The 72089-nt window shown below is 38.8% G+C and overlaps 1 protein-coding gene across 1 annotated transcript; it reads right to left on the reverse strand.

Annotated features, from left to right (window-relative positions):
• Window positions 1-6621: 6621 nt before the first annotated feature.
• Window positions 6622-57848, reverse strand: MRPL4 (mitochondrial ribosomal protein L4). Its single transcript, XM_053716072.1, is given in 10 exon segments — window positions 6622-6844; window positions 25188-25208; window positions 25211-25260; window positions 25359-25468; window positions 45103-45209; window positions 48438-48555; window positions 52560-52611; window positions 53821-53989; window positions 56137-56218; window positions 57676-57848. Coding segments are annotated over 10 exon segments (906 nt in total). The 5' UTR covers window positions 57727-57848; the 3' UTR covers window positions 6622-6698.
• Window positions 57849-72089: the final 14241 nt, after the last annotated feature.

Raw genomic sequence — 72089 nt, forward strand, 5'->3', positions numbered from 1 at the left:
CCAGGACCAAATAAAGTCTTACCCTTAAAAGGAAAAGACAGAAGCTTGGATTTGGAAGTCACATCCGCAGACCAAGACTTTAACCAAAGGACTCTGCAGACTAGTATCGCAAAACAAGAAACAAAATCTTGGCTCTCAGCCTGACAACCTGCATACTGGCATCACAGATAAAAGAGCCAACTTTAGAGCCTTGATCCTATCTTGGATTTCCTCTATAGTAGTCTCCTCTGAAATTAGAACAGACAATGGGTCACACCAATAAGAGGCTGCACCAGCAACTGTTGCAATACTAGCAACTGGTTGCCACTGCAAACCCTGATGAAGAACCCTTTTTCTTAAAAAACCCTCCAGTTACTTATCCATAGGCAGTGGCGTCACTAGGGTTGGTGTCACCCGGTGCGGTAAGTTATGGTGTCACCCCCCCCCAGAAAGTAGACACACACAAAAACACAGGCACACACACATACAAACACTCAGACACACTTAAATACATACTCAGATGCACACACAAACACTCGGAAACACACTCAAAAACACACACACAAAAACTCAGACACACACATACAAAATATGTAAACTGCACTGCATTAATTATAAAGCTCATGCCTAGAGCTGCTCCCTGACTCAGCAGAGCATCAAATGAAAGATAAACAGAGCACTCTAAAATAAATCACGGAAGAAAAGGTTTAGGCGCGCAAACTATGAAAATTCTGCTCTCTGACCCTGTTCCAAGTCTGTCAGTGCACAGCCCCGGGCCACATGTCACCGAGCAGTGAGCACAGATAGGCAGGCAGGTTTAGGCTAGCAGCGCAACTTTGCAAGCCCCACGGCACGCCCACAACATTCATAGTGAAATTGGGCAGGGGAGGAGCAAAGTACAAACAAGCAAAAGCAGCTGGGAAAACTATTTGTTGAAATTGCAGCACTGGCTCAAGGGGCAAAAAAATTGTGTGTCTACAACTTCCCCAGTCCCACTAATGTTCACAAATGCCAGACCCTCTAATAAAATAATCTATGCATCTCAACATTGTATTTCTTTGAATTTCCTTAAAATAAAATTTTTTTTTTTTTTTTTGGTGTCACCCCCTGAAGGGTGTCACCAAGGTGCGGCCCGCACCCCCCTAGTGACGCCACTGTCCATAGGGTCTCTAAAAGAGGAACTATCCTCAAGAGGAATAGTAGTTCTCTTGGCTTAGGTAGATATAGCGGCCTCTACTCTAGGAACAATGCGCCAACAGATCTCGAACTGAATTAGCCATAGAAAACATCCTTAAAAACACAGGAGATGGGTTAAAAGAAATACCTGGCTTCTCCCATTCCTGAGATATAATGTCAGACATGCGATCATGAACAGAAAAACCTCCACAGATTTAGACTTGACATAAAAAACTCTATTCAGTTTATTAGCCTTTTTAGGAGCCTCTGCAATTGATTCAGAGCCATCCGAATCAGAGATCTCGCCCTTTAGAAGCTGCAGAGGAATGATCCTCGCTAGATAACTGAGAAAGACTAACCAAATCAGTCTGGGCAGAAACAGAACCCTTATTAAGGCAAGGGGAACAAAATTGCACAGGAGGAAAAACCTGGGCATCTGCACAATAAAGACATTTATCAAATGACAGAGAAAGCTAGGGATCGGCATCCATAGTAAAAATAAAATAGCCGTTTATTTTCCTTATACTCAAAATTCTATATAGAAAATTAGAATAAACCCCCCAAAAAAACTTTAGGCATAGATTTTAAATAATTATTAAAACTGGCACCTCTGCACCCCAGCCACACTGGAGAGACTCACCTAACCGGTAACCAGGAATCCAATCCACACCAGCAGATAAAACAATCTTGTTCAAACTGCAAATCCTAGAAAGCTGCAACCATCAGAGAGAAGCGAAAGGCAGGGAAAAATATCTTATGGCAGAAAAACCGCTCTGACTCCTTGAAAATCCGGCTTCCAAACAGCCGGCTGCAAACAAACTGATCAGCACTCAGGAAGTAACTGAGCGGTCACATGTTCACAAATTAAAAAGTAAGGTGCAGTCCAACAACTTTCTTAAAGAGATATTAACCTAAACAAAATAAAAAAGGTAATTTTGTGCAAACAAATCCCCATAGCCAAAAATAAAAAAAAAGCCTTCACATGACAGAACAGTGCCCTGAACTGCTGCCCAATAAATCCCCAAACTTTAAAAGGGATATTCAGTCCCATAAGGATCTACCATGTTCTCAAACTATCCTTTTTTTTTCTTTTAAAAACAAGGAACTCCTAAGTGCTGCATCCTTCTAACCTAGAAGGTAAGAGGACTTACCTGTGGATCCGCTTTAGGGCAGGTACAGCAAACAGGTGTGACAGAATCCTCACTGAAATAGACCTGTAGATAAAGAAAAAACAGAGTAAACAACCCTGGTTTTCTATATAGGGGTAGCAAAAATGTTGGAAGGTAAGCAAAGACCACCCGCCGTCTTCCAACTGCTAAAAGCCACCATTACTCTTACTAAAGAGAATTACATGGACACAGCATAACCCCAACCCTTGCTTGCAGGGAAAGGTACTCATTAAAGGATAAACATCTTGATTTCTTCAGTCACCTTCTTCGCACATCATCTATAATGTTAGGCAGACAAAGAATGACTGGGGCTTGTGGGTAGTTGGAGGATACTTGAAGCTTTGCTGGGGTGTTCTTTGCCTCCACCTGGTCGCCAGGAGTTGAATTCCCACTAGTAATTGAATGGATTTGTGGACTCTCCATGCCACTGGAAAGAAAAGATTACTTCTAGCACAGTTAACACTTGTTCGGGAGCGTTAAATAGCGATCCACTTGTAATCTGGCTTTTTGTGTTCTCATCCTGACTTATGAGCACATTTTCACAGATGTCAAGTGATATATGAGTAAAGCCTGTGAACTTTTTAAATTGTTTTGTTTGCATTGTTGATACCATTTCACCTGGGGGATCAGTGTCGCATTATATTATAGATGTATGTTCTGCTGTAATGCTATGATTTGTTAGTGCATTTTATTATTAACACAATTTTGTTGGTTACTTTCGCTTTAGAAAAATTTATCTTAAAAACATGTCTATTACAGTTTATATAAATTTTTGTAAATAAATTTTTCTAAAGGATTTTAGCATACCCCTTTATATTTAACTCATGAAAATGAAGTGAACACATACCATGTGCACTCCTGAATGGACAGTGATTGTTGATTACTTGGCTTAAAGGGACAGTCTACGTCAAAATTTTTGTTTAAAAAAGATAGATAACGCCTTTACTACCCATTCACCAGTTTTGCACAAACGTTATAAAAATACTTTATAACATCTATAACTCTAAAGGCCTTTTAGACTCCACTGTGTAATACCAGCGCACGATAATGAGCGCTGGTATTACAAGTTTTTATCAATGCGAACGCGACCTCACATTTGCAACAATGGGAAGCATTGCGCTCACAAGAGTGCGCTTCAATAGGCTCCTATGGGAGCCTCGTTCTGATGTTGTGCAGTTACTAAAGTAACTGCACTTAATCTTTAGGGGATAAAGTTAGCGGCTGTAGGGTGTTAGAAAATAAACAGAACTTAAAAGTGCCTTTACTTTGCTGTCTATGGGAACTCTGTGTTCACTGTAAATATATATGTACACTCATCTGCCACTTTTTTAGGTGGACCTCGCTAGTACCGAGTTGGAACCCCTTTTGCCTTCAGAGCTGCCTTAATTATTCGTGGCATAGATTCAACAAGGTGTTGGAAACATTCCTCAGAGATTTTGGTCCATATTGACATTATAGCATCACGCAGTTGCTGCAGATTTGTCGGCTGCACATCCATGATGTGAATCTCCTACCACATCCCAAAGGTGCTCTTTTGGATTGAGTGACTGTAGAGGCTATTGGAGTATAGTGAACTCATTGTCATGTTCATGAAACAAGTTTGAGATGATTTGAGCTTTGTGTCATGGTGCATTATCCTGCTGGAAGTAGCCATCAGAAGATGGGTACACTGTAGTCATAAATGTATTCACATGGTAAGCAACAATACTCAGGTAGGCCGTGGTGCTTAAACGATGCTCAATTGGTACTAGGGGACCCAAAGTGTGCCAAGAAAATATCCCCCACACCATTACACCACCACTACCAGCCTGAACCGTTGATACAAGGCAGGATGGGTCCATGCTTTCATGTTTACACCAAATCCTGACCCTACCATCTGAATGTCGCAGCTGAAATCGAGACTCATCAGACCAGGCAATGTTTTTCCAGTCTTCTATTGTCTAATTTTGGTGAGCCTGTGAGAATTTTAGCCTCAGATTCCTGTTCTTAGCTGACAGGAGTGGCACCCGGTGTGGTCTTCTGCTGCTGTAGCCCATCTGCTTCAAGGTTCGAAGTATTGTGCGTTCAGAGATGGCATTCTGCATACCTTGGTTGTAGCGAGTGGTTATTTGAGTTATTGTTTCCTTTCTATCATCTTGAAGCACTAAGTGTTAAAATCTAGGATTCTGTTACCTAAGTGGTTCAGTGCAGTTAAACTTGTATGCAGTAAACAATACAATTCCTCACAAAGAATGAGCACAGTTCTAAATTTAAACAACAATATTGTTTAAAAATATATAAAATTGGTCATAAAAAATCTGAAAAAATCTCAGATATCTTAAAAACATACAATAATGTTATCGATGTGCAATTGCATAAATGCCCAAAATTGTATTCAAGTTTGTGTTGTTACAATGTCTCAGTACATACTGGACACCAGATACAAACTTTGTAACTTTTTAGCTTTTTTTGTGATATAGGAGCAGTTCACGAATCTTCAGCAAGTTGTCTTCACCACGTCTAGATGCCTAAATGCATTGAGTTGCTGCCATGTGATTGGCCAATTAGAAATTTGTGTTACCAAGCAATTGAACAAGTGTACCCTATAAAGTGGCCGGTGAGTGTATATGCTTATTGCAGGTTGGGATGTCTGTGTCTATGTTGCTCAAAACCTATTCACTTTACCTTTTATAAGAATAGTTAGAAAAACTATAGCAACATATTTTGTGGCTATTATTATTATTATTGAGTGTTAGACTCTTATTAAACTACATGCTGACCCTCTGATAATAAAGCACTACTACATGCTGTACATACACCCTTTAATAATAAAGCACTACTACATGCTGTACATACACCCTCTGATAATAAAGCACTACTACATGCTGTACATACACCCTCTGATAATAAAGCACTACTACAAGCTGACCCTCTGATAATAAAGCACTACTACAAGCTGACCCTCTGATAATAAAGCACTACTACATGCTGTACATACACCCTCTGATAATAAAGCACTACTACATGCTGTACATACACCCTCTGATAATAAAGCACTACTACAAGCTGACCCTCTGATAATAAAGCACTACTACATGCTGTACATACACCCTCTGATAATAAAGCATCACATTGTGGTCTTTGGGAACTGTGTGTTCCCATAGACCACAATGTAAATATATGATTATTATGATTTATTCCCTACAGTCAAAATACCTTTGAGGCATTAGAGTTTGTTTAAAATGTAATGTATAGTATAAGATATCTGGTTAGTTCAGATGCGTTATTTTATTTTAGTATTCAACTTGAGTCTCTTTCTTTTAAATCAAAGATTGCCGATACGTATAAAGGATTTGCTTTTTGCATGAGAGGAGGGATATGGTTAACTTCTTTATGTCTAAACTTAAGATACGAGTTCTACGAGGAGTAGAATACAGTTTTCACAATACTTTTTCTCTTTAGTATGTACTTAAAGGGACAGGCTACACCAGGATTTTTATTGTTTAAAAAGATAATCCCTTTATTACCCATTCCCTAGTTTTTAAAAATTGGTGTGTGTGATGCGCTAGGCTGTGCCCACCTTGCCTTTCTACGATTACCGTCTCCTTCCTAGACAGTTTTAGATAGAAAATTCCCTAGTTTTGCACAGCTAACATAGTTTTATAAATACACTTTTTACCTCTGTGATTACCTTGTATCTAAGCCTCTGCAAACTGCCCCCGTATTTCAATTCTTTTGACAGACATCCATTTTAGCCAATCAGAGCTGGCTCACCTGAACGCCACATGCATGAGCACAATGTGAACTATATGACACACATGAACTAACACCCTCTAGTGGTGAAAAACTGTCAAAATGCCCTGAGAGAAGATGCGGCCTTCAAGGGCTTATAAATTAACATATGAACCTCCTAGGTTTAGCTTTCAACTAAGAATACCAAGAAAACAAAGCACAATTGTTGATAAAAGTAAATAGGAAAATTGTTTGTGTGTGTGTGTAGGGACAGTCTAGTCCAAAATAAACTTTCATGATTTGGATAGAGAATTTTAAACACACTGTGTTGGTTATGCAAAACTGGAGAATGGGTAATAAAAAGGGATTATCTATCTCTTTAAACAATAACAAATTTCAAGTAGTTTTAGTGCTCTTGGACAGTTTGAAACTGGATTGTTGATAAACCTTTACCTGACTTTGTAAACCAGTATTGCAAATTTAATATTTAGGAAGACGCACTACATCATCTGCTTAGCAGTCAAACTGAATTAATGTAGAACAAAAACATTTTGCTTTGAGAAACTACACTAGAAAAAATAACGTCTTTAATTTCAGTTATTTATTTTTATGTACAAAAGAAAAAATAGCTTAGGAAGGTAAAAGGAAACAAAAACCCTGTCTTTATGGGAAGTCGTTGTATGGTAGCCGGTAGGGATAAAGGGGTGTATAGCGAGTATCATGCCACAATAACTTTTCTTCCAGGAAATCCACGGCTTCAAGGGTTAACACCACTGTTTCGTGTTTCAGCATGCTATATACATTCATACCTGAAGTAAAAAAAACAAAGAAGAGAAGATGGGTTTGGAGAATTTACATGATACAGATTAATAAAATCAAACTATGTTTGTTAGGCATTAAGCAGACATTCTTTTGCTTAAAGGACCATTATAGTGTTAAAATTAAATACTCTAATTGATTAGAGCATATCCTTTTAACACTAGCAATGCTGTAATGCAATGTGTTTAACTCCTTCCTGACCAGACTTGTCTACATCGGAATAAAGTAAAAATAAAATTTATGCTTACTTGATAAATTATTTTCTTTCCTGGCATGGAGAGTCCACTATTCCATTCATTACTGTTGGGAATTCAACACCTGGCCACCAGGAGGAGTCAAAGACACCCCAGCCAAAGCTTAAGTATCCCTCCCACTTCCCATACTCCCCAAGTCATTTAGCCGAGGGAATAAGGAAAAAGTAGGAGAAACACTAGCGGTATATAGGTGCCAGAAGATTAGGGGAAAAAAACACCCCCTTAAAATTAAATAGGGGCGGGTCGTGGCCTCTCCATGCCAGGAAATGTTTATCAGGAAAGCATAAAACATAATTTATGTAAGAACTTACCTGATAAATTCATTTCTTTCATGTAATTGGCAAGAGTCCATGAGCTAGTGACATATGGGATATACAATCCTACCAGGAGGGGCAAAGTTTCACAAACCTCAAAATGCCTATAAATACACCCCTCACCACACCCACAATTCAGTTTAACAAATAGCCAAGCAGTGGGGTGATAAAGAAAGGAGTAGAAAGCATCAACAAAGGAAATTTGGAAATAATTGTGCTTTATACAAAAAATCATAACCACCATAAAAAGGGTGGGCCTCATGGACTCTTGCCAATTTGAAAGAAATGAATTTATCAGGTAAGTTCTTACATAAATTATGTTTTCTTTCATGTAACTGGCAAGAGTCCATGAGCTAGTGACATATGGGATATCAATACCCAAGATGTGGAGTCTTGAGTCACTAGAGGGAGGGAATAAAAATAAAAACAGCCATATTTCGCTGAAAAAATTAATCCACAACCTAAAAAAATAAGTTTATTTTCATTTTTGAAAGCAAAAAACTTAAATCAAAAGCAGAAGAATCAAACTGAAACAGCTGCCTGAAGAACTTTTCTACCAAAAACTGCTTCCGAAGAAGCAAATACATCAAAACGGTAGAATTTAGTAAATGTATGCAAAGAGGACCAAGTCGCCGCTTTGCAAATCTGATCAACTGAAGCTTCATTCTTAAAAGCCCATGAAGTGGAGACTGATCTAGTAGAATGAGCTGTAATTCTCTGAGGCGGGGCCTGCCCCGACTCCAAATAATCTTGATGAATCAAAAAGTTTCAACCAAGAAGCCAAGGAAATAGCAGAAGCCTTCTGACCTTTCCTAGGACCAGAAAATATAACAAATAGACTGGAAGTCTTCCTGAAATCTTTAGTAGCTTCCACATATTTCAAAGCTCTTACCACATCCAAAGAATGTAAGGATCTCTCCAAAGAATTCTTAGGATTGGGACATAAGGAAGGGACAACAATTTATCTACTAATGTTGTTAGAATTCACAACCTTAGGTAAAAATTGAAAAGAAGTCCTCAAAACTGCCTTATCCTGATGAAAAATAAGAAAAGGAGAATCACAAGAAAGAGCAGATAGCTCAGAAACTCTTCTAGCAGAAGAGATAGCCAAAAGGAACAACACTTTCCAAGAAAGTAGTTTAATGTCCAAAGAATGCATAGGCTCAAATGGAGGAGCCTGTAAAGCCTTCAGAACCAAATTAAGACTCCAAGGAGGAGAAATCGATTTAATGACAGGTTTAATACGAAATAAAGCCTGTACAAAACAGTGAATATCAGGAATTATAGCAATCTTTCTGTGAAATAAAACAGAAAGAGCGGAGATTTGTCCTTTCAAGGAACTTGCAGACAAACCCTTATCCAAACCATCCTGAAGGAACTGTAAAATTCTAGGAATTCTAAAAGAATGCCAGGAGAATTTATGAGAAGAACACCATGAAATGTAAGTCTTCCAAACTCTATAATAAATCTTTCTAGAGACAGATTTACGAGCTTGTAACATAGTATTAATCACTGAGTCAGAGAAACCTCTATGACTTGGAACTAAGCGTTCAATTTCCAAACCTTCAAATTTAATGATTTGAGATCCTGATGAAAAAACGGACCTTGAGATAGTAGGTCCTGCCGTAACGGTAGTGGCCAAGGCGGGCAACTGGACATCCGAACCAGATCCGCATACCAAAACCTGTGTGGCCATGCTGGAGCCACCAGCAACACAAAAGACTGTTCCATGATGATTTTGGAGATCACTCTTGGGAGGAGAACAAGAGGCGGGAAGATGTAAGCAGGATGATAACACCAAGGAAGTGTCAGCGCATCCACTGCTTCCGCCTGAACATACCTGGACAGGTATCTGGGAAGTTTCTTGTTTAGATGAGAGGCCATGAGATCTATCTCTGGAAGCCCCCACATCTGAACAATCTGAGAAAACACATCTGGATGGAGAGACCACTCCCCTGGATGTAAAGTCTGGCAGCTGAGATAATCCGCCTCCCAATTGTCTACACCTGGGATATGCACCACAGAGATTAGACAGGAGCTGGATTCCGCCCAGGCAAGTATCCGAGATACTTCTTTCATAGCTTGGGGACTGTGAGTCCAACCCTGATGATTGACATAAGCCACAGTTGTGATATTGTCTGTCTGAAAACAAATGAACGGTTCTCTCTTTAGCAGAGGCCAGAACTGAAGAGCCCTGAAAATTGCACAGAGTTCTAAAATATTTATTGGTAATCTCGCTCTTGAGATTTCCAAACCCCTTGTGCTGCCAGAGATCCACAAACAGCTCCCGAACCTGAAAGACTCACATCTGTTGAGATCACAGTCCAGGTTGGGCGAACAAAAGAATCCCCTTGAACCAAACAATGGTGATCTATCCACCATGTCAGAGAGTGTCGTACATTGGGATTCAAGGATATTAATTGTGATATCTTTGTATAATCCCTGCACCATTGATTCAGCATACAAAGCTGTAGAGGTCTCATGTGAAAACGAGCAAAGGGGATCGTGTCCGATGCTGCAGTCATGAGACCTAAAACTTCCATGCACATAGCCACTGAAGGGAATGACTGAGACTGAAGGAGCCGGCATGCTGCGACCAATTTTAAACGTCTCTTGTCTGTTAGATTCAGTGTCCATGACTCTGTCTCTATCTGGAAGCCTAAAAAGGTGACCCTTGTCTGAGGAATCAAGAAACTTTTTGGTAAATTGATCCTCCAACCTTGTTTCCGAAGAAACAACACTAGTTGATTTGTGTGAGATTCTGCAGTATGTAAAGACTGAGCTAGTGCCAAGATATCGTCCAAATAAGGAAACACCGCAATACCCTGTTCTCTGATTACAGATAGTAGGGCACCCAGAACCTTAGAAAAGATTCTTGGAGCTGTTGCTAGGTCAAATAGAACAGCAACAAAATGGTAATGCTTGTCTAGAACAGAGAATCTCAGAAACTGAAAGTGTTCTGGATGAATCTGAATATGAAGGTATGCATCCTGCAAGTCTATTGTGGACATATAATGTCCTCGCTGAACAAAAGGCAGACTAGTCCTTATAGTCACGATCTTGAAAGTTGGTACTCTTACATAACGATTCAAAAATTTTAGATCTAGAACTGGTCTGAATAAATTTTCTCTCTTTGGTACAATGAATAGGTTTGAATAAAACCCCAAACCTTGTTCCTGAACAGGAACTGGCATGATTACCCCTGAAGGCTCCAGGTCTGAAACACACGTCAGAAAAGCCTGAGCTTTTACTGGATTTACAGGGATGCGTGAAAGAAAAAAAATCTTCTCACAGGAGGTCTTACTCTGAATCCTATTCGATACCCTTCAGAGACAATGCTCTGAATCCAATGATTTTGGACAGAATTCATCCAAAAATCCTTGAAAAACCTTAATTTGCCCCCTACCAGCTGAGCTGGCATGAGGGCCGCACCTTCATGCGGATTTAGGGGCTGACATTGGTTTCCTAAATGGCTTGGATTTATTCCAATTGGAAGCAGATTCCTTGGGGGGAGGATTGAGTTTTTGTTCCTTATTCTGACGAAAGGAACGAAAACGGTTAAAAGCCTTAGATTTACCCTTAGGTTTTTTATCCTGAGGCAAAAAAACTCCTTTTCCCCCAGTGATAGTTGAAATAATAGAATCCAACTGAGAACCAAATAAATTATTACCTTGGAAAGAAAGATAGTAATCTAGATTTAGATGTCATATCAGCATTCCAAGATTTAAGCCACAAAGCCCTTCTAGCTAAAACAGCTAAAGACATGGATCTAACATCAATTTTGATAATATCAAAAATGGCATCACAAATAAAATGATTAGCATGTTGCAATAAGCGAACAACGCTAGATATGTCAGAATCCAATTCGAGTTGCGCTAAATTTTCCAACCAGAAAGTTGATGCAGCCGCAACATCAGCCAAAGAAATAGCAGGTCTGAGAAGATTACCTGAATATAAATAGGCCTTCCTTAGATAAGATTCAAGCTTCCTATCTAAAGGATCCTTAAAGGAAGTGCTATCTTCCATAGGAATAGTGGTACGTTAGCAAGAGTAGAAATAGCCCCATCAACTTTGGGGATTTTCCCAAAACTCTATAGATTTTGCTGGTAAAGGATACCATTTTTTAAACCTTGAAGAAGGAATAAAAGAAGTACCTGGCTTATTCAATTCCCTAGAAATCATATCAGAAATAGCCTCAGGAATCGGAAAAACCCCTGGGGAAACCACAGGAGGTTTAAAAACAGCATTTAAACGTTTATTAGACTGAATGTCAATAGGACTGGTTACCTCAATATATACCTCAAAGTAATTAACACTTCTTTTAATAAAGAACGCATATACTCTATTTTAAATAAATAAGTAGATTTGTCAGTGTCAATGTCTGAGGAAGGATCTTCTGTTTCAGATAGATCCTCATTAGAAGAGGATGAATTATTATGTTGTTGGTCATTTGAAATTTCATCAGCTAAATGAGAAGTTTTAATAGACCTTTTACGTTTATTAGAAGGTGGAAATGCAGACAAAGCCTTCATAATAGAATCAGAAACAAATTCTTTAAAATTTACAGGTATATCATGCACATTAGAAGTTGAAGGAATGAAGAACGCATTTATCTATTTTCAGATTTCTCTGCTGAGACACTTAATAAGAGGAGATTGATGGCCCCATGGTGTACCCAATTGATTAATGCAGGTTTTAGGGCTACAATGATTTACCCGGCAAAAATAAAAATTTTCTTAGACAATAATGTATTCACAGTAAATACAGCAGAGGAGGTTAGACAATTCTTGGAGAATAAAAAGGTATAACCAAAATATGTATATGTATTTTTACGGATCATGCAGACGAATACCGGTCCGGTTGTTATGTACTATGTCATTTATTTTTTTAAATTTCTATCTTTTTTTTTTTTTCTCTCTTTCTCTCTACCCCCCCTCGCTTTTCTCCTCATACCATATCTTCCTTGAGTTACGTATCTTTGGTCTCTCCTTTGGAGAGCTCAGTAGCATTAAGTGCCCATTTTAACAGATATGAAAAAAATACTTAATCTACTTTCCTGGAACGTGGGGGGCTTCTCCTCCCCCGCCAAAAGGAAAAAAATAATACACCATTTGAAAACATATAAACCAGATATTGCATTCCTGCAGGAAACTCATTTGAGCCTGCAGGAAGCAGAGAAACTTAAAATGGGCTGGATTGGGGAGGTGATTGCAACCCCAGCTATAAAAAGAAAGAGAGGAGTAGCATGTATCTTTAGTAAGAATTTAGACTTCCAGCTAATATCCCAAGAAAAAGATACGGAGGGTAGATATCTAATTCTAGAAATAGAGATCAATGACTGCCGCTATGTTCTGTGCAATTTGTATGCTCCAAACGAATGTAAGCCAGATTTTTGGGATATATTATATTCAAAATTAATCAAATCAATAGATACTCAATTAATTATTGGTGGGGACTTCAACAGCGTTTTCGTCCCCCAACTGGATAGACTGAGGACTAGTGGCTCATATAGATCTAAGAAAGAAGCCAAGATACTGACCTCCTTTCTAAAAGGTCTTAAATTAAGGGATATATGGAGAATCCAACATCCGGATGACAAAATGTATACATGCGAATCTAAAACATTTCGTACATTTTCGAGAATAGATATGTTTTTGGTGACGGAAAGGCTCTTACACTTAGAAATTAAGACAGATATTAAAAATATAGTTCTATCAGACCATGCCATTATTTCTATGTCTATCCAGTTGGGGAACAAAAGAGACAATTTATATGCTAAGTTCTTTTTCCCCTCCTTTATGCACTCTAATATTCACTTCAGAAACTGGTTAATTCAAAAATGGAGGGATTATGCCATGTTTAATAACGAATATTTCTCTAAAACAGAAATTTTCTGGGAGGCCGCCAAGGCCTATCTTAGAGGCGAAATAAAGGCCTATATGGTTAAGAGAAAAAGAAAGCTAAGAGCCAGGGAACTTCAATTAACGAACTATCTTAAAAATAAATTTATTAAATATATTGATTGTCCAAATAACGATAACTGGACTATTTACCAGAAGGCCAAAAAAGAAAGGGAAGTATTCCTAACCCAAAATCAGCTACAAGAAGACGCTAAATATAAAGCCACATATGGCACCTTCTCTCCAAAATCAGCAAAAATGTTAGCAAATATTACCAAAAGTAAGAAAAAAAATAATTATATAGGTTCAATCACAGTAGAAGATAAAAAGTACACAGCTCCAAAGGACATTATCAGGCAATTCTATACATTTTTCCAAAAGATATACTCCCCTGCTGAAGTCAATCAGGAGGCAAAAAATAGGTTCTGGAATAGTATTAAAATCCCAAAAATATCTGAGGCTCAGCTGATCGAAATGAACAACCAGATTACATTAGAGGAGGTGTCGAAGGCTGTCAACGAGTCAGTTCTAGGGAAAGCCCCAGGTCCTGATCAATTGCCAATTGAATTTTATAAGGTACTTTTGGAGGAGATAGCCCCAACCTTGATTAAGCTATTTAATAATTATTTCCTTTTACATGCTAAGCCCGCCCAAACTTTTACTGCATCCAATATTACCCTTATCCTAAAAAAGGATAAGGATCCCAATTCTATGGATTCGTATAGACCAATCTCGCTCCTCAATAGCGATTATAAAATCCTGGCAAGTATTTTGGCTGCCCGTCTAAAAAAGATCATAGGAGACGTTATTCACCCAGATCAAACTGGGTTTATCCCGGGGAGAACGGCGCAGAGAAATATAAGAAAAGTTATGACGATAATTGAATATATACTATCATCCCGTAGGACAGGGTCAGGCATGAAACAAGATTTTGCCATATTAACGGTTGATGCAGAAAAAGCCTTTGACTCTGTCCTATGGGATCATTTATTAACCACCCTAAACAATTTTGGATTTAAAGGCAATTTCTATAATTATCTCTCTATACTATACCAGAACCCAATCTCATACCTTAGCATCAATAATATTCTCTCTCCCCCCATAACTCTTTGTAAAGGAACAAGACAGGGATGTCCCCTGTCACCCTTACTGTTTGATCTGGCTATTGAGCCCCTTGCTATCAAGAGTAGAGAAATATTGGAGGGCATTAAGATCAAAAAATATAAGGTGGTACTATCACTATATGCTGATGACATCCTATTTTTTATAAGGAATTCAAACAAAAATATCCCAGCCCTAGTAGACATTCTAACAGAATTCAGTAAATTCGCAGGCTATAAAATAAATCTCAATAAATCTGAGATTCTATGGATAATTAAAAATAAAAATAGCCTTTTAGACAATCCCTTTAAATTAACTGACAAATATATCAAATACCTAGGAATAAATCTCTCAAGAAATCCAGAAGATTGGTATGACATAAATTTTACTTATATTTGGAATAAATGTCTAGCCGAGATACAGAATTGGAGTAGACTCCCTCTCACACTCTCGGCAAGGATAGCTCTAAATAAAATGCGAACACTTCCCAAAATTTTATTTGTTATACAGAATATTCCCACATTTATACGTAAGGGAGACATACAAAAATTTAACTCAGTTTGCTCCCGTTTTCTCTGGGCTCCTAAAAAACCGCGAATTGCACTCTCGAGATTAATGCATCCTAAAGATATGGGAGGATTCGCCTTCCCCAACTTGATAAATTATAATCTAGCATGTTTTGCTAAGATTGCCCTGGATTGGCTAACCACAGGCGACTATGTCACAAGTAGGGAGATAGAGGAGAATATAATATCTCCCTATGATCTCAAAGCACTGTTACACGTCTCCCATCATACAAAGCTACCAGAACCCACATTAAAATATACAATAAAGAATGTAATTATAGCATGGCACAAGATTTGTAAGTCTCTGGAGGTAAAACATACCCTCTCTAAATTTTTACCTATTAGAGGAAATCCGGAATTTGAAAGTGGCTGCATATCTGCAGCATTTGGAAAATGGTCAGCAGGTAATCTGATTTACCTGATTCAAATGGTAGATCCGCTCTCCAATCATTTAAGAACATTTGATTCCCTAAGTAATGAGTTCAATTTAGATAGGAGATCTTTTTTTGCATACCTACAGACCAGACACTTTTACTATTATCAGAAAAATCCAGAAGGAGACTGCTGGAAATTAGGCCCATTGGATACTATCATTAGTAGATTTTCTAGAGGGGACCATTCTATTGCACCTATGTATAGATTACTAACACTTAAGGAGGCAGAGGCAAGGGTAGATAGTCTGGTCTGTATCTGGAAACTAGATATTCCTGAAATAGACTCAGACCTTTTCCAAATAAGCTTAAATAGGATAAATAACTTTTCTAATAATATGGCAATAAGAGAATCACATCTGAAACTTTTGAACAGAGCCTACCTAACACCCAGTAGAATGGGTAAATGGAAAGGGGATATGGCATGTTATAGATGCAAATTTCCCGTGGCTGATCTATTCCATGTGTTCTATTTGTGTCCAAAAATTACTAAACTATGGAAACAAGTGGAATACTGGCTAAATAGATTTTTGCCCGACAAGGTATTGCTCAGCCCGCTATCTATCTTCTTTCTGGTTCATGACCAGACTCAGAATAAACCCCTGATTAACACTGTTATCTTACTAGTCAGACAACTGATTTTAAAACTATGGAAGAATAAACATGCCCCTACTATAGCGTCTGTGGTAGGCAATATTCAACACCAAATGGTGATAGAACAATATGATCCACTAATATTTGAGGAAAAAAAACTTAAAAACTATTTACAAAAATGGGACAAAGTAATCATGGGCCAACCAGAGAGGTACAACTACAGCTATTAGGATATTTTCGCAATTCACCCGGATTTCTACAACTGATACTCTCAGACAGATATCCTGAACTATGGAGACAACACTTTTTCTGAGGCAGGGGGGTAGTAGAGAGCTAGGGAGCGATTCCCTTTTCTTTTTTTTTTTTTTCTTTTTCCCTCCCGTTTTGAGCAAAGCATGGCTAATTTAAGTCCAGGCTATCAGGTTGATAAGTCTGTATATTGTCTGTATATTGTTAACACTGTTTTTGTGAGATGACTTTGACTATTGTATTACTTTGCTCTATGATTGCTTTTTCTTTTTTTTCTTTCCTTTGTTTTTCTGTCATTGTAAAACCGCAATAAAGATTATATTTAAAAAAAAAAAAGAAGTTGAAGGAACTGCAACTGGCAATGTATTATTACTGATGGAAACACTATCTGCATGTAAAAGTTTATCATGACAACTATTACAAATGACTTGGTGGAATAATTTCTACACTTTTACAACAAATGCACTTAGCTTTGGTAGAACCGATGTCAGGCAGCAATGTTCCAGCAGAAATTTCTGAGACAGGATCAGATTGGGACATCTTGCACAATGTAAGAGAAAAAAACAACATATAAAGCAAAATTATCTATTTCCTTATATGACAGTTTCAGGAATGGGAAAAAATGCAATAGCATAGGCCTCTGAAAGGAAAAAGCAAGAGGCAAACAAACCAGGGCTATTGAAATAATGAAAAAAGTTTGGTGCCAAGTATGACGCACAACGTAACGTAAACTCTTTTTTGGCGCCAAAAATGACCGGAAATGACACACTTGCGTCACTAATGACGCCGCCGTGTGAAAGGTCTCGGCGTCACGTATGATGCCGGAAATGACGAAGCTGTGTCATAAACGTACTTTTTCGCGACAAAAAAAAAATTGCGCCAAGAATGACGCAATAAAGTTTAGCATTTGACGCACCCGCGGGCCTAATACCCGCAATTGCAAGAAGTAGTCAATTGAAAAAAAAGACTACCACCCCAGGTAAGAAATACATTTCTTAAAAATGTTTACATTCCCAAATATGAAACTGACAGTCTGCAGAAGGAAATACATGAACCCGACTCATGGCAAATATAAGTACAATACATATATTTAGAACTTTATATAAAATGCATAAAGTGCCAAACCATAGCTGAGAGTGTCTTAAGTAATGAAAAGATACTTACCAAAAGACACCCATCCACATATAGCAGATAGCCAAACCAGTACTTAAACGGTTATTAGTAGAGGTAATGGTAAACTGAGAGTATATCGTCGATCTGAAAAGGGAGGTAGGAGATGAATCTCTACGACCGATAACAGAGAACCTATGAAATAGACCCCTATTAGGGAAATCATTGTATTCAAATAAGTGATACTCCCTTCACGTCCCTCTGACATTCGCTGTACTCTGAGAGGAATCGGGCTTCAACAATGCTGAGAAGCGCATATCAACATAGAAATCTTAGCACAAACTTACTTCACCACCTCCATAGGAGGCAAAGTTTGTAAAACTGAATTGTGGGTGTGGTGAGGGGTGTATTTATAGGCATTTTGAGGTTTGGGAAACTTTGCCCCTCCTGGTAAGATTGTATATCCCATATGTCACTAGCTCATGGACTCTTGCCAATTACATGAAAGAAATTTTGTTTTCTTTCCAATGGCATGGGTAGTCCACGATTCCATTCATTACTGTTGGGCTCCAATACCCAAGCCAGAGAGGACACAGAATGGACAAGGAGGGAGAACTAAAGGCAGACAGACCTAAACTGAAGGCACTACCGCTTGAAGCACCTTTCTCCCAAAAGAAGCCTCAGCTGAGGCAAAAACATTGAACTTGTAAAATTTTGAAAAAGTATCCAAAGGACGGACCAAGTAGCCACCTTAGAGGTTTGTTCCATGGAAGCCCAAGAGAGAAAGACAGCACTGGTAGAGTGAGCTGTAATCCTCTCAGGAGGCTGCTGACCAGCTTTCTCATAATCCAAACAAATAATACTCCTCAGCCAAAAGGAAAGAGTAGTTGCAGTGGCTTTTTGACCCTTGCGCCTTCCAACATACACCACAAACAAGGAAGAAGATTGCCTAAAATCCTTGGTAGCCTGGAGATAGAACTTTAAGGCACGCACCACATGCAGGTTGTATAGCAAATGTTCCATCTGAGAAGAAGGATTAGGACAAAAGGATGGAACTACGATCTCCTGATAGATATTGCGGTCAGAGACTACCTTGGGAAGAAAACCCAATTTTGTATAGAGAACAGCCTTATCCGCATGGAATATAAGATAAGGGGGATCACACTGTAAGGCAGATAATTCTGAAACTCTACAAGCAGAATAGCCAACAAAAACAAAACTTTCCAAGATAAAAGTTTAAAATCAACAGAATGCGTAGGCGCAAAACGGAGCCTGTAGAAAAACCAGATTAAGGCAAGGAGAAGCAACAGATTTAAACACAGGGCTGATTCTGACCAGGGAATGAACAAAAAGACTTAACGTCGAGAGGATTAGCTAACTTCTTGTGTAACAAAACCGAAAGGGCAGAGATCTGTCCCTTTAGAAAACTGACAAACCTTTCTCCAAACCATCTTGGAGAAACAACAGAATTCGAAGAACTCTCACCTTGTGCCAAAGGAAGCCTCGAGACTCGCACCAGGAGAGAGATAGGTGCGCCAGACCTTATGATACATCCGACAAGTCGCAGGCTTACGAGCCTGGATCAGAGTGTCAATGACCCTATCTGAAAAATCTCTTTTAGACAGGACTAGGCATTCAATCTCCACGCAGTGAGCCTCAGAGAATCTAGATTTTGATGTAGGAAAGGACCCTGAAGTAGTAGGTCCATCCTCAGCGACAACCTCCATGAAGGGAAAACCGAATCCACGATTGTCCCCAAAAAACAAACCCTGATATTGGGAACCAGGGAACTCTTGTTCAGATTTATCTTCCACCCGTGGGTGCAAAGAAGAGACAAGAGAGTGTGCGTGTGAGATCTTGTCAAATGAAAAGATGGAGCCTGAACCAAGATATCGTCCAGGTACAGAACCACAGTGATTCCTTACATCCTGGCTACCACTAAAAGAGCCCCCAGCACCTTTGTTAAGATCCTGGGAGCTGTAGCCAGACCAAAGGGAGGGCCTACAAATTGGAAGTGTTTTTCTAGAAAGGCAAACCGCAGGACCTGAAATGGTCCTTGTAATCGGGACATGGAGGAATGCCGTCCTTCAGGTCTATGGTTGTCATGAACTGAAGAATGGATCTGATAGTCTCCATCTCGTTGGACGGAACCTTGAGAAACTTCTCAAGACACTTTAGATCCAGAATAGGACTGAAAGTTCCCTCATTTTTGGTAATCCACAAAAAAAAGTTTGACTAAAACCCTAAGCCCTGTTCTGTGGGAGGGAACGGGAAGATCACTCCCAGGGGAGATCCTTTACACAACTTAAAAGTCTTGATAGGATTAATCTGCCTCTTGGAGGGCAAAAGACTTCAACCCTATCCTGTACCACATCCACCGCCCAAGGGTCTGGAACATTGCGAATCCAAGTGTCCTGAAAAAAGGAAAGTCTGCCCCCTACGTTATCCGGTCCTGGATCGGGGGCTACCCCTTCATGCTGACCTATTGTCAGAAGAGGGGTTTTCTTGGACTGCTTATTCTTGTTCCAAGGCTGATTAGGTTTCAGGAATTCTTTGGACTGATCGGACTTGGAGGAGGTTGATGATTTCTGTCCCTTGGAATTAAGAAAGGAATGGAAATTACTAGACTAACGAACCTTGGGTCTAGCCTTCCTATCCTGAGGAAGGCACGCTTACCCTCCAGTAACTGTGGAGATATGGAATCAAGCTAGGTTTTAAATAAAGGCTTCTCCTTAAAAAAGATAAGGAAAGAGTCATGGAAACCAGTGTCTGCTGACCAGGACTGCGTGACAGAACTGCAAAAAACGGAGAATTTGGCACTCAGAGCGAACAATCTGCATATTAGGCTTCACAAATAAAGGAATTGGCTATCTAAAAGCCTTAATCCGATCCTGAATCTCCCGAAAGGAGTCTCCTCCAACATTAATTCAGATAAAGTCACACCAGTAAGAAGCAGCTCCAGCAACCGCCACAATAATTGCAGCCGGTTGACAGAGAAGACCAAGCTGATAAAATATTCTCCGTAGGTACCTATCCGATTTTCTATCCATCAAGTCTCTGAAGGAGGTACTATCCTCCAGAGGGATAGTAGTTCTCTTAGACAGGGTGGAGATAGCACCATCCACTTTTTGAATAGTACTCCATAACTCCAGGTTAGAGTCAGAAACTGGAAACTTCACAATAAAGACATTTTTCCCACTAATGGTAAAGACAATACTACATTGTCCACTCTGTCTTCTATATTGAGGGGAAATACCTACAGCAAACGAATGAAATTTATCATAAATGTTTAAAATTAAATGTTAAATAAATTGAACATAAACAGCACCTATATACGCCACAGCAGAGACTGGGGAACTTACTACCTCCCTGACCAGATATATAAATTGTCAGCAGAAAATGAAGGCGCTATAGCGCTGCACTCTACCTCCGTAGTTGTAAAGCAGAAAACGAAAGGGAGCGATACACGCATAACGTCACATGGTATCCCAGGGGAGGTCCGTTACACTGAGGAAAAAGAGGCGCAAAAAGTGAAAACGGCGCCATTCTTGCGCTGTGACGAGAGCTAAAATTACTGAGACAGCAACATTCTCTATCTAAAATATGTTTGCATAACATGTCCTCCATATTATACACCTAATAAAATATGCTTGTTATAATAATCCATGTCACGCCTGCCTTCTAGTCCAGGCAGCCTCATACCCTTTGCTGCTACAATCCTAAAAATCGATCTGTCCGCAAAAATATGTTGCCCAGTGCCCTGTAGTAGCAAAACTGTCCAAAAATAAAGGATCCCCAAACATAGGGATATATATATAAGTCTCCAGGCTCAATATAATGTATCTAGGAGATTAAAAACTCCGTAAAGTGTCTTCATATGTCCAACCCTGTACAAGGACAAGACACTTACCCTTGGAGCCGCTGCTATGGGACAGACACAGAACTTCCAGGTCTAACATCTTCATCCAACTTCTTGACAGGGACCTGAAGTAGTAAGGAAAACAGTATAAGCTAACACTGGTTGCCAGGTGAAGGTGTTAGCTGCTGGATGTCACAGGAATTTCTCTGTCCTCCTTCTAGCAATCTGTGCTAACAGCTACAAATACTCTGACTAAAATTTACATGGACACAGCATTAACCCCGGTCCTATCTTGAAGGAAAGCTACCCATTAAAGGACTTTCTTCAGAGCACTATCTTCACCTAGCTCCAAGTTACAGAGGCAAAGAATGACTGGGGGAGTATGGGAAGTGGGAGGGATACTTAAGCTTTGGCTGGGGTGTCTTTGCCTCCTTCTGGTGGCCAGGTGTTGAATTTCCCAACAGTAATGAATGGAATTGTGGACTCTCCATGCCATTGGAAAGAAAACTGAAATTACGCGATCGCGTGATTTCAATGATGGGATTGGGTCTAGGGAGAGTGCCTATGATGATAGGCACGACCTCCAGTCCGCAATCCCCTTTACCAAGCCGCTATGGGCTTCAGGACAGCCAAATGGCTAGGAAGTTCCATGCTGTCCTAATAGCGCTAAAGCACATCGCAGTTAGGACGCATGGAATGTCCCTAAGGGAGGGGAAGGGGTTTAAAGGACCAGTAAATACAGTAGATTTGCATAATCAACAAATGCTTGATAAAAAGACAATGCAATAGCACTTAGTCTGAACTTGAAATGAGTAGATTTGTTTCTAACAAATTTTAAAGTTATGTCTCTTTCCACTCCTGTGTCATGTGACAGCCATCAGCCAATCACAAATGCATATACGTATATTATATGAGTTCTTGCATATGCTCAGTAGGAGTTGGTGACTAAAAAAAGTGTAAATATAAGAAGACTGTGCACATTCTGTTAATGCTAAGTAAATTGAAAAGTTGTTTAAAATTGCATGCTCTATGTGAATCATAGAAGTTTAATTTTGACTTCATGTGGTTCTTTAACCCCCACAAAGGGGTTAAACATATGCCGTAGAGCACTGCTGCTCCCAAAGCGGAAACTGCCACTGATCTAATCAGCAGCACCAATTGCATGACCCTGCTGTGCAACTCGCGCTGCTGATTGAATCAGCGCAGGTTTCTGCTTCAAGACCATCAATGTTTTCCTGGATTTTAACAATGCGATTAATCCCTTTTCATTACAGCATCACTAGTATTAAAATGGTGTGCTCTAACAGATAAGAGGATGTAATTTTTAACACTATAAACAGCCCTTTTAAAAATAAGACATATTTACAAGGGACAGTAAACACTTAATAAATGCTAGATAGAATTATGGAAAGATTAGTCTGAGAATAACATGTAGATGTATTTTTAAAGTTCATTAGCTGTTTAAAATATTGAGCAAATGAGTGGTAAAGTTTTAGTGTCTATTAAACAAAGGGAGCTGCCATGTTTGTAACTTAGGCTACCTTCTCTGCTGTGGGCCAATTAGGGACAGTTATAAATGGGTCAATAGAGTTTGCAGCAAATGCTGTGTGGAATTTAAAAACTGACCTGCACCTCCATTTCTAACAGTAATTGAAAAGCTCCCAATTTCAGGATCGAATTACAGGTAAAGGGTCAAAAATAAATAATTAAAGTATATTGCAGAGTTTTTTTTATATACACAAGTTATTTTATATTACCATCAAAGTGTTTAACGTCCCTTTAAAAAGGGATATGGATGTCAAACTAAGCACCTCTGGCCGCCCATGGCACAGCACTCTTTACCAATGAGGTGACATTTCCCCTTCTAAACCAATAGCACTGCTAGCATACAGAACACTGTCAGCTGACATGCACTGCTATTGGTTTAGAGGTGCAAACCTCACCTCATTGAAGAGGAGCGCTGTGCCGTGGGCAGTCAGAGCTGCTGACTTTAGTGAACTTCCGCAGCACAGACTGGGTGAGTTTAACACCTTTTATTGTTAGTAACTGATGACTGGAACTCCAGTTTATTTTTAGTGATGGTAAATCCTAGCATTTTTTAAATACTTGGATTTACCATCACTTTAATTTACCAAACAAATGCAACAGTAAAAGACTGCTATAAATACATTAACTCTACAAAATATGAGAACAGAAATCCAAATGGGTTAAAGCAACAATGGAATATCAGTTCGCATTTTTTTAGATGCTATTTATTGTTCCTCCATTTTATTCTAATGAAGGTTCATTATTAAAAAATAAATAAGATAAAGCAACATAAGTCAAATTAAACTTCTTGGTCCAGTCAGACAGAGTAAGCAATTGTAAGAGAATTTTCAATTTATGTGTATTATTAAATATACTTTATGTTGTATCCTTGTTGAAAAGGCATATCTAGGTAGGCTCAGAAGGATTAATACACTACTAGGAGCTAGTCAGGGATTGGTGACTATGAACTAATGACCTCATTGGCTCATGAAATGTGTTCAGCTAGCTCCCAGTTGTGCTTTACTCTTTTTTTAGCTGACTTTAACCCCTCTGCAGGGTTTAACACAAGAATGTTTTATTATGGCACTGTAGCTTGCATATAACTAACAGTTTATTTTCTTTTTTGCACCTTTAAGTACCTTTCCAGCACTTTTTTTGATCAATTTATGATTCAGATAGAAAGTTTCTTAAAATTGCAAGCTCTAATTTACCCCTATTATAATTTTTATTGTTCTCTTGGTATCTTTTTTTTGAGAAGCAGGTATGTAGTAAGCTTTGGAGCTGGCCCATTTTTTGGTTCATAACCCTGGGTAGCACTTGCTGTTTGGTGGCTAAATGTAGTGCTAACCAGGGTTCTGAACCAAAAATCGTCCGGCTCCTAAGCTTTCATCACTGCTTTTCAAATAAAGATATCAAGAGAACGAAGAAAATTTGATAATAGAAGGAAATTAGAAAGTTGATTAAAATTGCCTGCTCTATCTGAATTAAGGGGGGGGGAAGGCGTTTCATAAATGGACTTTCCTTATAATTTACTATAATTTTTTTTTAAATAAAATATGATTACAAAATTGAAAAACAAAAACTCCACTTTTTTCTAACTTTGACCACCAAAATCTGTTACACATCTACAACCACCAAAAAACACCCATGCTAAATGGTTCTTCTAAATTTTGTCCTGAGTTTTAGAAAATACCCAATGTTTACACGTTCTTTGCAAGTTATTAGGGCATAAGTACAAGTAGCACTTTACAATTTCCAAAACATTTTTCTCCCCAAAATTATCGATAGTTTACATTTGTAACACTGATATCTGTCAGGAATCCCTGAATATCCCTTGACATATATATATATTTTTTTTTAGTAGACAACCCAAAGTATTGATCTAGGGGCCCATTTTGGTATCATTTCATGCCACCATTTCACCGCCAAATGCGATCAAATAAAGAAAATTGTTCAAACAGCTTGTTCAATTATGGCACAAATGTTGTAAATAATTCTTTGGAATCCCCTTTGCTCAGAAATAGACATAATATGGCTTTGACATTGCTTTTTTGATAGTTAGAAGGCCGCTAAATGCCACTGCGCACCACACTTGTATTATGCCCAGCAGTGAAGGGGTTAATTAGGGGAGCTTGTAGGGTTAATTTTTGCTTTAGTGTAGAGATCAGCCTCCCACATACCACCCCCTAATCTCTCCCTGTCCCCTCCTCAAACAGATCAAGATGGCTTCCACCGCTTGAAACCCCTGACGTCGTACAGGGTACGTCCTTGGTCGTTAAAGGGTTAAGCTATTCCCAGTAGAGCATTGCTGCTATGTAGTTGACTTTAACTATGTGTTTAACGAACTTGCAGGGGTTAAACACATTATATTCAAGCAATAATTAAATGTTCTTACTCAGATTATTTTTATAGGTTACATGAGGCTTACCTATGGCAGGAATTACATTATTTTCTTTAAGTCAACTGTAGCTTGATGGATATTTTCTGGTAAGTTTTCATTTCTGGAACAAATTAATTAAAACAATGTAAGAATGTGTTACAGCCTTCCGAGAACTGTATTGTAATCATTATGACGAACTGCCACAATTAATGGACTTACACATCAACAATTAGCACAGACTCTCCCCACTTCCGATGTTTTACAAGGTCAGTGAGGTACTGAGGATCAGATGTGGGAATCTCCAACGAATCAATTATGTGAAAATCATCCTAAAATGTTTGAAGAAAAAAAAAAGTGCAGCGGTAATTAAGAAAACTACTAGATATACCCAATGATTCATTAAAAGACATCAAATACAGTAGCAATTGCATAAACAGATGTATACTAAAAATAGAAAAAAAGCAATAGTACTAAGTCTGAATATCAAATGAGTTGTAGATTTATTTCCTGACATTTCAAAGTTAGTATACATTTTCCTTCCCCCTGTATCATGTGACAGCCATCAGCCAATTACAAAATGCATATACGTATATTCTGTGAATTCTTGCACATGCTCAGTAGGAGCAGGTGCCTAAGAAAGTGTGCTTATAAAAAGGCTGTGCACATTTGGTAATTGAAGCAAGTTAGAAAGTTGTTTACAATTGTGTCTGATTCATGAAAGATTAATTTTAACTTTAGTGGTACTTTAAGAGTAAATTATTTTACTCCCCCTCCCACATTGTTTTGGTTAAAAATAGAAAATATAGGTCCTCAGCAGTTTAAATAATCAAATACGTTTTATTCACATAGGAAAAGCGACGTTTCGGGGTCACAGCCCGCCCCTTATTCATGCTTGATAACATTATGATGGCTCAGTACATTTTTAAATACCTTCATTTTGGCGCCCCTTACACCCACAATTGGGAAGGCGCTCCATCTAGTGGCCATATGTATGCATACATCTGATGATTTACCCTTAAAGGGACAGTCTAGTCAAAATTAAACTTTCATGATTCAGATAGGGCATGTAATTTTAAACAACTTTCCAATTTACTTCTATTATCTAGTTTGCTAAATTATTTAGATATCCCTTGTTGAAGAATTAGCAATGCACATGTGTGAGCCAATCACATGAGGCCTCTATGTGCAGCAACCAATAAGCAGCTACTGAGCATATCTAGATATGCTTTCCAGCAAGTGATCAAGAGAATGAAGTTAATTAGATAATAGAAGTAAATTAGAAAGTTGTTTAAAATGACATGCTCTTTCTAAATCGCGAAAGAAAAAATGTGGGTTTCATGTCCTTTTAATTCAATAATATATACAACTATCTGCTAAAATGTCTAATAACTTTAATGAAAATATATAAATGTTTAAAATGATGCAGTACACTAAAAACTACATTTTTGCTGCTAGAAATTTCCAAAACATTGGGTCAGACACAAGGTACATATTCAAAAATAACATGATAGGTCACATTCTTTATTGAGCCCCCTTGGTGTAAGTGTTTCCAATTTGTGGATCTACCACATTTCTCTCTGTTTCAAGAGCCGCTCCCTATTAATACCTATCCTATTGGTGGGATATGATCTATTATTTGCCACCTCAATTGGCTTATATTATGTCCTTTCTCAAGGAAGTGGCCAGAACACGGGGGCTTCAACACCTGATGTTCGATGCGATGTTGGCTCATGCGATCCCTAGCTTTATGGGTTGTTTCCCTATGTAGACCATAGAGCATGGACACTTAATTAAATAGACTACATAAGTAGTCTCAACAGGTGTAGAAACCCTTCACAGAATATTTCTTCCCAGAGTTGCAACTCATGCAATTGAGACAGGGAAAGGTTCCATGTTTTTACTACCCAATAAAACAGAATTTATGTTTACCTGATAAATTACTTTCTCCAACGGTGTGTCCGGTCCACGGCGTCATCCTTACTTGTGGGATATTCTCTTCCCCAACAGGAAATGGCAAAGAGCCCAGCAAAGCTGGTCACATGATCCCTCCTAGGCTCCGCCTACCCCAGTCATTCGACCGACGTTAAGGAGGAATATTTGCATAGGGAGAAACCATATGGTACCGTGGTGACTGTAGTTAAAGAAAATAAATTATCAGACCTGATTAAAAAAAACCAGGGCGGGCCGTGGACCGGACACACCCTTGGAGAAAGTAAATTATCAGGTAAAAAAAAAATATGTTTTCTCCAACAAAGGTGTGTCCGGTCCACGGCGTCATCCTTACTTGTGGGAACCAATACCAAAGCTTTAGGACACGGATGAAGGGGAGGGAGCAAATCAGGTCACCTAAATGGAAGGCACCACGGCTTGCAAAACCTTTCTCCCAAAAATAGCCTCAGAAGAAGCAAAAGTATCAAACTTGTAAAATTTGGTAAAGTGTGCAGTGAAGACCAAGTCGCTGCCCTACATATCTGATCAACAGAAGCCTCGTTCTTGAAGGCCCATGTGGAAGCCACAGCCCTAGTGGAATGAGCTGTGATTCTTTCGGGAGGCTGCCGTCCGGCAGTCTCATAAGCCAATCTGATGATGCTTTTAATCCAAAAAGAGAGAGAGGTAGAAGTTGCTTTTTGACCTCTCCTTTTACCAGAATAAACAACAAACAGGAAGATGTTTGTCTAAAATCCTTTGTAGCATCTAAATAGAATTTTAGAGCGCGAACAACATCCAAATTGTGCAACAAACGTTCCTTCTTTGAAACTGGTTTTCGGACACAGAGAAGGTACGATAATCTCCTGGTTAATGTTTTTGTTAGAAACAACTTTTGGAAGAAAACCAGGTTAGTACGGTAAAACCACCTTATCTGCATGGAACACCAGATAAGGAGGGAGAACACTGCAGAGCAGGATAATTCTGAAACTCTTCTAGCAGAAGAAATTGCAACTAAAAACAAAACTTTCCAAGATAATAACTTAATATCAACGGAATGCAAGGGTTCAAACGGAACCCCCTGAAGAACCTGAAAGAACTAAATTGAGACTCCAAGGAGGAGGTCAAAGGTTTGTTAACAGGCTTAATTCTAACCAGCAGCTGAACAAAGGCTTGAACATCTGGCACAGCAGCCAGTTTTTTTGTGAAGTAACACCGACAAGGCAGAAATCTGTCCCTTCAGGGAACTTGCAGATAATCCTTTTTCCATCCTTCTTGAAGGAAGGATAGAATCCTAGGATCTTAACCTTGTCCCAAGAGAATCCTTTAGATTCACACCAACAGATTATATTTTTTCCAAATTTGTGGTAAATCTTTCTAGTTACAGGCTTTCTGGCCTGAACAGAGTATCAATAACAGAATCTGAGAAACCCTCGCTTCGATAAAATCAAGCGTTCAATCTCCAAGCAGTCAGCTGGAGTGAAACCAGATTCGGATGTTCGAACGGACCCTGAACAAGAAGGTCTCGTCTCAAAGGTAGCTTCCAAGGTGGAGCCGATGACATATTTCACCAGATCTGCATACCAAGTCCTGCGTGGCCACGCAGGAGCTATCAAGATCACCGACGCCCTCTCCTGATTGATCCTGGCTACCAGCCTGGGGATGAGAGGAAACGGCGGGAACACATAAGCTAGTTTGAAGGTCCAAGGTGCTACTAGTGCATCCACTAGAGCCGCCTTGGGATCCCTGGATCTGGACCCGTAGCAAGGAACTTTGAAGTTCTGACGAGAGGCCATCAGATCCATGTCTGGAATGCCCCACAGCTGAGTGACTTGGGCAAAGATTTCCGGATGGAGTTCCCACTCCCCCGGATGCAATGTCTGATGACTCAGAAAATCCGCTTCCCAATTCCTCACTCCTGGGATGTGGATAGCAGACAGGTGGCAGGAGTGAGACTCCGCCCATAGAATGATTTTGGTCACTTCTTCCATCGCTAGGGAACTCCTTGTTCCCCCCTGATGGTTGATGTACGCAACAGTTGTCATGTTGTCTGATTGAAACCGTATGAACTTGGCCCTCGCTAGCTGAGGCCAAGCCTTGAGAGCATTGAATATCGCTCTCAGTTCCAGAATATTTATCGGTAGAAGAGATTCTTCCCGAGACCAAAGACCCTGAGCTTTCAGGGATCCCCAGAACCGCGCCCCAGCCCATCAGACTGGCGTCGGTCGTGACAATGACCCACTCTGGTCTGCGGAATGTCATCCCTTGTGACAGGTTGTCCAGGGACAGCCACCAACGGAGTGAGTCTCTGGTCCTCTGATTTACTTGTATCTTCGGAGACAAGTCTGTATAGTCCCCATTCCACTGACTGAGCATGCACAGTTGTAATGGTCTTAGATGAATGCGCGCAAAAAGGAACTATGTCCATTGCCGCTACCATCAACCCGATCACTTCCATGCACTGAGCTATGGAAGGAAGAGGAACGGAATGAAGTATCCGACAAGAGTCTAGAAGCTTTGTTTTTCTGGCCTCTGTCAGAAAAATCCTCATTTCTAAGGAGTCTATTATTGTTCCCAAGAAGGGAACCCTTGTTGACGGGGATAGAGAACTCTTTTCCCACGTTCACTTTCCATCCGTGAGATCTGAGAAAGGCCAGGACAATGTCCGTGTGAGCCTTTGCTTGAGGAAGGGACGACGCTTGAATCAGAATGTCGTCCAAGTAAGGTACTACAGCAATGCCCCTTGGTCTTAGCACAGCTAGAAGGGACCCTAGTACCTTTGTGAAAAGCCTGGAGCAGTGGCTAATCCGAAAGGAAGCGCCACAAACTGGTAATGTTTGTCCAGGAATGCGAACCTTAGGAACCGATGATGTTCCTTGTGGATAGGAATATGTAGATACGCATCCTTTAAATCCACCGTGGTCATGAATTGACCTTCCTGGATGGAAGAAGAATAGTTCGAATGGTTTCCATCTTGAACGATGGAACCTGAGAAACTTGTTTAAGATCTGAGATCTAAGATTGGTCTGAACGTTCCCTCTTTTTTGGGAACTATGAACAGATTGGAGTAGAACCCCCATCCCTTGTTTCTCTTAATGGAACAGGATGAATCCACTCCCATTTTTTAACAGGTCTTCTACACAATGTAAGAATGCCTGTCTTTTTATGTGGTCTGAAGACAACTGAGACCCTGTGGAACCTCCCCCTTGGGGGAAGTCCCTTGAATTCCAGAAGATAACCCTTGGGAGACTATTTCTAGCGCCCAAGGATCCAGAACATCTCTTGCCCAAGCCTGAGCGAAGAGAGAGAGTCTGCCCCCCCCACCAGATCCGGTCCCGGATCGGGGGAGGGCCAACATTTCATGCTGTCTTGGTAGCAGTGGCAGGTTTCTTGGCCTGCTTTCCCTTGTTCCAGCCTTGCATTGGTCTCCAAGCTGGCTTGGCTTGAGAAGTATTACCCTCTGCTTAGAGGACGTAGCACCTTGGGCTGGTCCGTTTCTACGAAAGGGACGAAAATTAGGTTTATATTTTGCCTTGAAAGGCCGATCCTGAGGAAGGGCGTGGCCCTTACCCCCAGTGATATCAGAGATAATCTCTTTCAAGTCAGGGCCAAACAGCGTTTTCCCCTTGAAAGGAATGTTAAGTAGCTTGTTCTTGGAAGACGCATCAGCCGACCAAGATTTCAACCGAAAGCGCTCTGCGCGCCACAATAGCAAACCCAGAATTCTTAGCCGCTAACCTAGCCAATTGCAAAGTGGCGTCTAGGGTGAAAGAATTAGCCAATTTGAGAGCATTGATTCTGTCCATAATCTCCTCCAAAGGAGGAGAATCACTATCGACCGCTCTTATCAGATCATCGAACCAGAAACATGCGGCTGTAGCGACAGGGACAATGCATGAAATTGGTTGTAGAAGGTAACCTTGCTGAACAAACATTTTTTTAAGCAAAACCTAATTTTTTATCCATAGGATCTTTGAAAGCACAACTATCCTCTATGGGTATAGTGGTGCGTTTGTTTAAGTGGAAACCGCTCCCTCGACCTTGGGGACTGTCTGCCATAAGTCCTTTCTGGGGTCGACCATAGGAAACAATTTTTTTAAATATGGGGGGAGGGACGAAAGGAATACCGTGGCCTTTCCCATTCTTTATTAACAATGTCCCGCCACCCGCTTGGGTATAGGAAAAAGCTTCTGGGAGCCCCGGCACCTCTAGGAACTTGTCCATTTTACAAAGTTTCTCTGGGATGACCAACTTGTCACAATCATCCAGAGTGGATAATACCTCCTTAAGCAGAATGCGGAGATGTTCCAACTTAAATTTAAATGCAATCACATCAGGTTCAGCCTGTTGAGAAATGTTCCCTGAATCAGTAATTTCTCCCTCAGACAAAACCTCCCTGGCCCCATCAGACTGGGTTAGGGGCCCTTCAGAAATATTATTATCAGCGTCGTCATGCTCTTCAGTATCTAAAACAGAGCAGCCGCGCTTACGCTGATAAGTGTTCATTTTGGCTAAAATGTTTTTGACAGAATTATCCATTACAGCCGTTAATTGTTGCATAGTAAGGAGTATTGGCGCGCTAGATGTACTAGGGGGCCTCCTGAGTGGGCAAGACTCGTGTAGACGAAGGAGGGAATGATGCAGTACCATGCTTACTCCCCTCACTTGAGGAATCATCTTGGGCATCATTGTCATTATCACATAAATCACATTTATTTAAATGAATAGGAATTCTGGCTTCCCCACATTCAGAACACAGTCTATCTGGTAGTTCAGACATGTTAAACAGGCATAAACTTGATAACAAAGTACAAAAAAACGTTTTAAAATAAAACCGTTACTGTCACTTTAAATTTTAAACTGAACACACTTTTATTACTGCAATTGCGAAAAAACATGAAGGAATTGTTCAAAATTCACCAAATTTTCACCACAGTGTCTTAAAGCCTTAAAAGTATTGCACACCAAATTTGGAAGCTTTAACCCTTAAAATAACGGAACCGGAGCCGTTTTGAACTTTAACCCCTTTACAGTCCCCGGGTATCTGCTTTGCTGAGACCCAACCAAGCCCAAAGGGGAATACGATACCAAATGACGCCTTCAGAAAGTCCTTTTCTAAGTATCAGAGCTCCTCTCACATGCGACTGCATGCCATGCCTCTCAAAACAAGTGCGCAACACCGGCGCGAAAATGAGGCTGCTGCTTATGCTTGGGAAAGCCCCTAAAGAATAAGGTGTCTAAACCAGTGCCTGCCGATATTATTATATCAAAATACCCAGATAAAATGATTCCTCAAGGCTAAATATGTGTTAATAATGAATCGATTTAGCCCAAAAAAAGTCTACAGTTTTAATAAGCCCTTGTGAAGCCCTTATTTACGATCGTAATAAACATGGCTTACCGGATCCCATAGGGAAAATGACAGCTTCCAGCATTACATCGTCTTGTTAGAATGTGTCATACCTCAAGCAGCAAGAGACTGCACACTGTTCCCCCAACTGAAGTTAATTGCTCTCAACAGTCTGTGTGGAACAGCCATGGATTTTAGTGACGGTTGCTAAAATCATTTTCCTCATACAAACAGAAATCTTCATCTCTTTTCTGTTTCTGAGTAAATAGTACATACCAGCACTATTTCAAAATAACAAACTCTTGATTGAATAATAAAAACTACAGTTAAACACTAAAAAACTCTAAGCCATCTCCGTGGAGATGTTGCCTGTACAACGGCAAAGAGAATGACTGGGGTAGGCGGAGCCTAGGAGGGATCATGTGACCAGCTTTGCTGGGCTCTTTGCCATTTCCTGTTGGGGAAGAGAATATCCCACAAGTAAGGATGACGCCGTGGACCGGACACACCTATGTTGGAGAAAGATTGTTTTGATTGTTTACCTGCCCCAATATCCGTATGTATGAGGTGATCCCCGAGACTCTTAACCCTTTTATGGGCCATTAGGGGGGTACCTCAAATTGTTTAATATCCCTATTACAATCTTTAAGAATATGTCAATTTTTTCGAATAAGGCTTGCTATCTTGTGACTTAATGGGTTATATTGGCTTACAAAAACCATCCTGTTGTCTTTGTTTTTAGATGTTTTATTTTTAATTTCATGCAATGTCTCCACTGTATCATTCAAAATTTTTAGACGGTAACCCCTGTCTGCAAATTTCTTGGTCCTTAAGTCTCACTGTCTGTCTATCCTTATTTTCAACGATCCTTTTGACCCTAAGAAACTGACTCCTGGGTAATGAGTTTACCAATGATCTAGGGTGAAAACTGTTGTATTTTAAAAGACTATTCTTATCAGTATCTTTCGTATGGAGATCAAAATCTAGGTGATGTCCTGCCTTTAAAGCTCGAGTGTCCAAGAAAGGTATAGACTCCTCGCTATAACTTACTGTGAATGAAAGGTCTCTCACCTCTGAGTTTAGCTCCCCCCACAAATCGTACAAGGGATTCCACGTCGCCCCACCATACGCCAAAATACATTGTCTATATATCTCCACCAAATGGCTCCATATTGTTTAAATAACTAATTTTTATAGACGATGCTTTCTTCTATTTCACACACAAAAAGATTGGCATATGATGGGGCCACGTTGGAACCCATCGCCGTACCCTTAGTCTGTACAAACCAGCGATCTTGAAACAAGAAATAGTACCCCTTGTTCACCAATAGATTTTTCCTTATGACAGCAATACCTGTCTCATGTTTTATAGAAGTATATAAGCTTCTCACATCCATGGTGAACAAGAGGTACTTGTCACTAGGGAACTCAAGATTTCTGGCTTTCTCCAAAAAAATGGTTCGTATCTTTTAAATAACTGGACATTTTGATGACCTCAGGTTGGAGAATCCCATCAATAAACTTGGAAATATTTGTGTAAATCGACTCCACACTGGAGACTATTGGCCTCCCTGGAGGCCTGAGTTTGTCCTTATGAACTTTGAAGACGGTATAGAAAATGGGGTTTCTAGGGGAGGTGACATACAGGAAATCAAATAACTTTTTTTCAATAATACCTGTATCCAATGCTTTTTTCAAAATAGCCATAATCTCTTTTTGTATTTCAGGTAAAGGATTTCCTTTTAATAACCTATAGGTATTAGTATCTTCTAATTGGGACAATGCCTCCTGTACATAAAAGGTTTTGTCTAATAAGACCGTGGTCCCTCCCTTATCAGCCCCCTTGAATATTAAATTCTGCTTTTTCTTTAAATTCTGCAAAGCTTTGCCTTCACCCTTAGAAAAATTAGTAAGAATTACTTGTTCACCTTTTTGCCATATTTTTGTAACTCAAGTTCTTTCCGATCAAGGACATGTTAAGAGGTATTAATGACTATACTGTGTTTTTCGTCACTCACATTCATACCGGGGGTATTACCTTTGATTACTTCTTTGATGTCTTCTTGCGCTCGGATTTGCGCACTTCGTTTACTCTTGCTTTGATGTTTCCTGCCCCCCCCCCTGTGGGTCCAGCGTTGTCATCGCCACTGCTCAACTCCAAAGGGGAGGATCCTTGGGATGACGTATCAGCCATGCTAGATTCACCCATCACATCTCCATGACGTTGTCTTTCCTTGCGAGAGCAAGAGTAAACGAAGTGTGCAAATCCGATCGCAAGAAGACATTAAAGAAGTAATCAAAGGTAATACCTCCGATATGAATGTGAGTGACGAAAAACACAGTATAGTCATTAATACCTCTGAACATGTCCTTGATCGGAAAGAACTTGAGTTACTTAACAAGGGACTATCGTTTTACCCATTCCGTGATACAGATTTTTTTGAACGACCTGCAAAGACTGTATCGTAACATCAAGCTCAAAGTGTGGTTTAATCATAACCATAGTATAAGAGACACTAATGAGCAGATGAAGGAGTGGTCATTGCAGAAGATGGGTTTAAACAAGAAGGGTTTGTTTAACCCTAACATTAACAACCATAGTGTTAACACATTTATTAATTTAATCCAGAATGGGGTCATGCAACTACGTAATGATTATAAGAATAAAGATCACACAAAAATATGGCAAAAAGGTGAACAAGTAATTCTTACTAATTTTTCTAAGGTTGAAGGCAAAGTTTTGGAGAATTTAAAGAAAAAGCAAAATTTAATATTCAAGGGGGCTGATAAGGGAGGGGCCACGGTCTTATTAGACAAAACCTTTTATGTACAGCAGGCATTGTCCCAATTAGAAGATACTAATACCTATAGGTTATTAAAAGCAAATCCTTTACCTGAAATACAAAAAGAGATTATGGCTATTTTGAAAAAAGCATTGGATACAGGTATTATTGTTTATTGATAGGATTCTCCAACCTGAGGTCATCAAAATGTTCAGTTATTTAAAAGATACGAACCATTCTTTGGAGAAAGCCAGAAATCTTGAGTTCCCTAGTGACAAGTACCTCTTGTTCAACATGGATGTGAGAAGCTTTTATACTTCTATAAAACATGAGACAGGTATTGCTGTCATAAGGAAAACTCTATTGGTGAACAAGGGGTACAGTCATGAGCAGACTAATTTTGTTGAGGATCTTTTGAGTTTAATCCTGTATTGGAACTATTTCTTGTTTCAAGATTGCTGGTTTGTACAGACTAAGGGTACGGCGAGGGCTTCCAACGTAGCTCCATCATACGCCAATCTTTTTTATGTGTGAAATAGAAGAAAGCATCGTCTATAAAAATTAGTTATTTAAACAAATATGGAGCCATTTGGTGGAGATTATATATATATATATATATATATCCTGTACAAATGACAGCACTCTCAGGTCTTTTTTCAAAATGAGATCAACAAAATTCTCTTTTTTAATGGAACGTTTTCGAGGAGCTTGTCCCCATCATCAGCATAACATTCAAGTGTAACAAAACATATATTTATACAAACAAACCAATTAATAAATCTTAACAACCTGTGTCTCCCTTGGTGTCCCAGAAAACCGCCAACCACTCGTGTTTGGAACGCACTATGCGTTCCAGTGCTTTGTAACTGGAAATACCTCGTGTCATGTGACTTCCGGTTTCGTATATTTACAATATACCTTATCCGTGCAACATTTACATATTTCAAACTCATACTCTTGAATACTTTTGCTTACTATATGCCTATTGTACTCACATAGACATTATATTGCCTTATTTTGCTTGTGATCTTGTGATACACTGACTTATCACCTCTGCAGCATAGTCTAATCACTCTCACATTAGTGTGCTGATTTGTGCAAACTTTATATTTTTGCATTCCACTTTCTCTGTGTAGTCTATATGATGTGTCCGTGTTATTGTGTGGGTATTAACATTTATGTGTGTATTTGCAATAGCTTGTGTTGACTGTGCCCTTTGTGTTTATCTCGGTTACCATGGTTACCCAGTAGTGCTGGCTATGCGTTCTCTATGTGTCTTGCAATCTTTATATAGCCATATTCCCATTAGTTCCTTTATTACACTTAGACTTAGAGGTCTATTGGTTGCCCCACTGTAATCTAATATGCACGTGTATTTGCTCTTCCCCTAGGTGAACGTATTACGTTACCTCAGCCCCTCTTTTCTTAGACCCTTGTGTCTTAGAAGGTGTCTGCTTAGAGGCTAGTGATCTAATTGTGCCTATAGGCACCTTACATTTTTTACACATACATTTCTGACATATAGTTTCCTTAATTTCTATTCTGTTATCCTATTATTTTGTACATTTAGATGTAGCATGTCCTCTTATTTAATGCTTTTATTATTTTTTCTCTAATTTGTTGTTTGTTTTTCTAAGATTGTCTCTTTATATACAGGATTTTCAAGTGTCCCCACTGTGGTTCAACTGTCTCCTAGACTTCTATGCACTGGATCTGTATATATAGCCATTCCACTTCCAATTAGCAGTCTATTTCCGTCCTGCTGTGTCTTTAGATGTTGTTCATCCTTTCCATGCTTATCTTTTGTTGTAATAGGCTACTGTGTATCAAGGTTATGGGAGTTGTTGTTTTACTGGTAACCTGCCAATACTATGTCTTACTCCAGGAGTAGTGGGAGGCACTGTCATGTCTCCCCTTGCTCTGATCTGAGGTATATGACTAGGGCACTACCCCCCTTGGGGTCTGTGTCTCAGTTCTACCTTGATCCGGTGCACAGTATCTGGCCATCGTACCTTTGTATGTGTCTCCTACCTACACAAGTGCCTTGAAATCTGGTGCTGAGTTGAGCCCCCCTGGGTGTATTGTGCCCAGTCTATACATCCATTCTGCTTCTCGTCTGAGAAGGGCTTTATTACGATCGCCTCCTCTGTCAAGCTGGGGGATGTGGTCAATTAAGATGTATCTGATGCTGGAGACTTGATGTTTTTGAGTGCAATGTCTGGCTACAGGTTGGTCTGAATTGCCTGTATCTAGTGCCACCCTTATCGCCCGCCTGTGGTTAGCCATTCTTTCACGTAATGTCCCACTGGTCTTACCAATATAGAATTTGGCACATGGGCAGTAGAGTAGGTAGATTACATGTGTTGTATTACACGACAGAGAGTGTTTGATGTGATACACCTTGTTAGTATGCGGATGGTGGAAGGTCTTAGTGGCTATTAGGCCATTGCACGTTGTGCAGCCCAGGCACTTATATGAACCTTTGATGTTAACCTTTTCTTTCTTTAGATAACATTTTTTGGGGTCTGTTTTGACCAGCAGGTCCCTTAGGTTTGTACCCCGCCTGTATGCAATCATCGGTGTGAGATTATGAGCAAATCTTAGTTTTGGGTCCGATTGTATCACGGGCCAGTGTTTCCTTAGGATCTTGCCAGCATCACTGGTATTTGGTGAAAATTTAGTTGCCATTATGAGCCTGTTGGTTGTATCTTTGTTTTTTTCTTTGTTCATAAGAGTTGTCTGTGTATACGGTAGTAGTTCCTGTACAATTGTGTCTACCATATTCTTTTTATACCCTCGCTGTATAAATTTGTCCCTCATATACTGAAGTTGGGAGACCCCTGTAGCTTTGTCTGTGTTGTTACGTATTACTCGCATCAGTTGTGATTTTATAATTCCTTTGAGTAACGCTGGTGGGTGACAACTAGTGGCACATAATAAGGAGTTCCTATCGGTGGGCTTATAATACAGTGTAGTGCCTAATGTACCATTTTGTATGTATACATTAAGGTCCAGGAAATGTACTTCTGTTGCACTGTGTGTTATTTTAAATCTCACCGGTGTGTTTGTGTTGTTAATGTATTGGAACCATTCAAATAGTGTGTCTTGTCCTCCCCTCCAGATTAAAAAGACATCATCTATATATCTTACATAGAAAATTATAGATGTTCTATCTTTGTTCCACAGATATGTCTTTTCAAACTCAGACATGTATATGTTGGCATACGATGGGGCCATATTTGACCCCATCGCCGTGCCGGATGTCTGCAAGTAGTATTGAGTTTCAAATCGAAAATAATTGTGTGTGAGACAAAATTGCATAAGTGTCATGAAGTACTCAATTGGGGGTCCCTCATATTCTCTATCTTCAATGAGATGGTTCCCGACTGCTGTAAGCCCTTTGTCATGAGGGATGATGGTGTAGAGACTGTTGACATCCAGGGTTACCAGAATGTCCCCAGTCTCCACAGCAACATCCCCCAATTTACGTATGAGGTCATTTGTATCAGCGATATAGGACATTGTTTTCTTTACTGTGGGTTGCAGTAATATGTCGAGTAACTGTGCTACCGGTTGTGTCATGGATTATACCGCCGACACAATCGGTCGCCCTGGTGGTCTGTCCATAGTTTTATGGATTTTGGGCGTAGTGTACAGAATTGGCACTTTTGGGTATTTTGTAGTACAGAATTCATATAAGTTTTCATTGAGATATCCCTGCTGGACTCCAAGTGTTAAGACTTGGTCAAGTTCCTGCTTGAATTTGCCCGTAGGGTCTCTTGTTAGTGTGGTATATGTTTCGGCATCACTTAACTGTTGCAGGATGTCCTCTCTATAGTCTGAATAGTTCAAAAGGACAATGGCCCCGCCTTTGTCTGCGGGGCGAATGACCAATGAGTGATCATCCTGCAAAGTTTTGATGGCTTGCCTTTCTTCTTGTGTTAAGTTATGTGCCCATTTTTTGTTAACTCTTATTGTTTCAAAGTCCTGCGTGGTGAGTCTTATGTACGTCTTAGTTGACGCGCTATTACTATGCGGTTCAAATGTACTTGCCTTTTTGCATTTATCCAATAAAGACATTCCTGTGTGGGGGTGTCTTGGAAGAATTCCTTAATTTTTAGCACTCTATTATGTTTGTACATATCTATTTTAAGTTCTAATTCTGGAGTGCTATGGCTTGGTATGAATGTTAGGCCTTTGTTGAGGACTTGTCTTTCTGCTATAGTTAGTATGTGTTCACTAAGATTGACTACTATGTCCTCATTCTGTTGCGGCGTGCTGGCCTGTATCTTCCTCCCCGCCCTCCTGATGTGTGGCCTCTGTCTCCTCCTCCTCCCCGTGACCTGGTGGTTACCCCTAAAAAATGACGTTCTGGGGTGGAGTGTCCCCTATGTATATATGTGTCACCTCGTGTTGTTTGTGGTGTATATGTACCTGGTGACATAGAGGTCGTGTGTGAGGTGTTAGTGTCCGTTTCGGATGATTCAGCACCACTTGTATCTATTGTTGCAAATTGCACTCGTCTGGGTCTGTAGGTTCTTCTATTTCTACCTTCTGTAGAGTTAGTTAGCCATTTATATACCCTACCATGAGTATAATCTGCATTAACAGAGTCAAGTTTTCTATTTTTGAAAACTGTTAAATCTGTTTTATATTTTTCTATCTGCTGGTTTAGTTTGAGTAGCCAATTTTCTTGTTGGTCCAATGTAAGTGTGGTGTTATGTGCTTCCTCACATACACAGTAGCCTATTACAACAAAAGATAAGCATGGAAAGGATGAACAACATCTAAAGACACAGCAGGACGGAAATAGACTGCTAATTGGAAGTGGAATGGCTATATATACAGATCCAGTGCATAGAAGTCTAGGAGACAGTTGAACCACAGTGGGGACACTTGAAAATCCTGTATATAAAGAGACAATCTTAGAAAAATAAACAACAAACAACAAATTAGAGAAAAAATAATAAAAGCATTAAATAAGAGGACATGCTACATCTAAATGTACAAAATAATAGGATAACAGAATAGAAATTAAGGAAACTATATGTCAGAAATGTATGTGTAAAAAATGTAAGGTGCCTATAGGCACAATTAGATCACTAGCCTCTAAGCAGACACCTTCTAAGACACAAGGGTCTAAGAAAAGAGGGGCTGAGTAACGTAATACGTTCACCTAGGGGAAGAGCAAATACACGTGCATATTAGATTACAGTGGGGCAACCAATAGACCTCTAAGTCTAAGTGTAATAAAGGAACTAATGGGAATATGGCTATATAAAGATTGCAAGACACATAGAGAACGCATAGCCAGCACTACTGGGTAACCATGGTAATCGAGATAAACACAAAGGGCACAGTCAACACAAGCTATTGCAAATACACACATAAATGTTAATACCCACACAATAACACGGACACATCATATAGACTACACAGAGAAAGTGGAATGCAAAAATATAAAGTTTGCACAAATCAGCACACTAATGTGAGAGTGATTAGACTACGCTGCAGAGGTGATAAGTCAGTGTATCACAAGATCACAAGCAAAATAAGGCAATATAATGTCTATGTGAGTACAATAGGCATATAGTAAGCAAAAGTATTCAAGAGTATGAGTTTGAAATATGTAAATGTTGCACGGATAAGGTATATTGTAAATATACGAAACCGGAAGTCACATGACACGAGGTATTTCCGGTTACAAAGCACTGGAACGTATAGTGCGTTCCAAACACGAGTGGTTGGCGGTTTTCTGGGACACCAAGGGAGACACAGGTTGTTAAGATTTATTAATTGGTTTGTTTGTATAAATATATGTTTTGTTACACTTTAATGTTATGCTGATGATGGGGACAAGCTCCTCGAAAACGTTCCATTAAAAAAGAGAATTTTGTTGATCTCATTTTGAAAAAAGACCTGAGAGTGCTGTCATTTGTACAGGAAATATTTAAGGCATCATAGCACCCAGGCAGACGACCTCTGGAGGGTATAACCTGTGTGGTATGGACGGTATTATATATATATATATATACACACATACATACATACTATGTATTTGCCGTATGGTGGGGCGGAGTGGAATCCCTCGTACGATTTGTGGGGGAGCTAAACTCAGAGGTGAGAGACCTTTCATTCACAGTAAGTTATAGCGAGGAGTCTATACCTTTCTTGGACACTCGAGCTTTAAAGGCAGGACATCACCTAGATTTTGATCTCCATACAAACGATACTGATAAAAATAGTCTTTTAAAATACAACAGTTTTCATCCTAGATCATTGGTAAACTCATTACCCAGGAGTCAGTTTCTTAGGGTCAAAAGAATCATTGAAAATAAGGATAGACAGACATTGAGACGTAAGGAAATGACCAAGAAATATGCAGACAGGGGTTACCCTCTAAAATTGTTGAATGATACAGTGGAGACATTGCCCCAGAGGCAGGACTTTTTTCCATTTTCTGCAATGAGATTTTTTTTAGTGAAATTTTTTCTGCAGTGTCTTTAAGAAGCTGGTGTTGCTGTGTTTGTTGCCCTTACTCGGTGTGCATGAGGACAGGTTCATGTACAGCCAGTGTATACACCATAAACACACACATATATATATATATATATATATATATATATATATATATATATATATATATATATATATATATATATATATATATATATATATATATATATATATATATATATATATATATATATATATATATAAAACACGGAAGGGAACTGCACTCTCATACCGGACCGGGTACACATCCCATGACCCTGCAACATGCTCAGCCCTGGGTGCCACTGGCACTCACAGGAAGCTGTGCTGTCCCCAGAGCCACAAGCAGTTAACCCCAGACAGGTCTGGGTGCAAGAACCATAGGGAAAATTACAAAACAAATTAATACAACACACAGAGAAAACCCAGCACTCACAAGCTCTCAGCTAAGATTTAAAAGCAAAAATGGAAAGGTTAGTCACCGCATCTGGCCAAATGGGACAAGCTCAGGTACCACGTCAAGGTCCTCTCCAATACCTGAGACCCTAAAACAGCCACACAATGCAAGCTTTCAAATCCAAACAAACTGAAAACAAGGGAAGGGTGCACAGGAATATGTAACCACCCTAGACATATACAAAACACGGAAGGGAACTGCACTCTCATACCGGACCGGGTACACATCCCATGACCCTGCAACATGCTCAGCCCTGGGTGCCACTGGCACTCACAGGAAGCTGTGCTGTCCCCAGAGCCACAAGCAGATGCGGTGACTAACCTTTCCATTTTTGCTTTTAAATCTTAGCTGAGAGCTTGTAAGTGAGTGCTGGGTTTTCTCTGTGACACACATACACACACACACACATAACATACACAGACAACATATACACCCACACACCATACACAAAACATAAACACACACACACTTTTATTAAAGAATAAAAAAAAATTCTAAGTATTTTGGTTGACTCCTACACTCCTAGAATACATGTGTTAAAGGGACAGTCTAGGCCAAAATAAACTCATGATTTAGATAGAGCATGTAATTTTAAACAATTTTCCAATTTACTTTTATCACCAATTTTGCTTTGTTATCTTGGTATTCTTAGTTGAAAGCTCAACCTAGGAGGTTCATATGCTAATTTCTTAGACCTTGAAGCCCACCTCTTTCAGATTGCATTTTAACAGTTTTTCACCACTAGAGGGTGTTAGTTCACGTATTTTATATAGATAACACTGTGCTTGTGCACGAGAAGTTATCTGTGAGCAGGCACTAATTGGCTAGACTGCAAGTCTATCAAAAGAACTGAAAAAGGGGCAGTTTGCAGAGGCTTAGATACAAGATAATAACAGAGGTTAAAAGTATATTATTATAACTGTGATGGTTATGCAAAACTGGGAAATGGGTAATAAAGGGATTATCTATCATTAAAAAAAATAAAAATTCTGGTGTAGACTGTCCCTTTAAGCCCTGACTCACCTTTTCTGCAATGTGCTGTTCCCTGTACCGCACTGGAGATCAGGAAGTGAGAGTAAATTGTAGCAAATATTTCCATTGAGATAGAACGCAACAGTGACACCTGCAGGCAGAAATTAAAAGTGCAGGCAAAAAATTTTTTTAACTGCCACTGCCGATCTTTCTGCAGAGACCCTTCATTTTCTGCGATAAGAACGCAGATCACACAGTGTTCTACCTTGGGGGACATTGCATGAAATTAAAAATGAAACATCTAAAAACAAAGACAGCAGGATGGTTTTTGTAAGCCAATATAACCCATTAAGACACAAGATAGCAAGCCTTATCTGAAAAAAATGGCATATCCTTAAAGATTGTAATAGGGACAATTTGAGGTACCCCCCTAATGGCCCATAAAAGGCTTAAGATTCTGAGGGATCACCTCATACATACGGATATTGGGGCAGGTAAACAATCAAAACAATCTTTATTGGGTAGTAAAAACATGGGAACCTTTCCCTGTCTCAATTGCATGAGTTGCAACTCTGTAATTAGAGGGGCTAATTTTCATCATCCACATAGTGGGAAGAAATATTCTGTGAAGGATTTCTACACCTGTGAGACTACTTATGTAGTCTATTTAATTAAGTGTCCATGCTCTATGGTCTACATAGGGGAAACAACCCATAAAGCTAGGGATCGCATGAGCCAACATCGCTCGAACATCAGGTGTAGGAACCTTGAAGCCCCCGTGTCTGGCCACTTCCTTGAGAAAGGACATAATATAAGATTCTGGATTAGCCTTAAACAATATCCATGCTTTAAAGGAATAGTCCAGATAGAGCATACAATTTTAAAGGGACAGTCAAGTCCAAAATAAACTTTCATGATTCAAATAGGGCATTCCAATTTAAAAAACTTTCCAATTAACTTTTAGAACCAATTTTGCTTTGTTCTCTTGGTATTCATAGTTGAAAGCTAAACCTAGGAGGCTCATATGCTAATTTCTTAGACCTTGAAGGCCGCCTCCTAAGTGCATGCATTTTCACAGTTTTCACAACTAGAGGGCGTTAGTTCATGTGTGTCATATAGATAAAATTGAGCTCACGCACATGAAGTTACCTAGGAGTATGCACTGACTGGCTAAAATACAAGTCTGTTAATAGAACTGAAATAAAGGGGCAGTTTGCAGGGGCTTAGATACAAGGTAATCACAGAGGTAAAACGTGTATTACTATAACTGTGTTGGTTTTACAAAACTGGGGAATGAGTAATAAAGGGATTAGCTATCTTTTTAAACAACAAAAATTCTGTTGCCGACTGTCCCTTTAAGCAATGTTCTATTTTACTCCTATTGTCAATTTTTCTTTGTTCTCTTTGTATCTTTATTTGAAAAAGCAAGAATGTAAGCATAGGAGTCAGCCCATTTTTGGTTCAGCACCTGGGTAGCACTTTCTGATTGATGTATAAATGTAGCCACCAATCAGCAAACACTCCCAGGTTCTAAACCAAAAATGGGCCTTCTCCCAAGCTTACATTCAAGTAGAGATACAAAGAGAATTAAGTAAAATTGATAATAGGAGTGAATTAGAAAGTTGCTAAAAAGTGCATGCTCTGTCTGAATCATGAAAGTTTAATTTTGACTAGACTGTCCCTTTATACTATGCAGGTCAAATACCTCTTTCGAGGAGGTTAGAGCGATATTTAGAAAAGGGATGTATCTTAAAATATTATGTATTTATTTTGCATTGGAACATCGGTAAAATTGCTCAAATACTATGCAAAGAATTTTTTTTTATGTTTATTTAACAATGAGAGTCCTAAGAGCTAGGAAGTTGGGGGGGAAAAGGCTTGAGAGATTGTTTTTTTTTCCCCTGAGGGTTTAACTCTTATTTTTTGTTAACACCAACAACAAGACAAACTCAATGAGAGAGAGGATGTACATTACTTTACCTGTGCTAATTTGGTGGTTAGAGCCATTTTCAGGCCTAGCGCACGCACTTTCATGGGCAGCATGTAGTAATAACTTGTAGGACCTCGAGGACCATGACAAATACCACCTAAATAAATAAATAGTGGTTATAGTAGAATTCCAGGGCAGCAAAAATGCAATCTGTTTTTATTGTTGTATTTTTAAAAAACACAACTGGCAAAGCATTGGGGCGTGAGCTTGGTAGTCAGGTAAGCCTACGAGATTGGCACTTCATGTCACATAACATATTAAAATACTATAGTCCAAGCATATTATTGTATTTTTTATACACCTTTAACCCTTTTCGTGACAGGGTTAAAGTGCCTACATCGGAACAACTGTTCCAATGTAGACAAATTGAAACTACGTGATCGTGCACACGATCGCGAGATTTCAATTATTGGATCGCATCTGGGGGGCGTCCCTACAATCCTAGGAACGCCCTCCAGACCGTGATTAAATCCTTGAAGCACAGAAGGCTTCAGGACAGTCGTTAGCTATGACGTTCTAATTCCGTCATAACGGCTTTAAAGCCCAGTCTAATTATGACGGAATAGAACGGCATAACGGCTTTAAAAGGTTAAAAAGGGACAGTCAACTCAAATTGTTTTATTGTTATAAAAGATAGATAATTCCTTTATTACCCATTCCCCAGTTTTTCACAGAAAACAGTTATATTAATATACTTTTTACCTATGCGATTACCTTGTCTGTAAGTATTTTCTGACAGCCCCCTGGTCACATGACTATCTGTTGACTTGCATTTAAGCCAATTAGTGCTGTGTTGTTAGAATCCACACAATGCACAATGTTATCTATATGACTCACATGAACTAGCTTCCCCTGATGTGAAAAGCAAATACAAAAGCATGTGATCAAGGGGCTGTCTTTAGGGACTTACAAACAGACAGAAATTTAGAGGTTTAAAGGTTATAAAGTATGTTAATATAACCACGTTTTTTGTGCCAAGCTGGGGAATAAATAGTAAAGGCATTATCTATCTTTTTATCTATCTTTTTAAACAATAACAATTTTTGTGTTGACTGTCCCTTTAAATCACAAGAAAACACAAAATAATGTACACCAACATATCTAAATATGCTAATACAAACAATATGTGCAGCATAAATTCCTAGCATTATTTTCAATCAATGATACACTACATGACCTGGAAGTCAGGCAATCATGGACCAAGTGAAACAATTTGAGAGCCTGCATGTCCGAGTTACATTTTTAAATAATGAGAGCAGAGGAAAGCTGAGCAAGGTGATCGTTGAACACTTCTCAGAAAAAGAATCAGATAATATCACATGGTGGGATTTAATCGGAGGGAGAAGCACTGAGACTCTAGTATTCTTCAGCATTTCTCCAGTGAACATGGCCTGTAGCTCCGTGTAACAGGAGCCTTCAGTGATGTTAAAAGCTGACTAAGTCATATTAACCCATTCATACCAATAACAAAGCTAGACATTTGTATTTATGGGAAGCCTGTTTTATTGGGTAAACAGCCCGATTATCTAAACTTCTCTTCATTATCGATGAAATCTTACCATTACTATGAAGCCCATGATGTCATTTTAAAGGGACATTCTAGTCAAAATTACATTTTCATGACTCAGACAGGGCATACATTTTAAACAACTTTTCAATTTACTTTTATCAAATTTGCTTTGTTCTTTTCGTATTCTTTGTTAAAAGCTAAACCAAGGTAAGCCCATAAACTGCTTTCCAAGCTGTTAAAGGCCGCCTCTTATCGCAGTGCATTTTTCACTGTAAGGCACTGCTAGTTCATGTGTGCCATATAGATAACATTGTGCTCACTTCCGTGGAGTTTTTTTTATGAGTCAGAACTGATTGGCTAAAATGCATGTCAATCAAAAGAACTGAGATAAGGGGCAGTCTGCAGAGGCTTAGATCCAAGGTAATCAGAGGTAAAATGTGCATTAATATAACCGTGTTAGTTATACAAAACTGGGGAATGGGTAATAAAGGGATTATCTATCTTTTTAAACAGTAACCATTTTCAAGTAGACTGTCCCTTTAAGTATGTGAAGGAAGAGGCATACAATACAGTAGTGCTCAAAACAAAAAATTTGAAGATCATATAAAACAAATAAAATTAAAAATTGAAATAAAACTATGTATTGTTTAATCTTAACAAAATTATGCAGGAAAATTTTTTTTTTTAGATAGAAAATCGCTAGTAGGCTGAACAGGGGCATTCCATAGAAGGTTCTCTGCTAGGTCTGGTGTATGCGCTAAACATTTTCCCCTAGAAATCTTACTGTTTTTCCTCCCAAACTAAAAGATAGTGAGATTGTGTAGAAATACACTAAACACTTACTACCCAAATAAAACAAAAACCATGCATACGAAAATAGAGGAGATTGTAAGATACTATACACTGAAAGCAGAGTAATCTAATTTGTATTTACATTAGAAGGTATTTGTTTTAAGAAGTGGATACACAGAACAACCATCCAGTAGAAGTGACTGTATATGATATATGCATAGAAAGGCATTCAGCTTAACATGAAACAAGCCAAGCAAATCAGCTTCTAGACTTGACAGGGGGGGGGGGAAACAAGACAAGAGATGATCCAATCTTTTATGCAGAGGTCTTGCTAAAAAAGTAAACATCTAGAGAATATAGACATCCTGATCTATTCCTCCAAACCAATGCTCTCCAACTGATAGCCAACAGTACAAAGAGGCTAGCCAAATAGTCCTGCTCTGGAGCCGCAGACAACTGTACACCCTGAGCAAGCACAACCAGTGACTGGTGGGGTCTTGCAACTGCCGCTGCTGATTGGCTCTCTGGCCACATCTGATCCTGACCAGCAGGTCTCTGTGGCTCCCAAAAGGTACAGGATTCTAACTCTTTGTTTAAACCATCCATGGGGTTAAACACATTGAACTGCAGACTAAGTAGTGATAAAATTACATGATTTAACAAATAATACCTTGCAACTTTTGCACTATAATGTCCCTTTAAACCAAAGCAATGGGCTAAAATACTACCAATATACTAACCTACTGCATTCCCTTTTTTAAAAACATACATCTTTATCAACAAATAACCCCTAGGTTAAAGCTGCATTAAGTCATTACCACGACTCTCAGAAATGTAATGTTACAGTTAGGATGATACAGCAAAGACATTTCACATCCCTAGTATAATTCTTCCAAGGTGATTTTCAGCAAAAAAAAATTCCAAATTAAAATCCTATTTTCCTTTTCTATCGTGACAAAGCGTTGTCTTAGTAACGTCACAAATAAAGAATACAAATCCACAGTGCATATAAAGTGATCTCACCTCCTTTCCATAAAGGAGACCGAATGCTCCCTTGTCGAGATCGTCCACTCCCCTTCTGCTGCCAAGGTTTCCTGCCGCCTCCTCTCACTTCAGCCCTCGTTTTAGTTTTGGCATAGCTCTTCAAAGAAATGTATTTGTTTATATTAGTATATGATTTATTTATATAAGTATATATTTATATAAGTGGTCTTCCTTCCTTTAAATGCTCCCTGGTATAGAGACCATAACAATCTTTCTTTTGTAAAAGGAAAGTACAAGAACTCCTAGGTTTAGAGGAACATGGACATTATAAATTAAATAAAAGAACCCCCTTTGCCGAGATCAAATTTATTTGGGAAGAGTCTCTACAAAATACTTAGGACGTGAAAGCCTCCTTCTGCCAATCCGGTGCCCCTTAAAACACAAACACTCTTCTGGTGGATGCGGCTTCTAGAGTGACTTTGAAGTTGGTCTCCTTGTCTCTTCCCCCCTCCCCACCCACCTTTTAGCCCTCTCCCCTCAAACTTTACCCTCCTAACCTCTCGGACATTGATCCAAGCCATAAATCAGTGTGAATCTAAGTTCAAATATAGTGAACAGCTTAATAATATTTTAGAAAAGTGCACATTGTTGTATATTACTTTTGCTTTATTTAAACACATAATGAAGACAACTCTGGAGCGACAATGCACTGCCTATACTGATCTGGACATGGCCAATCATCAGCAGCATATGTGCATAGCAGCCAATCACCGACCCATGTCTAGCTCAGAGACTGAATTGCACTGCAGCTCCATATTCCAAGAATGTGTTTAACCCCTTGGTCTGTGGAGGTTAAATACACAATAATAGGCAAGAAACTGTGCAATAACGCATTATAGTATTTTTTTTATTGCTGTTTAAATGCTCCCTAAACCACAAATTTCAGAGTAGCATATCACTTATTTATTTAAGCCATTAATTATAACTATCATCATAATTAGACCAACATCACCCTAGAAATCCTCTACAATAGGGCCCAATTTTCAAAAACTCGTCGGCACAGAGAGAAATCAGCTTATTTTACTGAGCATTAAATTATTAAAGGGACATGAAACCAAAAATGTTTCTTGCATGATTCAGATTAAGCATACAATTCTTAGAGAATACAATTTACTTCAATTATATAATTTGTTTCATTCTCTTGGTATCCTTTGTTGAAAAGCATATCTAGATAGGCTCAGGAGCTTGGAGCTAGCTGCTGATTGGTGGCTGAACTTGTATGCACATTTCCATTGGCTTACAAATGAGTTAAGCTAGCTCCCATGAGTGAATTGCTGCTTCTTTAATAAAAAGATATCAAGAGAATGTAGCAAAATTGATAACTGAAGTAAATTGGAAAGTTGTTTAAAAATGTATAATCTATATGAATCATGAAAGGAAAAAAAAATTGTGTTTCATGTCCCTTTAAGACGACTGGCAGAAATGTAATGTTACAGCCCGATTTTAACTCCCCCATTCTAAGGGAACCAGATTTCTAACAATATATAGAATATATGATTGATCTTGTTCTCATTATGTATTATTTGTGTCCCCACACAGTGCTGCATAATATGTTGGTGCATTATAAAGCAATAATGATAGTAAAAATACTCTACAGATTATAAGCTCTCCTTAGAAGGCTCTTCTTCTGTATTAAAAAGGGACAGTAAATTCAAATTTAAAGGGCCATAATACCCAAATGTTTAAACACTGGAAAGTGATGCAGCATAGCTGTAAAAGGCTGACTAGAAAATATCTCCTGAACATCTCTATGTAAAAAAGAAAGATATTTTACCTCAAAAGTTCCTCAGTAGCCATATTCCATTGCAAAGGACTTCTAAGCAGCAAATCAGTATGTCTGTCCCAGGACAGCTGAAAGGATTATATTATTTCCCTATTCAGATTAGGGAAATGACCTCAGCACTGCTGATTGGCTGCTGTTCATTTCTTCATTTTTTTTTTACCTGCAACTGGGCAGCAGCTGAGTATAACATTTTACACAGAACTTACTCTGCTGAGCTGAGGAGATTGTGAGGTAAAATATCTTCCTTTTTTACATAGAGATGCTCAGGTGATATTTTCCTGTCAGTTTTTTTACAGTTATACTGCATCAGTTTCAAGTGATTTAGCATATGAGTATATGTCCCTTTAAACATTCATGATCCAGATAGAGGCGGGAATTTTTAAACAACATTCCATTTTACTTATATTATCTAATTTGTTTTGTTATCTTGGTATCCCCTTTGAAAAGCATAACTAGGTAGGCTCATGAGCAGCAATGCACTAGTTGTTGATTGGTGGACATATATGCCTTTTGTCATTGGCTCAGCAGATGTGTTCAACTTGCTTCCAAGTAGTGCATTGCTGCTCCTTCAACAAAGGATACCAAGAGAACAATTGTGATAACAGTAAAATTAGAGTACATTGAAAAGTTGTTTAGAACTGTATACTCTATGAATCATGAAAGAAAAAAAATTGTTTTGTCTCCCTTTTATATTATTTTTTTGTTTGTTTAGCTGTATTTGTTTATTTTTTTCCCTTTGAATTCATGTCATTGTGTTCACCTATTTATGTACCCAGTACTATAAACTGCTTGTGCTTTATAAATAAAATCATTATAATTATTAAAAACAATAATACATTCTCTTTACAGGGCAAACACTTGTCCACTTAGTCTTAACTATTATAAACAAATATTCTACTTGTGTCTCTGTATCAAGTGCAGTTAAAGTGATAGTAAACCTAAAAACTTTTAAAATCTTTATTAAAACTTCATTATGTATGTGAAATATTTCAAATAAGTACCTGTTAAATGTTTTCACTCGTTTTCTAGTTATTCTTCATCAAATATCTTTTATATTGCCAAGCCCATTTTTATCACATTATGTGGACCCTATAATGATGTTCTACCTAGGTAGAAACATCATGGCGGTCCGCATGCGCATATTATTATTTTAATAGTAACGCATGCACATTTTGGCCCCTCAGTCCTAGCTTGACCGTTGGTGGGAGTGGAGGACCAAAGCACTGAAGATTCACGGAACACAAGCATGGGGAATCATCTGTGTTACTTTGCTAGAGGTAAGTATAATAATTACCCCTAGGCTAACGAGCAAGTTGATTTGATCTTAGTAATAGGACGTTAAAAAAATTATAGTCAGTCTAGGGGTTAACACCTAGAAAAACAAGCATGTTTTTTTCTTATGCTAAGGCAGTGACTTATGATAAGAGTGAATAACCAGCAATAATTTTTAACCCCTAGACTAACGAGCAAGTTGTTTTGTTCTTACAACACTCAGATTAATCGCAGGAGCTGCAAAGATTAAAAGCAATAGCAAATTCAGATGTTAATAATTAACTTTAGTCGCATCTGAATTTGCTATTGTTTTTAATCTTTGCAGCTCCTGCGATTAATCTGAGTGTTGTAAGAACAAAACAACTTGCTCGTTAGTCTAGGGGTTAAAAATAATTGCTGGTTATTCACTCTTATCATAAGTCACTGCCTTAGCATAAGAAAAAAACATGCTCGTTTTTCTAGGTGTTAAAAAAATTATAGTCAGTCTAGGGGTTAACGTCCTATTACTAAGATCAAATCAACTTGCTCGTTAGCCTAGGGGTAATTATTATACTTACCTCTAGCAAAGTAACACAAATGATTCCCCATGCTTGTGTTCCGTGAAGCTTCAGCGCTCTGGTGCGCCACTCCCACCAACGTTGACGTCACTATCATGAAGTCCACCCTGCTTCCTGTGCCAGAATAGTGACGGTCACGCTAGGACTGAGAGGCCAAAATGCGCATGCGTTACTATTAAAGATATTTGATGAAGAATAATTAGAAAACGAGTGAAAAAAATTTAACAGGTACTTATTTGAAATATTTCACATACATAATGAAGTTTTAATAAAGATTTAAAAAGTTTTTGTGTTTACATCATCTCACTGAGTAGAATGTGTCTCTTATAATATTAGAATATAAAAAATACAGAACAACTTGATTCCTTCCCACAACAGTCAGCCCTTACTCCCCGGTACATCTTTATAACTTTCCTAATTTACAGTGTTCGTGTATACACACATAGAAGCACACTCAAAACACTATGATGCAAAGGAATGGATACTTGCAATCCTTTTAAAGTTTCTCTGCCATGTGATAACTTGATGCAGAATATCAATTCTGAAAGAAAAAAAAAAAAAGTGTTGATACAGAATTAGGTTACATTAAAACATGCCATAAAACTTAAAGGGACACTAAACCCAACATTTTTCTTTCATGATTTAGAAAGAACATGCAATTTTAAACAACTGTCTAATTTACTTCATTCTCTTGATATCCTTTGCTGAAAAGCATATCTAGATATGCTCAGTAGTTGTTGATTGGTGGCTGCACATAGATGCCTCGTGTGATTGGCTCTCAAGTGTGCATTGCTATTTCTGTAACAAAGGATATCTAAAGAATGAAGCAAATGAGATAATACAAGTAAATCAGAATGTTTAAAATCTGAATCATGAAAGAAAACGTTTGGGTTTAATGTCCCTATAATTACTTATGATAAATACAGTTAAAGGTACAGAAAACTCAATTGTTTTCTTTTCATGATTTAGACAACTTTCCAATTTACTTCTATTATCAAATTTTCTTCATTCTCTTGGTATCCTTTGTGGAAAAAGCAGCAAATGCAATACTGTGAGCTAGCCAAACACATTAGGTGATCCCATAACAAGAGACATTTACATACAGCCACCAATCAGCAGCTATCTCTTAGTAGTGCATTGCTGATCCTGAGCCTACCTACAAATAAAAATAAAAGTTAATTGGAAATGTGTTTAAAATCACATGCTCTATTTAACTTTTGAGATTCATTTTGACTTTAAATTGTCCTTTATTAAAACAAATAAATTGAACTAATGAACTTTAACCCCTTCCCGCCCGTTCTTATTTGTCTACATCGTAACAAATTTCCGATGTAAACAAATAAGTAAAAAATTGTTTGTTCATGCGATCGTGTGATTTCAATGATGGGATCGAGTCAGGGGAGGAGTGTCTGATGCTAGGTAAACCCTTCCGCCCGTTCTTATTTGTCTACATCGTAACAAATTTCCAATGTAAACAAATAAGTAAAAAATTGTTAGTTTATGCGATCGTGTGATTTCAACGATGGGATCGGCTCAGGGGGGAGTGTCTATGACGCAAGGCAAACCCTCCCGCTCCCAATCCCTTTAAGAAAAAAAGGCTTTGGCTTTAGTACAGCCAAATGGCTATGACGTTCTATGCCGTCCTAAGGGCCTTAAAGCCCAGTGTGGTTAGGACGGCATAGAACATCATAAGGTCGTGAAGGGGTTAAAAAAGCAATAACCAACACAATCACATCATTTGCTATCTAACCTGGGAGGGATGTTAAACACATCCGGATGAAGATGGACCAGACCCAGCTGCTGATCATCAGGATGTTTGAGAGACTCCAACCAGACAAGTTTTGGTGACAAATGAGAGGCAACAGGAAGCTTGCATGTCCGAATAACAGGTTGAGATAGATCCAAAGGAGGTGGCTGGTCTGAAAATAAAATAAAAGGGAAGAGTGAGACAAAGCAATGTGTATATTGAATGGTCAGGCTGGTCAAAATTAAACTTTAATGATTTAGAAAGGGCATGCAATTTTAAACACCTTTCAAATTTACTTTTATCTTCCAATTTGCTTTTTTCTCTTGGTATTCTTTGTTGAAAGCTAATCCTAGGTAAACTCATATGCTAATTTCTAAGCCCTTCAAGGCTGCCTCTTATCTGAATGCATTTGACAGTTCACAGCTAGAGAGCATTAGTTCATGTGTTTCATATAGATAATATTGTGCTCACGTCTGGAGTTACCCCTAGGTATCAGCACTGATTGGCTAAAATGCAAGTCTGTCAAAAGAACTGAAATAAGGGGGCAGTCTGCAGAGGCTTAGATACAAGGTAATCACAGAGGCAAAAAGTGTATAAATATAAAAGTGTTGGTTATGCAAAACTGGTGAATGGGTAATGAAGGGATTATCCATCTTTTTAAACAATAACATTTCCGGAGTAGACTGACCCTTTAAAATAAAACCATATTCAATTCCCAATAATTGCAAAGCAACTTCTTATTGTTGTCAAACCAACATTATCGTCATCAGCATGCATAACGGAACAATCAAAGCATAGCATATTAGCAGTTTTAACCCCTTTCACGCCCTTAGGACATTCTATGCTACCCTAAAAGCGTTGGGCTTTAACCCTTTGAGTGCTAATGACGGCTCTGAGCCGTCACAGAGTTTCCCACTCTCGTGCTAATGACGGCACAGAGCCATCGCTAGCACTCTCCCACCTTGAGGGAGATCTGGGGGCTCCTACCCCAGCGATCGTGCCTGTAGAGTGACAGGCATTGCCGGGGCTTCCCGTTTTGCGTGATGACGTCACCGCACAACTTTATTTATACTTAACAATGTAAAGTATAGGAGCAGGGGGCATGCTGCTTAGAAGCCTGTATATCAGGCATCTAAGCAGCTACAGACCCCCAAGACCCACCATTGGAAAGGTAATCGCCTAACCTTTCCAACAGTGTAAGTATAAAAACTTTAAAAATATTAGCACCTAGGTGGGAAAGTGCTTAGCACTCAAAGGGTTAAAGCCCTTAGGACGGCATGGAACGTCCTACTTTCTTTGGCGTCCTGCAGGTTCCTCCTTTTGTTTAATGGGTAATCGGACAGGGGGGCGTGACTAGCATCGTAGGCAGTCCCCCATGATCCGATCCCAACCTTGAAATCACATGATTGCATCAACGATGCAAGCAAACATTTACATCCAAACTATGTTCCAATGTTAAAAACTTCCCCCGGGCATAAAGGGGTTAAATAATGATTGATTGTGACTGATATAAATTTTTTTAAAAAGACACTACTGTCACTTTTCTTTTTTTCTTTTCTTTGTTGCTTTTAAAAACAGGAATGTGAGTCTTTTTTGCATTAATGGCCTTAAAGGGAAATGAACCTTAATTTTTTTTTTTCTTTCATAATTTAGATAATGCATAGGATTTAAACAGCTTTCCAGTTGCACTGCTGTAATCTAATTTGTTTTCTTTGCTTTCTATCCTATCCTTTGTTAAAGACGATACCTACATAGACTCAGGAGCTGCTGATTGGTGGCTGCACATATATGCCTCATGTCATTGGCTTACCTAAAGCGCTTAGCTAGCTCCCAGTAATGCATTGCTGTTTCTTCAAAGGATACCAAGAGAAGGAAGCAAATTAGATAACATAAGTAAATTGTATTCTCTTTTAGAATCAAGGGACAATTTAGGGTTTACACAGGTAAATTTTAACTCTGAACTTGTAAGAATTGCAGATCTTGAGCAGAACACAGATGGAGAATTGTGTGCCATTTGACTGCTGCTCCTTATTGGCTGACTAGACATTTCTTGCTCGAGAGCTGCAAGGCTTGTGGCTCTCAAGCATTACTTTATCTATGTGTCTAACCCCTTTGTGTGGGTTAAACACCCAGGCTTCTAAGGTCTGTGATACAAAAATGACAGAGCATGTAATTTTCAAATAAATATGAATATTTATAAGTCAAAATAAAATAAATCAATTTTATATACTTATATTTAAAGGTTAATGTAAACACATGGGCTACGCCTATGCTGGTAAAAAAATAAAAATGTAATCCAATGGATTTACTTCATCTTACATTTAGAAGATCCTCCTTTTAGATCATGTGGAAGAATGAGGTTTGGAGGCAGGCTTGACTCAGAAGAAAGGGAAGAGAGGAGCTGTTAGGGAGAAATAAACAGAATGGGTACATTCATACTAAGATTGCAATCAACTCCTTTCTCTTGAATGAAGAAAACTTCCACTGCCTTCAGATAACTGCATAAGACTTAAAGGGATAGTCTAGTCAAAATTAAATGTCCATGATTCAGATAGAAAATTGCTTATAATTGCTGCTCTAATTTACTCCTATTATCAATTATTCTTCATTCTCTTGGTATCTTTATTTGAAAAAGGAAGAATATAAACTTAGGAGCCGGCCCATTTTTGGTTTATCACCTGGGTAGCACTTTCTGATTGGTGTCTAAATGTAGCCACCGATCAGGAAGCACTACCCAGCTGCTGAACCAAAAGTGGGCCGGCTCCTAAGCTTACATTAAAATAAAGATACCAAGAGAACGAAGAAAAATTGATTAATAGGAGTAAATTAGAAAGTTGCTTAACATTACCTGCTCTATCTGAATCATAAAAGTTTAAATTTTGACTAGACTATTCCTTTAAGGGACATAAAACTCAGACATTTTATTTTATGATTAATATTGATTGTACATTTTTAAACAACTTTTCAATTTACTTCTAATATACATTTTGCTTAATTATCTTGGTATCCTATATCAAATGGGTAGCAATGTACTGGGAGCTAGCTAAACACATAGGTAAGCATATGTGCAGCCACCAATCAGCAGCTATCTCCCACCTCCAGAGCCTACCTAGGAGTGCTTTTCAACAAAGAAAACCTAGAGAACTAAGCAAATTAGATAGTAGAAGTAAATTTGAAAGTTTTTTAAGAATGTATGCTCTATCTTAAAGGGATATGAAATCCAAATTTTTTTTCTTTCATGACTCAGAGCATGCAATTTTAAGCAAGTTTCTCATTTACTCCGATTATCAATTTTTCTTCGTTCTCTTGGTATCATAATTTGAAAAAGCAGGAATGCAAGTTTAGGAGAAAGCCCATTTTTGGTTCAGCACCAATCAGCAAGCGCTACTAAGAGAACGAAGAAAAATTGATAATAGAAATAAATTAGAAACTTGCTTAAAATTGCATGCTCTATCTGAATCATGATTTTTTTTTTTTTTTTAAATGGGTTTCATATCCCTTTAATCATAAAAAACATTTTGCGTTTCATATCCCTTTAGTACCACTAAAAAGAACTTCATGACAGCAAATCATATTCATTAGTAGTAGTAGGGGTTACAGCACTTTATTGGCGTGCACCTAACAGTAGTGCTGTGCTATTCTGAGGTTGTACATATTCATTAGTGCATACGCAAGACTTCACTCAAAACTCAGTTTATGTGTTATAAAGCTCAGAACGTATAATACAGAAGAAGTATCTCGCAATATGAATATAAACCACCTCTTCCTCAAAAATAAAACATTACTCACTTCCATATCTACAGACATTACGTTGCAATCACTAAGCAAACTCTCTTACCCCCAAGCACACTAACTCACCCTCCTACCGGGGATCCTCCAGTAGCTTAATACCAGACCCCTAATCATCATTGTAAACTCAGTTATCACTTAATCCAACCCATGCAAAGAAAGGTCACTGTGTGCACCCATGTGGTAATACTTCCGGCGCGTAGCTATGAGGCTGCTGAAGCAATTTCAACATTTCTTTCTTGCCCTCACTAGGCTTCAGAATCATACATTGAAAAATAGTGACGTCGCGAGAGCATGCGCGGCGCGTGGCTTTGCGCATCTATATATGGGAGAATGTTGAAAGAAGAATATTTATCTGTAATTACCTTGCTTATATAGATTGTGCCAAGTCAGTTATTGTAACCATTTTCATATAGTACGTGTTGTATATTTAGATAGGTTATTTGTGTTAGAAAATATTTTATGTGGCATTTTGATGGGAGCGGGTAGAATTAACCTTTTTGGTCGATTCAATACTGCATACTTGCCAACTGTCCCGTTTTTGCCGGGACAGTCCCGGAATTTGGGACCGTGTCACGGCCATTTAAATGTCCCGGACTGTCCCGGCAAGAGTAGCAGGCTGCAGCGCTTTTTGAGTTAGCTAGCGCAATCGTGCCACTCTGAGGCCCTCCTCCTTTGAATTTTTAATTCTCCAATATCGAGCGGTCAGCAGCAGCGACGAGCAGAGGTGACGTCACCAGGCATCTCATGTGACCACCCCGCGTTGCCGCTCACTAGACTCAGTGTAAGTTCTCAACATGCGGCAGCAGGCAGGAGGGACACAGTACTGTCTGACAGAGCAGGTGAGAGTGTAACTACTGTCGCACACACGCCCGGGGCCTAATCCTCTGACTTGAGCCGATCTGGACCAGAGAGGTGAGACTCAGCCCTGCATAAATGAACCGGCTCAGCTCAGGCTGCAATAAAAAGTTTTAGCCAGCTCAGCTGCTGCTAATACCGACTGTAACACCAAAATTATTTAAAAAAATATTAATAACATTTTTTTTTACTTCGTTTTATTTGTCAGACTGAAACACCAATTAATTATTTAAAACAATATTAATAACATTTTTTGTGACTTAAGTTTTATTTGTCAGACTTAGTCTGTTATGCTAGGAAAAAAGGGTAATAAAATGACAAATTATAAACTAACTGTAACAACCAGCAAGTAGATAATTCGCAAATCTGAGGGGTAATTAAAAAAGAGTAAAGCTTCTTAATTTTTTAATTACCCTGACTGATATTAGCAAATGATCTGCCACTGTTATATGCATTTTATTTGTTATATCTGCTGGTAGAGATATTTTTCAGTAAAGCTTCTTAATTTTTGAATTACCCTGGCTGATATTAGCAAATGATCTGCCACTGTTATAATATACAGAGTTTATTTGTTATCTAATCTGTTGGTTCTGTAAGTACAGATGTAGTAAAGCTTCTGAAGCTTTACTACAAAATATCTGTACTTACAGAACCAACAGATTAGATAACAAATAAACTCTGTATATTATAACAGTGGCAGATCATTTGCTAATAATATAGCCAAGGTAATAAAAAAATGAAGAAACTTTACTGAAAAATATCTCTACCAGCAGATATAACAAATAAAATAACAGCTGAGTGGTAGATTATTTGCTAACAGTATTGAGATAGGCATTCCATGTCCCCCCCTACATAATATATAGCCCCCATGTGTCACCCAGCATATAATATATAGCCCCATCCCCCCTTCATAATATTTTGCCCCTTAGTGCTAACCCTGCATAAATATCTGCCACCCATGTGCCCCCTCTACATAATATCTGCCCCCCATGTGCCCCCTGCATGCTATCGGTTCCCCATGTGCCCCCCTGCATAATGTCTGGCCCCCATATGCCCCCCCCCTGCATAATATATGGTCCCTAATGTGCCCCTTGCAAAATGTTTGTCCCCTATGTTCCCCCCTGCATAATTGCGGGTCCCCATGATGTGCTACCTTCCTAATATCTGGTCCCCATGTGACATGGCCCCTGCATATTATCTGGTCCCCATGTGTGTCCCCAGCACAATGTCTGGACCCAATGTTCCCCCTGCATAATATCTTATATCTTGTCCCCATATGCCCACCTCCACAGTGTCTGGCCCCTATGTGCCCCCCTGCATAACATATGGCCCACTTGAGCCTCGTATCACACAACTAAAAATCCCACACTCTGCAAAATGTCGGCACTTCCTGCAGCAGAGGGCAGGAAAATGTGTATAGCCAGAATGCCAGCTGTTTGTACAGGGTGTATATGACCAGTCTGCTGGTGATATAACTCCTTATTAGCTGATCTAGATTTCTCCCTGTAGTATGAATGTATATAGAAACAAATGCTACATATAATCAGTTGTCTCTTTATAACACACCGTGCTATAAATATTCATGTTATAGTTTTGCTTATTATGACCACCTCTTCTCTCAGGGCATTTTGACAGTGTTTCACCACTAGAGGGTGTTAGTTCATGTGTGTCATATAGATAACACTGTGCTCACGCACGTGGAGTTCCAGGGAGCCAGCTCTGATTGGCTAAAATTGATGTCAGTCAAAAGAACTGAAATAAGGGGGCAGTTTGCTGAAGCTTAGATACCAGGTATTTACAGAAGTAAAACGTGTATTTTTATAACTGTGTTGGTTATGCAAAACTAGGGAATTGGTAATAAAGGGATTATCTATCTTTTAAAACAATACAAGTTCTGGTGTACACAGAATTGGAATGTTTTCAACACAATGAGATAGCAGTAGAATATGATGCATGGGCCATTTATTTAATTAATTCCATTCTGTACATTCTACTTCTATTTTCATGTTTTAATTATATATATATATATATATATATATATATATTCTGCACCATAGAAAAATAGGTGGAGCTAAATTATGCTAATTATGTGGGTTTGGCAAAGTGGGTGGGGCTTTAGGGCAGGGGGTGTGGTTAAACATTTCATGTAGGTAATTGATAGCTGCAAAGTGTCCCTGGAAATTTTTTTCAAATGTTGGCAACTATGATACTGGTGTAGGACAAAATCTTTAAAGGGACATGAAACCCAAAAAAATTAGTCCATGATACAGATAGAGAATACAATTTTAAACAACTTTCCAATTTACTTCTATTATTTAATTTGCTTCCTTCTCTTGTTATCCTTTGCTGAAATGTTTATCTAGGCAAGCTCATTAACAGCAGAGAACCTAGGTTCTAGCTGTTGATTGGTGGCTGCATATATATATTGATTGTGATTGGCTCACACGTGTTCAGTTAGAAACCATTAGTGCATTGCTGCTCCTTTAGCAAATTATACCAAGAGAATGAAACAAATTAGATAATAGAAGTAAATTAGAAAGTTGTTTAAAATTATATTTTCTATCTGAATCATGAAAGAAAAAATTTGGGTTTCATGTCCCTTTAAGAAAAAAAATTAGGAACTTTTTTTGTTGGGGGGTAGGGTTGTTACTGTAACGTTTTCTTAAAGGGTCATGAGACACAATATTGTACTTTTCCATTAACCCCTTAAGGACTTGGCATTTCAGACAAAAACTTCCCCAAAATACAATTTTTAGCATTTTTGCCATCACTACATTTAAACAGAAATAGAGCCTTTTTTATATTTACCTATCAAATATATTAGTAGACAACCCAAAGTATTGAACTAGGTCCATTTTGCTATATTTCATGGCACCATTTTATTGCCAAATGCGATCAAATAAAAAAAAAAATAATAATAATTTTTTTCACAAACTTTTGGTTTCTCACTGAAATTATTAAAGGGACTGTCAACAACCAATACAACATGATTCCAAATTTTTAACCCTTTCGTGTCAGGGCTAAAGTGCCTACATCAGAACAACTGTTCTTATGTAGACAAATTGAAACCACGTGATCGTGCACACGATTGAGAGATTTCAATTATTGGATCGCGTCTGGGGGGCGTCCCTACAACCCTAGGAACGCCCCCCAGACCTCGATCAAATCCTGACAGCACAGCAGGCTTCAGGACAGCCATTAGCTATGACGTTCTATTCCGTCATAACAGCTTTAAAGCCCAGTCTAATTATGACGGAATAGAACGGCATAACGGCTTTAAAAGGTTAAAACCCAAAGATCCGCCTGCACCGCCTCCCTTCTGTATTACCTACATCCTTGTCCTAGTAATCATTCGCAATACATCGTTTAATCTATGCTAAATCTGGCCGCCAAACTCCTCCCCCTCATCCTTCTTCCCCATCTCTATGCCATTTCAGGCTCGTCCATGTAGGTATTGATGACTCTTTTCATACGTCATTGCGCATGCGCATTTGTAAATAATTCAGATCGTACTCTGAAATCGGACTTGCAGCAGCTAATTCATGTGCTTGGTGTCAGCAACAATTGTGCAGAATAAAGTTCCGCTTTTTTGGTTCCTATCGCATCGCGCATGCGAGAAACTCCGGGAACGAGCTTGAAGATTCTTACCTAGGATTGAATTATGATTGGCTGATGTCTTGAAAGAGAAGGGAGATACGTAACGGTGGGGGGAGTTAGGCGGCCATATTTCGATCAGATTAAGGCTTGTATGGTAAAGGATTACTTGAAGAAGGATAGAGGTAATAGAGAAGGGAGGCGGTGCAGGCGGATCTTCGTTTGGGTTTTAAAAATATGAAATCATGTCGTGCTGGGTGTTGACTGTCCCTTTAACAAACACCTTGTGCAATCATCGCACAAATGGTTGTAAATGCTTCTCTGGGATCCCCTTTGTTCAGAAATAGCAGACATATATGGCTTTGGCATTGTTTTTTGGTAATTAAAAGGCCGCTAATTGCAGCTGCGCACCACATTTGTATTATGCCCAGCAGTGAAAGGGTTAATTAGATAGCTTGTAGGGTTAATTGTATCTTTAGTGTATACACCTGAGACATCCTACCCCCTGATCCCTCTCTATCAGCTCTCTTCCCTCCCCCATTCCCCCAATGGTCACCCCAGTCTGCCAGTATGGAAATAAAAGGCTTTTTTTTTAATATATATTTTCTGCAGTGTGGGATCCCCCCTTACCCCTCAACCTCCTTGATCCCTCCAAACAGCAATCTAACCCTTCCCCCTCTACCTATTTGCTGCCATCTTAGGTCCTGGCAGCTTTCTGTCAGTACAGAGTTTGCTGCAAATTAGGCTAATTTTTTAATTTTTAAAAAACAAACATTTTTTCTGTAGTGTAGCTGCCCCACATCAATACCCTATCCCCCCTCCCAGATCGATTTCCCACCCTCTTATCCCATCCCTCAGTATGATCCCCCTCATCCACACTCCCTCCTTCCCACCTCCTGCTGCTCTGAGTGTTTTTTTGCGTAACCGTATCAGTCCAGCACACCTCCCGCCCCCCTCCAGCAATGGGCCGCTCACCTGCCTCCCTCCTTACCCTCCCACCCACCGAGTGGCACCACCGCTGCCCGATGCATCGGTACCTCTGCCTGTCTTTTTCTGCACTGCCCCACTCCTGGGGTGTTCAGAAATAGCGCAATTTTGCTAGTTTTAGCGAGATCGTGGCAGAGAGAGGCCCAGGGTTAACACAGAATACAGAATGCCAGCAGATGGTGCTACAGTTTTTGTCTGTTAATGGCAAAGTGAAGAAATTGACTTATCTCCACTATCTTTTTTGCCTCTGCCGGGGGTTGTTCAAGGGAGGTCGCACAAGTAAACAGCATTCCCCAAGGTTCACTTGGGGTGGATGCTAGAGGATCGGCAGAGCACCCTGCTAATAGTGGCAAGCGTAAGAGCGGCAAGAACAATGCGGGGAAAGAGAATCAAGCACCTGAGAGGGAAGTTATGTGCTCCGCTGATTCTCTAATATCCCCCCTTGAATCCCCCAGATGGAGGCAAAAAACATAGTGGAGATGGCTACATTTCTTCACCGATGGGTACTTTGCCATTAACTGACCAAAACTCTATAGCGCCACCTGCTGGCAATCTGTATTCACCAACAGAGTGGCCGTCCGTTAAAGGGACATGAAACCCAAATTTGTTTTCTCATGATTTAGATAGAGAATACAATTTTAAAAATGTTTCCAATTTACTTCTATTATCAAATTTGTGTTCGCATTTTATTATTTGTTGAAGAGATATCTAGATAGGTAGCGTGCACATCTGGAGCACTTCATGCCTGGAAATAGTGCTACAACATTGTTGTAAAACTGCTGCCATATAGGGCTGCAGACACGTGCACACTCCTGAACTTACCTTCCTGCTTTTCAACAAAGGATAACAAAAAAAATTGATATTAGAAGTAAATTGGAAAGTTGTTTAAAATTGTATGTTCTATCTGATTCATGAATCAAAATATTTGGGTTTTATGTCCCTTTAATGGAAAAGTACCCACAACATTTTTCTTTTGTGATTCAGAGCATGCAGTTTTAAACAGCTTTATTATTTACTTCTATCATCAAATGCTCTTTGTTCTTATTATATCTTTTGTTGAAAAACAGGGACATAGGCTCAGGAGCGCGTCTTGAGCACTATATGGCAGCAGTTTAGCAAGAATGTTATCCATTTGCAAGAGCACTAGATGGCAGCACTATTTCCTGCCACATAGGGCTCCAGGCACCTACCTAGGTATTTCTTTAACAAAGAATACCATAGGAACAAAGCAAATTTGATACTAGAAGCACATTTGAAACTTTTTAAAAAATTGTATGCTCTGAATCACAAAAGAATTTATTTGGGTTTCATATCCCTTTAAAGTGAAAGTAAATTTGAAGACCCTGGAATAACGCTATGCATTCAACTAGTAGCAAACTATCTAGTCGCTAACTTTGTGACTAGTTTCTAAATATTCATGTTTTATATATCCTACCGTTTGCGATGTTCCTCCGCTCCCTGCTCGTTTCCTGCTTTTGGTATGTTACACGTAAGAGCGGTCCCACCCGCTCTATACGTAGTGTTCCCTGCTTGCTCTCGTCAACAAAATTTCTAGCGCATGCGGAAAAATACGCTGTACGCTCGGAATCAATGTGGATGCAGTGATGTAATTAGATGGGTTTCCCTGTTCATTTAACTGCGCATGCGGGTATCATGAACGCGCTTCCTACACACAGGGTAAATTCAGTGATAGCCGCATGCGCATTTGAACATGGGGGCGTTGATAGAAAGGTTTTAGACGCCACTGGGGGACAAATCAAATAGTTATATCAGCATTCGCCATCACACACACCCTTTTTTTTTTATTTTTTAAATCCGGGTGGAGGAACGGGGAGATTGTTTTGCGGCTTCAAAGGTACATAACTAGGCGAACAAAGCAGCTTTAAAAAAAAAAAATATGAATTAAAGTTAGCATATTTTTACATTGTATTTTGATGTCAGACATAGTGATTATGTATAGTTGACTTTCACTTTAATATTGGTTTGGTGAAAATGTTGCAACAAAACATCAACATTTATATGATGAAGTTTAAAAGGTCCTGTAGGTATAATAATAAAATTAGATTAAACCCTTAGTGACCAGACCACGTTTCCATTTTCTGACCGTTTGGGACCAGGGTTATTTTTACATTTCTGCTGTGTTTTGTGTTTAGCTGTAATTTTCCTCTTACTCATTTATTGTATCCACACATATTATATACCGTTTTTCTCGCCATTAAATGGACTTTCTAAAGATACCATTATTTTCATCATATTTTATAATTTACTATAAAAAATATATAAAATATTATGAAAAAATGGATAAAAAACACACTTTTTCTAACTTTGACCCCTAAAATCTGTTACACATCTGCAACCACCAAAAAACACCAATGCTAAATAGTTTCTTAGTTTTGTCCTGAGTTTAGAAATACCCAATGTTTACATGTTCTTTGTTTTTTTGAAAGTTATAGGGCAATAAATACAAGTAGCACTTGCTATTTCCAAACCATTTTCTTTTTTTTTTTAAATTAGCGCTAGTTACATTGGAACACTGATATCTGTCAGAAATCCCTGAATATCCCTTGACATGTATATTTTTTTTTTTTAGTAGACAACCCAAAGTTTTGATCTAGGCCCATTTTGGTATATTTCATGCCACCATTTCACCAAATGCGATCAAATAAAAAAAATCGTTCACTTTTTCACAAACGTTTTCACAAACTTTAGGTTTTTCACTGAAATGATTTACAAACAACTTGTGCAATTATGGCACAAATGGTTGTAAATGATTCTCTGTGATCCCCTTTGTTCAGAAATAGCAGACATATATAGCTTTGGCATTGCTTTTTGGTAATTATAAGGCCGCTAAATGCTGCTGCGCACCACACGTGTATTATTCCCAGCAGTGAAGGGGTTCATTATGGAGCTTGTAGGGTTAATCTTAGCTTTAGTGTAGTGTAGTAGACAACCCTAAGTATTGATCTAGGCACATTTTGGTATATTTCATGCCACCATTTCACCGCCAAATGCGATCAAATAAAAAAAAAATCGTTAACTTTTTCACAATTTTAGGTTTCTCACTGAAATTATTTACAAACAGTTAGTGCAGTCATGACACAAATGGTTGTAAATGTTTCTCTGGGATCCCCTTTGTTCAGAAATAGCAGACTTATATGGCTTTGGCATTGCTGTTTGGTAAATAGAAGGCCGCTTAATGCCGCTGCGCACCACACTTTTATTTTGCCCAGAAGTGAAGGGGTTAATTATTTAGCTTGTAGGGTTAATTTTAGCTTTAGTGTAGAGATCAGCCTCCCACCTGACACATCAGACAGAGCAGGAACGAGCTGCATTGAGTGTAATGGCGAGATCGGGCCGGGCTGTGACTAGACAGCTGCCCAGATGTGCTCAGGGGGAAAACCAGACTCGCTCAATAGAGCAAGAGCGGCGGTCTGAAAAACACTCTTTTTTTTAATCAAATTTCACCGGCAATATTATGTTGAATAAAGTTTGGCTAAGATAATATTATATAATTCTGCACTATGTGCAGAATTATATAACATTATTTTCTAGGTTTACTGCCCCTTTGAGTGAGAGGACAAAGTGATTTTGGCTATTTGCACTTTTGATAACGTGTTGACTGTGTTTGCTATGGCAATACTAACTTAAGCATTACTGCGCTTTGCTTGACTACTAACAGATGGACTGTGGATAATATTGCAAGACTATTTGTATTCAACTTCACACTTATTTACCCTAAGCTTTGGCATTTCCATCATTGCTTGGCAGCTAACCTTTGTATACTGTTGACTTTAGGGCCTCATATGAACTTATGTGGTGCACCACAGCGGTTGTGAATACATTCAGGCGTATATCCTAGCCTTATATTTATTGTTGGGGTACCCCGCTTAGCTTCTCCTTTTTTAATGTTTTTTCTGTATTATTAAATAGATATTTTTGTACTGCAATTTCTAGTTATTGTGTGTTTTATTATGTACATATGCTTGATACCTAGACTTTAGGACTCCACTTATTTGGTGCAGTCTACTCTCTTTTCCACTTGTATGTAAATGCACTCAAGGTAAAACATTAGCGCTTCCAGGTTATCACTGGTATCACAATTCAAAGTAAAAAGATAGTGGACGAATGAAAGAGTCAGGCGTACTAACTTCTGACTGACTACAGAGATATTGTCCATCCAAAGAAGGATGGAAGCTGGAGAAAGATATTTTACAAAGCTTTTTACAGCAACGGACCCAGCCAAAAGTTCCAACCAGTTTATATGGAGATTTTTCTCTTCTGGGGACCATTTGCCCTCTAATGGATGGGCCGCAACAAGCTACCCAACCTGAGAGGCTAGCACCCGACTCTATAATTAAATCTGGGTATTTTCCATAAATAGCTCTCCCATTCCAAGCTTCCATGTGGGAAAGCCACCATGAAAGCTTCTCTTTGGTTACCAATAATAAAGGAATGAGATGAGAATAAGAGAAACCTTTTTGTAGATAAGAAATGTTTAATCTTTGAAGTTTGCGATAGTGAACAGGAAAGATAGCCTGAATAGATGATGAAAGTAACATAACTATTCTGGCTATCTGTCTAACAGAGACTGATTGTTTGGATAGAGTTTTGGAAATCTCCTTTATTTTCTTTAACTTTTCTTGAGAAGGCTTAAGGTGGATTTCGGTGTGTCTATAAGAAAACTGAGGAGTCTCAGCCAGGATACCACATGTTTGAGAAGTTTTGTAAAAATCCAGGGAGCAGATGAGAGGCCAAACACAAGACAAGTGAAATTCCAAATTTGTTCCTCCCAAGAGAAGGTTAGATATTAACAAAGTTCTGGAGCTATAGGAACCGTCAGATAAGCATTGGAAAGATCCAACCTGACAAGCCAGTCGTTGTCCAAAAGACAATACCTTAGAAGATGCATACCCTCCAGTTTAAAGTGGTCGTATACAACATAAGCATTTAGGCATCTGATGACAGGTCTAAATTGTCCATTTTTCTTTTATACTAAAAATATATTGCTGAAAAAGGCCAGCTGAGAATTTGAATTCGGAATAATTGCATCTTTTTGATGATTAATTTGGATTTGTTGTGTAACCAGAATTTTGTCTCTCTGGGACAAAATTAATTGGATTTGGGAGTAAAATTTGAATTGAGGGAGAGATAAAATCTATTTAAACTCCCTGAACCGCTTGGAGAACCCAAGGATCTGATGTTATGAGAATCCAGTTTTGGGCAAATAAAGCTAGTCTCCCTCCAACTTTGAATGGGAAAGAAGAAAGTGTGTAGAGGCAAGGGATTTACCTGCAGGTGCACAAGATCTTGACCTGATGCAAGCTCCTCTTTGTTGCCAAGGTCTGGCGCGTGATGGGAAAAAATTGTAGGAAGGGTTAACTTCTTGGAAGTATCTGGAAAATTGGAAGTTTGAAGGCTTGTTTTGTTGATATCAGTCTAGATGTCTGGATAATAGAGATGCGTGGCCGGGAAAGCGACCACTTCCTTTACCGGCCCTGTAACTGGGAATAGAGGATTTTCCTCATAGAGATTTTTACTTTATTTAAAGTAGTAAACGTGTATGCATAGAAATTTAGATCTTTTAAAAAAGCATCTCCAAAGAGAAGGCCATCTTTATCAGTGTAATTCGTTAACTGCAAAATTGCAGGATCAATTTTACGAAGTATGTTTTTCCTTCTTTCAATAATAATGGTGGCGTTTGTGTTGCCCACAAAAGATAATATTCTCTGAACCCATTCTCTGACTAAATGAGGGTCCTTGTTGGATTCTTTTAAAACAGCATCTTCAGAAAGTTCGAACAATTTTGTGATGGGACCAATTGTGTCAAGTAATTTATCTTGGCAATTTTCCCAAAATTTATCAAGACCCTTTTTTATTTTATATCCTGGATATCCTATAAATTTGATGACTTTTGGATCTGTCAGGTGTAATTTTACTGTTTTTGAAAAAAAAATGATCTTGGGCATTCTGCCCTCATATTGTTCCTAGAGCATTTCATTAAAGTTTTTTTACGTTGAAAGTCTATAAAAGTGGCAATCTCTAAAGGGCGAAACCACTCTGAGGAACGTGGGTGGTGTAAAGTGTCAGCATTAAAATAAGGATTACCTAAAGGGTCTACAAAAACAATTTCTTCTTCAACAAGATGCTTTCATTTTTATGTGTGTGTTTTTTTAAATTTTTATTTTGGGTTCAGAGTCTGAAGAGGAGTCAGAATCATAATTGGAAGATATATTTTCTGAGTCTTCAGAAAAATTATCTGAATTTCGGGAAGTAGAGGAGTCTGATACCTCCTCTTTATTATTTAGTTTATATTTTTGATGTAATGCTCCCTTTTTATGTCGCTTGAGAGCTTGGGGTCTTTTAGTGGTTGTTTTAATTCCTTTACCGCAAGGAATAGAAATGTCAGACCATGGGGCATATGTACCAAGCTCTGAATGGAGCTTGATGCCCCGTGTTTCTGGCGAGCCTGCAGGCTCGCCAGAAACAGCAGTTATGAAGCAGCGGTCACAAAGACCGCTGCTCCATAACCTGTCCGCCTGCTCTGAGCAGGCGGACAGACATCCCAGCAATTCAACCCGATCAAGTACGATCGGGTTGATTGACACCCCTCTGCTGGCGGCCGATTGCCCGGGAGTCTGCAGGGGGCGGCATTGCACCAGCAGCTCTTGTGAGCTGCTGGTGCAATGCTGAATACGGCGAGCGTATTGCTCGCCATATTCAGCGAGGTCTGGTGGACCTGATCCGCAGTGTCGGATCAGGTCCGCCAGACCTTGATAACTGGAGGCCAATATCTCTTTGGACTTGCAAATTAACGTTTTACTAGTTTTAATGGTGTTAGAGGTTGCTTTTCTTTTAGTAGCTTTTTTAGGGGGAGACTTATTAGATAATAAATTGGTCATGTGAGACATTCATTTGCCAAGAGAATTATCAGTCATTTTTTGGACTTACTGTTCAGTCAGGGGGAGAGAAGATATAGAATCCTGGGACATTTTTTTAAGTAAAATATAACATACCAAATATTTTTAAATATAATATTAATATGAGTGACAAAACCAAATTAGAAAAATTAATGAAAAAATTTTTATATAGAAAAATATATATATGTATTAGGAAAATAGAAACACAGAATTTCTCTGAGAGAAATGTTTTTTTCTTTTGCAGGTAAATACAAATAATGGCCACCAGAGTGCAGCAGACACCTAAAAATAGAAGAAAAGGGAAAGAAAATTAGGAACATTTTTGATAAAAATTGCAATTTAACTTGACGAGGAACTACAAATTGTAGTTGCGAGCTGAAGGTAGGGACCGCCAACGAAACTCTGAGGTAAGTGAGAAGGCGGGCGGTAAACGCCCACAAAATGGTGGTGGCGGCAAGCAGCAAGAAAAGGAGGAGAAAAGAAGATGAAAGACAACTTAGAAAAGGTAAAAGTGGGGAAAAAAATCCAAGCAAAAAGTAAAACGAAAAGATATTAAAGTGGTCAAGTTTGGAAACTGGTGGTAAAAACATTTATCTCCATTAAAGTCTATAGAGAATTTTTATGTTACCACCAGTTTCCAAACTTAACCACCTCAATGGAAGCTAGGCCCAAGTTGGGCATTTAAAAATGATATTTAAATAGTTTTGCACTATGAAGTTTCTCTTTGCTTTCTATGAGGTCACGTTGAAGAAGTATACGGACATTCATCTATTTTAATAAAATAAAACACACAATGCATGGTATTCAATCATTTTTCTTGTCATATTTGAAAGCTACAGAATTGTAACATATTATAATATCATTTTATTCAATTGGTCAGATTCTCATCTTGAGTAGAAGGGGTTGTTCCAGGAGTAAACTTTGACTATGAGACTGATTTAACATGCCCACTGCTGCTCCTTTAAGGGACACTTACCCCAATTTTTTTTCTTTCATGATTCAGATAGAGCACGACATTTTAAGCAACATTCTAATTTACTCCTATTATCAATTTTTCTTCTTTCTCTTGCTATATTTATTTGAAAAAGAAGGCATCTAAGCTTTTTTTGGTTTAGATTCTGGACAGCACTTTTTATTGGTGGACGAATTTATCCACCAATCAGCAAGAACAACCCAGGTTGTTCACCAAAAATGGGCCGGCATTTAATCTTACATTCTTGCATTTCAAATAAAGATTCCAAGAGAATGAAGAAAATGTGATAATAGGAGTAAATTAGAAAGTTGCTTAAAATTGCATGCTCTATCTGAATCACAAAAGAAAAAATTTGGGTTCAGTGTCCCTTTAACTCGTCCGCTGCCTCTGAGGCTGCGGACATCAATCCGCCCGATCAAATACGATCGGGTATATTGACACCCCCTACTAGCGAATCTGTAGGGGGCAGCATTGCACAAGCAGTTCATGAGGGCGGACATGATTCGCTACAGCAAATCATGTCCGCCCGGGGTATGATAAATCTACCGCTATATGTTTAACCCTTTTGAAGCTGAGAGGAGTTGTTTTTGTTGATTGATGAATTGGTAATTTAGTACACAAATATAATGTAGGCTATTTTAAGAAGGAATCTTACACTTTAGAAGGAAATAGGGTTCAACTCAGTGAGCCTTTTGGTTATTATCTGCCTTCAAAATCTATATCTCATGTTTTCGTAACATGGAAAATTTGTGAAAGGAATTAAATCAGATAATTAAATCTTATACAAAACAGATACAACAAAGGAGATTAATTATTTGCCTGAATGTATTCGGCAGTGCATACCTTGCACTTTAATTTTGTGTAATTTATCTCTGAAAAATGGGTTTATTCTAATTCTTAACATTGCAGATTTCTCAAGGCTAACCCTGTTACATATATTTCCCTAATCGGCTTTAGCAGGTAACAACTTCAAAACAATGCAGTCAATACTAACATAATGACTGTGGCTTGCATAACCCTTCTCCAGGAGCAGGTCCTGATTGGCTCCTCTGAATAAATAAGTGGTGGGTTAAAGAAAATTTTATTTTTTAATATGGTAGTCAATAACACTATCTTGTACATACAATAGGTCAGATTATGAGTGGAGCGCTAAC

This window comes from Bombina bombina, chromosome 6 (assembly GCF_027579735.1).
Source record: "Bombina bombina isolate aBomBom1 chromosome 6, aBomBom1.pri, whole genome shotgun sequence".
NCBI lineage: Eukaryota > Metazoa > Chordata > Amphibia > Anura > Bombinatoridae > Bombina > Bombina bombina.